Source organism: Cornus florida, unplaced genomic scaffold, assembly GCF_030987335.1.
Source record: "Cornus florida cultivar Cherokee Brave unplaced genomic scaffold, ASM3098733v1 CherokeeBrave_3.0.0_Hap2_Chr08, whole genome shotgun sequence".
Classification (NCBI taxonomy): domain Eukaryota; kingdom Viridiplantae; phylum Streptophyta; class Magnoliopsida; order Cornales; family Cornaceae; genus Cornus; species Cornus florida.
The window spans coordinates 31,947,699-32,019,787 of record NW_026775578.1 but is presented as its reverse complement, the minus strand read 5'-3'; the positions used below and the strand labels follow the sequence as shown (position 1 = coordinate 32,019,787).

The 72,089-nt window shown below is 32.6% G+C and overlaps 4 protein-coding genes across 6 annotated transcripts; 3 read left to right on the top strand and 1 right to left on the bottom strand.

Annotated features, from left to right (window-relative positions):
• Positions 1–901: 901 nt before the first annotated feature.
• On the bottom strand, positions 902–9,865 carry LOC132271150 (cellulose synthase-like protein H1). 3 transcript variants are annotated; one of them, XM_059772437.1, is made up of 10 exons: positions 9,531–9,864; positions 8,964–9,291; positions 8,530–8,655; positions 6,619–6,735; positions 6,091–6,303; positions 5,839–5,950; positions 5,526–5,716; positions 5,050–5,400; positions 4,122–4,726; positions 902–1,160 (listed from the first exon to the last, which is right to left on the bottom strand). In XM_059772437.1, exons 1-9 carry the CDS (start codon positions 9,785–9,787, stop codon positions 4,160–4,162), a joined length of 2,262 nt encoding a protein of 753 aa, XP_059628420.1. In that variant the 5' UTR covers positions 9,788–9,864; the 3' UTR covers positions 902–1,160; positions 4,122–4,159. The 3 variants fall into 3 exon arrangements, with proteins under 3 accessions (XP_059628420.1, XP_059628419.1, XP_059628421.1); XM_059772436.1 differs by lacking the exon at positions 902–1,160 and having other exon boundaries at positions 4,055–4,726; XM_059772438.1 differs by lacking the exons at positions 902–1,160; positions 5,526–5,716; positions 5,839–5,950 and having other exon boundaries at positions 4,055–4,726; positions 9,531–9,865.
• A 10,071-nt stretch (positions 9,866–19,936) lies between these two features.
• Positions 19,937–23,793, top strand: LOC132270003 (GDSL esterase/lipase At5g03610-like). Its single transcript, XM_059771228.1, has 5 exons — positions 19,937–20,012; positions 20,103–20,297; positions 21,436–21,707; positions 22,932–23,238; positions 23,576–23,793. Exons 1-5 carry the CDS (start codon positions 19,937–19,939, stop codon positions 23,791–23,793), a joined length of 1,068 nt encoding a protein of 355 aa, XP_059627211.1.
• A 16,086-nt stretch (positions 23,794–39,879) lies between these two features.
• On the top strand, positions 39,880–44,856 carry LOC132270002 (GDSL esterase/lipase At5g03610-like). The gene is made up of 4 exons (XM_059771227.1): positions 39,880–39,906; positions 40,021–40,135; positions 41,407–41,678; positions 44,524–44,856. The coding sequence occupies exons 1-4, from the start codon at positions 39,880–39,882 to the stop codon at positions 44,854–44,856; spliced, it is 747 nt and encodes a 248-aa protein (XP_059627210.1).
• Positions 44,857–59,138: 14,282 nt separating this feature from the next.
• Positions 59,139–65,356, top strand: LOC132270001 (GDSL esterase/lipase At5g03610-like). The gene is made up of 5 exons (XM_059771225.1): positions 59,139–59,208; positions 59,299–59,490; positions 60,392–60,663; positions 63,620–63,926; positions 64,869–65,356. The coding sequence occupies exons 1-5, from the start codon at positions 59,139–59,141 to the stop codon at positions 65,084–65,086; spliced, it is 1,059 nt and encodes a 352-aa protein (XP_059627208.1). The 3' UTR covers positions 65,087–65,356.
• The last annotated feature ends 6,733 nt before the right edge of the window (positions 65,357–72,089 follow it).

The window sequence follows — 72,089 nt, the reverse complement described above, 5'->3', positions numbered from 1 at the left end:
ATGTTTTGTAATTAATGGGGATTTGTGTTGTAATTCTTGTCTTGACATTTGACTTATATATAAATCTTGTTTTTACAATGATTTGTGTGGTTTAATACTTCCAATTAATCATTTCATTCTATTCATATGTCTATGTATGCTAGAATAGATGTTCATATGTTTATCTCTAGATTTTGTGATGTTGATGCATGTTTATGTGTGTTGATGCTATGAATCTAGTAATTGTCAAGGCATGGTGCTTTAATGGAATACTCTTGTGATTTGTTTGATGGTTCATGCTCATTTCTTGATGGATTGTACCTTTTTTTTAATTTACTTAGTTTAATTTTCATGTCCCTAACTTAGTTGTAGTGTAGTCGCTTTACTTTCTTAGATGGGAGGACAATCCATGCTTGTTATTTGATATTCCATACTTATGAATGCAAGTAGTATATTTTTCTAAATTGTGGGTGTGTATTGATTGAGGGCTTAAAGGAAGGAATAATGACTTAACTTGATATGTTGTGCTATTCACTAGATTGGTTAGACAATGTATGCTTACTTAGCCATCCATGCTATTATTTCAATCAATTGCACACAATTTCATTTACAACACATGTTTCCCCTTTGTCCAATAAACATTGGATATCTAGGAAGGTGGTACTTAATGGTGAACTCAAAGTCCCAAGACTCTCTCTTATTCTCTACACTTTACTTAATTTAGTTGTTTCACATTATTTTCACTTAGTTAAAATTGTAGTTTAATTAACCAATTAAACCACCTTTTGATCACTCGACCTACTAATCCGACCTTATTTCCAAGCAAAAGTACGCTTCCAATCCATTGGCACAATCCCTACTGTGATATCCCTCGGATCCGAGACACGGGTTGATCAGGCCAGGCCCAAACCCGAGGGAAATATCAAACAATTAATATGTTATAACGAACACAGAATACAAATTGAATTTAAGAAACAATAGTTTAAGCTGAAAGAAAACTAAATAAAAAAATCTTTAACGGGAATCCATCTCTAGTGGACCCCTAAAAACCAAACTGAAATGAAAGTAAACTGAAGATAAAATCCAAATCAAATATCTGGAAGGAAGTCCTACATCATCGGTAGAATGGAAGATCGTCTCTGCCCAGCACGAACAAGTTCAAGCCTGGAACTGACGTACACCTGAAAAATAGGAGTGGGTCAGGCCCACAAACAAGTTCTAACCTACTACAATCCAAGCAGAGACTTGATACGCATATACACTCTAACCAACTTAACAATAACTATATAAGTCGTGTATATATATATATATATATATATATATATATATATATATCCACACTAGGGACTCTCGCTGGATTATGATACAGGTCGCAACCTGAGTAGAAGGCAACATGCAAAACGCACCTGAGTGGGCATGACTACCTAAGCCTAACAGGGTACACCACAACCAGCATAGCCAGCTACGCATCCTACTGCATATACGCTTCCTAACTGTCGATTCTGAGACTCAAGCTCATGTCACAGTACCATAATAATATATTTAAAATCCGTTCATAACCATCCATAATAAATTTAGTAAATTGTTCAGCTTATTCTACTGCACAGACTTAACATAGATAACCAGTAATCCAGCTAGTCATTCAGCTTGTGCAGCTTCTTTGACTTAGCCTAAATATAAGTAGGATTTATTTTTAATCCACTCCCTTATTCCGTATAGGTAGGAAGTAGCAATTTTGAGCCAATTCAAACCTAGTATGTCACCGTCCCATACCGGTGCATATAATCCAATCCATCCGGCAGTTGATAGAATAAATAAAAAATATAACTATCAACCAATCCATACATTCCACAATTGACAATAAAACATTGAGTACAAATATCAATTGTTCCATATTAAGCATGATAAAATAATTGTCAATTAACGATCTTAATCCATACTACTCTGAAATGTCCATTAATTGATACTACAGGTTATACATGTAAACCAATTAATTTTAATCAACCATAACAGAATATAAATGTTCACAGGTTTATTTTTAGTAATTCTGGAACGTGACTAATTGCAAATCATCACTAAGAATTTTAATACCAAAGCTTAAATATCTTGCAGTTCCTCCCATCCAAACTGAAAACCAACTTAGGGCCAAATAAGCATACTAAACCATTTAAATCCACACGCTTATTTTACAACATTGGGATAGGTTTAATTGAGAATTTTATTGCTAAGAACTGCTATTCTAAGTGTTAAGCAATTCTACATCCTTTCATAACAAAAACACAGTAAACTGAATAATTAAGTATTGTCCACTATCGCATTAAAACAAAGTTGTTTTATTTTGCATAAATCTTCTCTCAAGGATTTTAATCAAGCTGAGACCACCTCTAAACACCTCAGTATAGCTTCCAACATAAACTAAAAATTCCAAAATCCAAGTTCTGTAGCCCACACAGTCGCAGAAAAATTAAAAAACGCACACCCGAGGGAAGAGCCTGCTCTACCAAAAGAAGAGCCTGCTCTTCCCATCTTGGAGCCGCCTCTACTAGAAGAAGAGCCTTCTCCAAGACCCCTAGAGCCGGCTCTACTTAAAAGTAGAGCTTACTCTTGGTCCGGAAGAGCCTGCTCTCTAAAACAGTGAGCCGTCTCTCTCTCTGTTCTTCATCGTTTTCAATTCTGGTGAGTTTCTGATGAACTGACGTTCACACCTAGGGTTCCTAAGTGTTTAAATCAGGTTCCAAATTATTCCGGAATCCACTAAATTCTTTGTTCAGTTACTAAAATCAATTAAAGCATGAATTTTGTACCAAGAGTTTAATACGAGCAGTTTATGCCTTCCCGAACCCCAATTGTTTTAACACACCAAACTTGCAAACTCAATTAATTCCAGTGGTTCCCAACATGGTATAAAACTAATTAAAATCATTACTCATCAACTTACATGATTTAAAACAGAAATTATGCAACAAAGAATTTAATACAAACATTAAACAACTTGAACACACATCCAGTTTTAAGCATTTAAAACATGCAATCCAGTTCAGTTTTTAATCCTTATTAAATCCTGGAATTGTATCAGTTGTGCAAAGAACATGAGCCTAAGGGAAAGAGATAGGTTTAGAACTTGCCTTTAGGTCTCAGTTTGAAACCTTGCACAGTTGCTTCCTAAATTCTCCGGCGAACTCCGACTACTGTAAACCTTCCTCTGTTCTCTCTCTCTGCCTCCACAGACGTGTTTAGGTTCTAAAACCCTAGGTAGAACCTTAATGTATATATTTATAGGATTAAGGTTACCCTAATTCTAGTCCTAATACTAGACATGAAACTAAGTCGGCTAAAGAAAAAATAAAACAAAACCCTAAGTTTAATTAACGAAAAACAGAAAAATAAAATACAATTTAATAATTAATTAATTAATTCACAAAACCACCACTAAATAAATAAAAACAAATAAAGTCACACTTAATCAACAAATTCACAACTAAATAAATAAAAACACAATTTAAATAATTAAATAAATTCCAGAACTATCCTTGTTAAATTAGGGGTATTACACCTACTCACCCTAACTATATTTTTAATTAGAAGTGGTAGTGGCATTTCATAAATTTAAACTTGACACACTACACTTTTGCATGCTTTGGTTGAGGCGACACCAAATATATACCTAAATGAACAGTGATACACTCTCAAAGTTGGTGTCAAATTGGTTAAATTAAGGGCCTATTTGGCTAATGTTTTTGTTTCATATTTTTTGCTTTTGCTAGTGTACTGTAGTGAAGCAAAAGTACGAAATATGTTTGGTAACATTTGTTGTCATTTGAATAGTATTGAAGCGCTTCCAAAATTGAGGCCAAAATTGGAAGCATCAAAATGATGCTTTTTCTTGCTTCCACATTGTAGTAAAACATTATTTAAAAAAAAAAAAAAAAAATCTAAATCAACTTGTTTAACTAGCCATTCAATTTTTCAAACTTACAGCATCTTTTACCAAACATGCTTTCACGTTTTTTCTTCCAAAAATCTTGTAACAAATTTACGTTACCAATTTTTTTTTGAAATAGTGTTAAACATACTCTAAAGCGAAAATATTACTTCTATTTCGGGTCAAAGTAAAAACATAAAACAACTGTTGCCAAACGTACCCTAAAGGATTCTTTTGAAGTCCTTATATCCTAAGGACCTAACCCATTGAAGTCCATTTGCAGAATTGCACAAACAATAAAGCCAACGCTCCAGACTTATATACGGTGGATAAGGGAATCCCATATTTTCCTTTCCCAAACAGGCCTTTCAAAAATGGCCAGAAGCATAGCACCACACACAGGCTACCTATGAACTCCCCTATCCCACACCCATTCCCATCATTGTGAACTCGTCGAAACCCTAATATTCCGGTGGCTAATGCCATCAAGTGCACCAACAAAATAGTAGTGCCCGGGATGAAAATCGGGGACTCATCGAATGTATACCTTCCGGCATTGGCATTGACATTGTCATCGTCATCATCATCATCACTACTTGTTTGCTCTTTTTGTGTAACCTCAAACACCGTCTCTGATAGACCTAAGAGCTTCAGTATAACACTTGACATTCCAAATAACCATGCTGACATCGCGTTCACTCTCAACATTCTCTGGTTGTTCCACCATGCGTGGATTGACAAACCAATTTGGAGGTACTCTGATAGGGTGTAAAGGTTGTAGATGATAAATATTGAAACCGGTATCAATATGGCCAGTTCTTGAACCTGCAGAAACAAATCAAACTTATTATATTGTTCGAATTTTAAATTTTAAATGTATTTTATTGTCTAAAGGGTTATAATCTAGGGGTTCTTTCTACTTTTATTATATAAAATGTCCAGAATTTTAGTCCATGACAGAAAATGAGCATTTGTCTACACAAAAGAAAAACAAAAACTTATTTACCAAAAAAAATATTAAAAATAAAAAACAACACGAATAATTCAAGTAGTGTGAGTTGGTGAGGATAGAAAACACGGATAGGTCCAATGAATAATTTCTTTAAATGAATAATGATTAAGGATGGAGGGTTATGGTTGGTGCCTACCTTGGGAAAGAAGTGTGAGTTGGTGAGGATAGAAAACGCGGGTAAAACAGCATAACACAGCTCTGGAATTGAACGTAAGGCCCAACCTTGAAGCCACATATATGCCATGCATTGCCTGAACTGGAGCTTACCAGTGAGCGTAGCAATCAATGGGCTTCTTGGGCTGATTAGGATTTCTAGAAGCCCAGTGGCCCATCTCTTTTGTTGGATCATAGACGCAGGCCCACTCAAAGGTGCGCACCCTAAAAATGCATCTGGCTTAGGATTACATAAGGCGGATCTCCAACCTTTCCCATGAATGGTAAGTCCAGTGAGAATGTCTTCTGTTGCAGATCCATATAGCCAGCCAACCTGAAATGTAGTTATCAAATCACACTCCATTAGAATTATCATATATATATATATATATATATATATATATATATATATATACACATACAAACATACACGACCAATCATACAACATGACCTCTTACCTGTGTACCCCAACTGGTACCATTCTCATAGACACAACTTGAGACCTTGCAGGCTACCTCCGTTAATGAAGTTGAATAATCGAGTTGAGTATAAGATTTCCCATTCAACCCTAACAAAATCTGAGCAGCTGATTTGTTGAACCCCTTTGAATTTCCAAATTTTTTCTCCAAGTATTTATCACTCAATTTACCTAATAAAGCAAGGTAATATTGTAGAAAGTGTAGCTCATTTAATATTATATATATATATATATATTAAAAAATTAAATAGAAAGAAGAACTATACTTGAGAGTTTATAGTTAATTCAAGTACCATTAATTTCTTTCTCATCCGGTGATAAATCATAAATAACTTTTCTTCTATGAAAACATCCAGTTCCATAGTAAAATGGTCCTTGAATCTCGGATATTCCGTGCCCAATATACTGTTTTAGGCATTTAAAAAGAATTTAGATTAATTTTCTAAATCTATTAATTCACAAGTTTTCTTATATTAACAAAATAATAATAATACTTTTTTGATAGATTTTTGTAATTAATATGGTAACTTTAATTAATTACTTACTTCATACAAAACCACCAATTGATTTCCAAATGGGTCATCCTTTGGTCCATCATAGAATTGTTGGGGACACTGAACAAATGCACAGTCGCTTTCATTTTGCACACCAAGGAGCAGACACATTGCATGAAGAGCGATTTGTGGATTGTTGGCGAACATGTCACAGTCTACGTTCAGCATGAAAGGAGCATTTGTCATCACTCCAGAAACTCTCGCCTGTTCATGATGTGGTTCATGTTAATTTTGATCGAAAAACTAATTAGTAACAAGTACATTAAAATGAATTATTAAGAATAATATATAAAACTTTGTGTGTACATATATATTTTCTAAAAAGTTTCACATGCATCAAATAATTATCAATCCCCAATTCCACATGCATCAATTAATTATCGAAAAAGTTTCCGAGATTTGAACTCCCAACCTAAGTTAAGAGTATAAGTGGGATGTGACCAATGTGTGTGTCTATATATATATAGTACAAATGAAGATTATGTAAATAATTCCTTGTCGATGCCGAAAAATTCTTACTAGGACATTCATTGCACCAGCTTTGAAATGATGTGGATGCTTTGGACGCTTTTCTCTTGAAATGTAGATCAAATGTGGCAATCCATTTGAATCACCCTCCTGGTTCTCCCATATAACCTGTATTGACCATTTTTACAATGAATTACAGAGAAAATACTACTTTCTGGTGGCCCTTGCACTTTCCTGCTATACAAACAGTATCATTTAAAGGAATTTATAAACACTCATTATTGTGCAAATGAAGATATATAAATCAAATCTTGAAACTTCCATTTCAAAATAGAAGAATATACCATTTGGTTAAGCTCTTATCTATTTCATAAGTAACATATTCTAAACAAATCAATACTAGAGCTATAACTATGGACGGAGCCAATTAAAGGGGCGGGGGATATGCTAAAATTTTAATAATTTTAAAACTCTCCCTCCTCGATTATATTTATTTATGGATTAAGTGCAAAAAATCCATGCATAATATACAAAATGTCCAATTACTCTTTTATTGTTTGAAAAACTCCAATATTTTTTTTCAATTTGTGCAAATAAGGACAAATCATAATTTTGGCAGTAAAATTACTAAATTAACCTTATTTTATCATTAGTAAAAAAAAAATAAAGCAAAATGCAAAATATCAAAATTAACCTTAAATTCATATTTTCCTTCTCTACCTGCCATAACATAACAATATTCTATATAATTATATATACTCCATAAAATAAACCCACTGCACCCACCAAGCCCTATCTTTTATTCCATATCCTTAAATAAACCCAACTATTTATAAAAGTTTGAGACAACACTATTAAATTAGTAAGGAATGACATGTTGTATTCGTGTTCAAAGTTAAAATTTGAAGAAGGAATATGTAAGTACAAAAATTTATAGATAAAAACTAAACAAGTCCACACAAATGAAAATACTCATAAAATTGATCCAAACTTTCTAATATTGCTTTGATGCGACCCCATCTTAATACAAGAAGTAATTTTTTATCTAATTTTCCCTCTAATTTTATATATCCTTTTTTTATATGATTTCTATCTATTTATACCGAAATTTTTTAATTGGGTCTTAATATTTTCTGTTGATCTTCTTGAAGACATTGGAATTGGATTGTTGATTTTTTGGAGTGGGTCGAACAACGTCTTTTCGGTTGTGCTCTCTAGATCTATGCTGATACTATGAAAATTCTTGGAACTTGCGTGCTATGTTTCAGAGAGATACTACTTACTATCAACGACATAGAAATTTTAGAGAGAGAAAAAAAAATTTAGAGAGAGAGAGGGAGAGAGGGATTATATATATATTTTTTTTATAGAAGGAGAGTTCTACGAATGGAAATAAAATATATAGAAGTTATATAGTTAGAACAGAATATTTGTAAGAAAGATCATGTTTATATATATATATATATATATATTGAAATAAATAATATTCAACAAAAATTAAAAATGATGTACAGATACTAGAATCTCACTTGACATACCAAATAAAATATAGTATCCTAAGAAAATAAAAAATAAAAATGATGTTTTTTTAGAAACAAATTGCGAAACGGCAACATAGAAATATTTTAGAGAGTGAAAAATAATATTAGAGAGAAGATTTCCTTTGATTGGTCTACAAGTACATCCAAATAAACTCATTCACTGTTCAAATATATTAGTGTTCAAATATATACAAAATTGGTAAGGGTATTCTTCTTACACATAAATGGTACTTTTGAATTTTCAGAAAAAAAATGATATCACCAACAACTATTTTTTATCAGATTTATTCAACTCAAAAGATGGATAATACAGAAGTTATATGCACTTCTTTTTCTTCTTCTTCTTTTTTCACTTTAACCCTTTCTTTATTAGATTTTTCCCCTGCTACAAGATATATATGATGATAGACTATATGCATACCTTAATAATTGTTTGATGGTTTCTGCGGTCTATATTTGAGAACACTGCAAAGTCGCCAGTTAGGTCACATGACCAGGACCTTGTAGCAGCATCTTCAACTTTTTGACTAAGCTGTTCATATGCATCCTACAAACAAACAAACAAAAAACGAGACACACATTAATTTGTACATATATCATTTTCGGTACTTATCTGCATGTAACTATTTTTATTTGTATCTCTTAGAAAATCATGGCTAATTACCCTCCATTTTTTGCCAAACATCTTTGTTCTGAAAAACACTTGCAAGAAGTTAGCCAAGAAAAGGACTAGGTTAAAAACACATGTAAAAATGTTTATAAAAAGTAATTTTCGACAAAGAATATGTTTTACATGGAAACAAAAAAAATATAAGAAAGAAACATCTTTGTTCTAAAAATACTTGCATTAATTACCTTCATCTTTATCCATTCTTGCTGGAACTCTATGGAAGTATCATGGCCTAACGACTGGATCTTTTTAGAAAAGTATCGAAATGGAGCTCTAATCTGAACTTTGTACTTCTTACAGAAAGGAACCCAGAGCTTTGCAAACTTGGAAGCTTCAATTAAGGCATAAAAAGTGATAGGGGAAGCGCCGTCGTCGGAGACATAGCAAGCCAACTTGTCAGCTGGGTAATCTAATGCTAACAAGGATAGAACAGTGTTCACAGTGATGATAGGCGGTTCTAGTGCAGCGTCTGCTGTTGTAACAAACATGTCCACTGGAGGGAGTTCAGGAGCCCTGTTGAAAAGAAAAATTAAAATTAAACATACATATAAACTTAATTCGTCAACTAAGATACCATGATACCATGCTCCGAACCCAGCCTGCTTAAAGGGTTGGAGTACAAATGGACTCCAAACCGAAACAAGCTTGCAAAAGGATGGGTAACATACATATAATCTTAACTGAGTTATATGTAAACAACCATCATTGCAAAACATGTTCTCATATATTGTAGTTTGTGAACTTAATTATACCATTGCAAGAGTCGTTCAGGGTGTGTTATGAAATCCACTTGATTCCATTTAATGGTGACAGTAAGAATCCACACGGAAGTGAAGTGTAGCTCGCAAAAGAAGGCCATGTGCCAAGAGACGCCATGGTTTTCGCGGTTAAGAAGCCGATAGACAAGGAGGGAGATGAGAAGGAAGAGGATAAGGAGCTCCACAGCTCTTGGTATTGTGTTTTTACGACGGATTCGTTCATACAGAGGGAGAGAGACTGGACTGGCCATTAATTGAAGAACTTAAGAGTGCTATCATATAATGTGTTTATTCTGACTTTTTTGTTGGGTAAGTACTATAAAAAAGAAATAATTATTTTGCCTTCTTGGCCTCTGTTTGGTATTATTGTAGATAAGTGCCCTGTTTTTGTCTTGTATTGTGTGCTAGCTAATGTTTGGAAGTGTCCGGTTTTTGTCCATCCACATAATATGTGGTTTAGAAAGCATATCCTGTTGACTTTTTTTTTTTTTTTTTGTTTTGTATTGGAAAGGATATACACCACACATCAGGAAAATAAATAAATTGAAGAAAAAAATAAAGGCCTTTGTTGTGACTTGGCAGAGGTATGCGAAGGGGATTTTACCTTCCATGTATATATCTATATATATATTTTGGTATTATTGTCCTTATTAAAATTTTGTTAACCAAAATAATAAATATCTATATCCACATATCTATCTACCTATATTATTCTAAAAGTGTAAGCTCATTTCCTAATTTATTAAATAAAAGTGTAATTAAGTCTCATTAAAAATATTTCATTAAATCATCTTATTTAACTCACATAACTAAAATAAAAATAAAAACATTAAATTGCCTTATGATTCATACAATACCCATTTTTTCTTATAAAAATTATAATGACATCTCATTAAATCACCTTATTTAACTCTCACAAGTAAAAAAGAAGAATTTTTTTTAAAAAAAATATATGCTATTCTAAACGTGTAAGACATTTTCTTTATTTTTTTAGAAAAATTCAGCCTCTGTTTGTTTGGACGTAAAATATTTTTCAGAAAATATTTTTATTTTTATTTTCTAGTGTTTGGTTATCGTAAAATATTTACGAAGAAAAAAAAATATTAATATTTAACAAAAATAATTTATTTAGGAATTTTCAACAAGTAATTTTATATGCCCCGTCCGAAAGATTCAACCTCAACTTTTGCGTAAATCTTTGTCAAACACCAACAAAGTAAAAATAAAAAAATATTTTACAAACGGAGCCAATTAAAGAGTCTTATTAAAATGAATTTTGTTGTGCTTTAATGAGACTCTAACAAAAATAAAAAAAATGGAATGTTTTTTGTTTTTTTTTTTTTTGAGAATATATATATTTTTAGTTAATACTCACACATACAAACTGAGTCTCATAAAAAAAATGGGATGTTTTTTGTTTTTTTTTAGAATAATTTTTTTTTTTAGTTGGTACTCACACATACAAACTCCTTACCTCTCTTTAAAAAATAAGAACTAATACGCCACTGGTATATTAATTTTTTAAGAATATTTTACGTGAACATTAACTATTTGTGATTTAATGAGACTGTTTAATGAGAAAAAAATAATAAAAGGTATGAAAAAAAAACGCACGGCCCACTTCTTTTCCCACCATGTCTATTTATCTATATATGCACTGTTCTAAAAGTTTAAGTTATTCTATTTCTTAATATTTTTTATTTTATTTTTCGTACCGTTTTAACGAACGCATCATGCATTGTTGTTTGTATCCGGTACACATTTGGACACTTAATAAAACCATCGTCACCCTTTGCATGTGATATTCTAATACCGAATCGTTTAACATTATCAATATGCAATTAAAGATGCAATTTTTTTTTTTTTGAAGGTAGAGTTTAACTAGGTTTAATTCTTACCGTTCTAACCCCTAATATAAAATAAAGGATAATAGGCACAAATTATGTTAGGATTTTACATACATAATTGACAAATATAACAAATAAAATCACATACACAATGTGGTTTGGCAAATTACTTATATTTACCGGCAAAGAACGACCATCTTTACTTCAAGTTTTAATTACATGTACACATATTTCTCTTTTTACAAACTCAACTCATATTTTATTTTATTTTATTTATTTATTTTTTTTCTCTACAATTATCTCTTTTCTCTCCATCTATCTCTCTACTCAAACTCATCTCTATTTATAGAGTCTTCAAAACTCAATTCTTTGTTGGATAAAAATGTTAGAGATAATTAATTTCCTCCAACCCACTCAACGGTCGGCTGTTGTTAAGAGTTAAATCCATCCTTAAGCACACAACGGAAACATCATCACATCACATCAACATAAGCATGTATGGAGATAACAATCATACACATCCACATATAATACAATATTTTACATGATTCACCCAATTCTAGGGTTACGTCTATTGGAGAGAGATATTTCACTATTATGAATCAAGGAAGAGAATATACAACCACATGTCAAAACCCCACTCACTTACTCATCATCTCTTTTGAGGCACATGTATACACTCGAAAATTACATATACTCTTCCCTCTCCTCACAACACTCACCCTTAAACCCCTTACATCTTTTATCTCCTCTCTTTCTCTAAACCTCTCACACCCATCTCTATTTATAGAGTCTTCAAACTCAATTCCTTGATGGACAAGTATTCCTCAATTTGCATACAAGAAGTTACTATAATAACCAAAACTTTAAAATAGAAATATAATGGGATATAATTTCCTCTACAAATTTCAAATAGAAATATAATGGGATATAATTTCCTCTACAAATTTCAAAAACAGTTCTCCTCATACAGTTCTCCTCATACATTTAGGAGTTTAATAAGGTCGCTAACACAAAATAAAAAATAAAAAATAATTGTTAATTAAATCTATACTCTTTCTATATTATATAAGTCTTTTTTTGCCTTCATCTAATCACATCAATTTTTTGATTTTTCTAAGGTACGTGTCACCTACACCCCTATTGGTAGAGTAACTTATTACCTATGTCTTCATCATGCATTGTTTTACTATTTGATCATGCATTGTTTTATTATATATATTGCTACATTTAATATATACAAAAATAAAATAATAAAAAAACCTAATTAATTGTCTTTCTCTTCTTCTTTTTAGTCCAAGTTTTGCCAAGATCGAAGCCTTTTTTTGCAAGGCACGTGTCACCCCCACACCCTATTGGTAGAGTAATTCATTAATTTATGATAATATATATATATATATATATATATATATATATATATATATATTTGGGTTGTAATTATAATTTTTTTTTTATTAAATTTGAATATTGTTATTATTCTCTCAATATAATAAATTTAATCGACATCCGATCGCAACCATTACTGTCAATAAGCACTGCCAATGGATCTGCCTTCATGTTGCCATTAACGGTCATTTTCATAGTTTTATAATCACAACCAACAAGCTTTTTGCTTAAGCATCATTGTCGATGACTTTTGATTGATTAAATTTAATTATAATTTTTTTTTATTAAATTTGAATATTGTGATAATTTTCAATTTGAATTTAATTGAGGAGGATTGTTTTTATATTTTTGTGTAGCAATGGTGAATTTTAATTATTAGATTTCAAATTTTATTAGGTTTTGAACTTTATTAAGTAATTGACTCTTTTATTAAGAGGATTGCAATTGTGATTTTAATTATTAGATTTTTCTTTTTATTTGCTTCCTACTGTTATTTTAATTATTAGATTTTAATTATTGTTAATTTGAATTTTACTAGGTAATTTTGAATTTTAAGTAATTTGAAAGTGATGATTTGATTCTTATTTGATTCTAAGCTAGTTGAGGTTTTAAAGAGTTTCTATAAAACTCTAACACAAATTACCAATTTATCTATTCATTGTGAGTTTTTTAATAAAAGGAAATCTAATTAGACCAGAATTATTTATATAAAAAATATTTATTAATTGATATAAAAATAGTTACTATAAAACTCTAAAAATTACCTAATAAAACCAATCACAATAAAAATATTTATTAATTGATATAAAAATAATAGAAAATTGAGAATTCTAGAAATCCAGAATTCCAGAGTAAAATATAGAATAGTTATTTTTTATGAATAATTATCACAATTTAACCGGCCCGGCCCAACTCAATTATGATTATGTCATTATCAGGTGGGGCACATGTCATCATCTTATTAATCCAAGGAGTCTATAAATAGAGGCGTGGAAGAAGTAGGAAGGGGTACAGAAATTGAAAATTCTAGAACTTCAGAATTTCAGAGTAAAATATAGAAGTTCTGCCAAAGAGTTTTAGTATTTATTTATTTATTTATATAAAAAATATTTATTAATTGATACCAAAAGAGTTTTTATCTATAAATATATAAATAAATATTTATTAATTGATATAAAAAGAGTTTTTATCTATACTTTTATTGAATGTGCAAAGAGTTTCAATATTTCAGAATTTATTTATTTATATAAAAAATATTTATTAATTGATATGAAAATAGTTTTTATATATATAAAAAAATTATATAAAACTCTAAAATCTACCTAAAAAAATTCAATTTAACCAATTTATCTATTTATTATTATTAATTTTCTAATAAAAGAAAATCTAATAAGACAAGAATTATTAAAATATAAAATATTTATTAAATAATATATAAAATAAAATAATTTTTCTAAAACTCTTCCACAAATTAACTTTTATTATGAGTTTCTTAATAAAATTAAATCTAATTATACAATTATATATTTAAAGAAAATAAAATAATTTCTACAAAACTCTGTCACAAATTACCTATTTTATTTTCAATAAAACTATATCACATTAAACAAAGATATATTTAAAAAGTTTCTATAAAACTCTAACACAAATTACATATTTATTTATTTATTATGGGTTTTATAGTAAAAGGAAATCTAATTAGACAAGTATTATTAATATAAAAAATTATTTATTAATTGATATAAAAAGAGGTTTTAAAAGAGTTTCTACAAAACTCTAACACAAATTACCTATTTATCTATTTATTATGAATTTTTTAATAAAAGAAAATCTAATTAGACAAGAATTTTTAATATAAAAAATATTTATTAGTCGATATAAAAGAGTTTATAAAAGAGTTTTTATTAAATTAACTTTCACACAAATTACATATTTATTTATTTATTATGCGTTTTTTAATAAAAGAAAATCTAATTAGATAAGAATTATTAATATAAAAAATAAAATAACTTTTCTAAAACTCAACCCCAAATTACCTTTTATGATGAACTTTTTTAATAAAAGGTAATCTAATTGGACAATAATTATTAATATGTAAAAAGAGTTTTAATAAATAAAAAAAACTATATAAAACTCTAAAATCTACCTAATAAAATTCAAATTAACCAATTTATCTATTTATTATTATGAATTTTTTCATAAAAGAAACTCTAATTAGAAAAGAATTATTAATATAAAAAATATTTATTAATTGCTATATAAAATAAAATAATAGTTCTAAAACTCTACCACAAATTAGTTTTATTTTGAGTTTCTTAATAAAATCAAATCTAATTAGACAATGATATATTTAAAGAAAATAAAATAATTTTTATAAAATTTTATCACAAATTACTTTTTTTTTTTTTCAATAAAACTCTATCACATGAGACATAGATATATTTAAAGAGATTGTATAAAACTCTACCACAAATTACATATTTATCTATGATTTATTTATTTATTATTAGTTTTTTCATAAAAGGAAATCTAATTAAAAAAGTATTATTAATATAAAAAATTATTTATTAGGGTAAAGTACACTAACACACCCTGAGATTTGTCAAAAAAACAGCCAGATGAAACTTACTCTGTTTTGGGACAATGACACCCCCTCGTAATATTTACAAGCCAAACAGAGCCTTAAAACATATGAAAAGTCAACATTACCCTTCACTATTTTATTAATTTTAATTATAAAATATTAAAATAATTAAATGACCAAATTACCCTCAACACCCCATCAATCCTACAACCGGATTCTGCAGCAACCACACCAAAACTCCATAACCACCAACACCCACCCCCAAACCACCGTGCCTTCAAGCTCTCCAATGGAAAGGAAGGATCAAGCTTTTGGTCTATCACCATGGCAATGTCAACAACTTCAAAAACACCATGGCAATGTCAACAACTTCACCTCATCCTCTCCTCCTGAAAAACCCTAACCTTCACCTTCTCAAAAGCCCCAACACAATCACCACCACCCACTTCAATGGCTTCCCCCTCAACCTATCTTCGTGCCTCAACAAACCCATATCGATCATATATTCAACAACCCAAATCCAAGATCGCCCAACCTCCACCTCCCAATCCCAAGATTAGGTCTTCAATTTCACCGCCAGTTCGGCCACTCTACCTGAAAACGTGCCCAAGATGGCCAAATCCGAGCTCTAAAATTGGCGTGGAACTAGAATGAGCGTGATGGAAATGAGCCATAGAGGAAAAGAGTTCCTCTCAATCATCCAAAAAGCAGAGTCAGATCTGCGTACCCTTCTCAGCATACCCTCCGATTACGCAAGGCGGCGCAACCACCCAGTTCTCTGCGATCCCTCTCAATCTGTTGAAACCTCATTCTCTTCTTCTGGGTCGCGGGAACTGTTCGTGCTTGGGGTCCGTCGATCTGAACTGGGCTTCACCGGATTTGGGGCTCGCTGGACAGAATCGGGTCTTGTAGTTTGAAGCTTCGTCAGACTGATGGCTCCAATTTTGTGCGCTGCCATGGGATATATCAAGACCTGATAGAGAGAATTAACCAAGCAAGAGCACTCACCGTCGCCCTCGTCGAACAATTATTGCCACCGCCGCCATTAAGCCCAACTCATGACTTGCGTACTCCGGCTTTGGGTAAGCTCACCGATGGAATCGAAGGATGAAGGCCCGCATCCATTCACTATCGCCACCTGTATATACATACATATATGTGTGTGTGTATATATATATGTATTTGTATATACATATATATATATATATGTATGTGTCTGTGTATATATGTATGTGTGTGCGTTGGTGTTGGGGCGGCGGAAGAGAGAACATAGGAGAGAGAAAGAAATTGGAACGGGTATCTGAGGACAGAAATGTCATTTCATGGTCAATATAAAAGTCAAAGGGCAGAAATGTCAACTCATTACCATTGGGGTGTCTTTGGTTATTGTATCAAACTTGAGGGGGTGTCTTTGTCCCAAAATAGGCTAAGTTTCATCTGGCTGTCCTTATCCCAAATCTCAGGGGGTGTCAGTGTACTTTACCCTATTTATTAATTGATATAAAAAGAAGTTTTAAAAGAGTTTCTATAAACACTAACACAAATTACATATTTATTTATTTATTATGAGTTTTTTTAATAAAAGGAAATCTAATTAGACAAGAATTATTAATATAAAAAATATTTATTAATTGATATAAAAAGAGTTTTTAAAAGAGCTTCTATTAAACTCTAACACAAATTACATATTTATTTATTTATTATGAGTTTTTTAATGAAAGAAAATCTAATTTGACAAGAATAATTAATATAAAACATATTTTTTTATTGATATAAAAAATAAAATAATTTTTATAAAACTACACCACAAATTACCTTTTATTATGAGCTTTTTTAATAAAAGGTAATCTAATTAGACAAGAATTGTTAATATATAAAATATTTATTATTTCATATAAAAATAGTTTTTAAGAGATTTTCAATAAAACTTTAACATATATTACCCATTTATCTATTTATTATTAGTTTTTTTTAATAAAAGAAAATATAATTAAACAATAATATAGTTAAAAAAATAAAAAATTTATATAAAATCTATCACGAATTAGCTGTTTTATTTTCTATAAAACTCTATCACATTATCTATTTATTATAAGTTTTTTAAGAAAATAAAAACTAATTAGACAAGAATATATTTAAACAAAATAAAATAATTTTTTTAAAATTCTATCACAAATTAATTATTTTATTTTTTATAAAACTCTATCACATTATCTATTTATTATAAGTTTTTTAATAAAATAAAATCTAATTTGACAAGAATATATTTAAACAAAATAAAATAATTTTTTTTAAACTCTATGACAAATTAACCATTTTATTTTCTATAAAACTCTATCACATATCACTCGTATTTATCTATTTATTATGAATTTTTTTACAGAAAATAAAAAATAATTTCTATAAAACTCTACCACAAATTTTCTATTTTATTTTCTTGAACACTCTATCACATATAACCTATACTTATCTATTAATTATGAGTTTTTTAATAAAAGAAAATATAATTAGACAACGATATATTTAAAAAAATTAAAATAATTTTTTAAAAGAGTTTATATAAAACTGTAACATGAATTACCTATTTATCTATTTATTATGAGCTTTTTAATAAAAGAAAATATAACTAGGCAAGAATTATTAATATAAAAAATATTTAATAATTGATATAAAAAATAAAATAATTTTTCGAAAACTCTATCACAAATTACCTTTTATTATGAATTTTTAATTAGAAGAAAATCTAATTAGACAAGGATTATATATATTTAAAGAAAATAAATAATTTATATAAAATTGTACCACAAATTACTTATTTTATTTTCAATGAAATTCTATCACATTAGACCGGATATATTTAAAGAGTTTCTATAAAACTCCTAACACAAATTACCTAAACTCTACCACAAATTAATTATTTTATTTTATTTAAAATTCTATCACATATAACCTATATTTATCTATTTATTATGAGTTTATTAATAAAAGAAAATCTTTTTAAACAAGGATATATTTAAAGAAAATAAAATAATTTCTGTAAAAATTTTACCACAAATTACCTATTTTATTTTCTTTAAAACTCTATCACATTAGAGAAGGATATATTTAAACAAAATATATAATAATATAATAATACATATAAATAAAATATAAAAGTGTAAATAATTTTAACATTTTAATTTTAATTTTTTAATGTAAAAATATTTATTAATTAATATAAAAGGAGAACTCTATCATGTATCTATCTATTTATTATGAGTTTTTTTTTAATAAAAGAAAATATAATTTAACAAGGATATATTTAAATAATATAAAATAATTTTTATAAAACTATACCACAAATTACCTATTTTATTTTCTATAAAACTTTATTACATTAGACAAGGATATATTTAAATAAAATAAAATATAACCTAGGGTCTTCCAAAAAATAACAAACTCCATGTAATAAATTTTTATATCAATTTCAATCTAATGTATGATTAGTATAATTGAATTTCTATTTTAAAATTTAATTTAAAATTAATATAATTGAATTTCTATTGTAAATTTAAAATTATACTAAATTTCAAATTACCGAATAAAATTTAAATTACAAATTACATAATAAAATTCAAATTATCTAATTGAATTTATTACTTTGCAAAACTCAAATATTTCAGTATTAAAAGAAAAAAAATATTAATTAATAAAAAAATAAAGTATAAATATATCATTATTAATTTAAAAACCTAAAAGAATTTATTACTTTACAAAAGTCAAACTCTACCACCAATTTCAAAATATTTCTGTATTTATTTATTAATACAAAAAAAAATATTTATTAATTAATATAAAAAGAGCAATTTTTTTGTAAGGTTTTTATTGTTACAAACTTCAAATCAACAATTAGAAAAAAAATATATGAAAACAAAAATTCTATAAGTTGCAAAACATTCATCACGTGCATCACACGTTTCTTTTAGTAGTATATATATATATATATATATATACCTCCACATGCGAATCTGTGAGCACCACCTCAAAACTAGTCATTGATGGAGAAGCAAATGAGCTTCGTTGTATTCTCTTGTATCTTCTTCTTGTTGTTTGGTGCTAATATGGATGCCTTGCTTTTAATTAGTGCTGTTTTTCTTAACTAATATTGTTTCCGTATCTAATTCCTCATTCATGCATGCGTGCAGTTGCAGGACCGCATAAATATAGTTTTTATTAATATATAATATGTAGTATTAATTTACAACATGTATTTTGTTTGAAATGAATAGTGTTTATATAGTCACAATAGTAAAAACATATACACCTTTTATGTTTCCTCTTTTCTTTTACAAAAATTAAAAAATTTAAATATATTATTAAATATAATTTTTGTTTTTGTTGGCAACAGAAAACAAGAAACGTTTTTGGTTAAAACACAATCCTATATTTGTCATGTTTGTTGAAATTGTTTTTTTCTTACACTGCCTTCTAAATTGAAATTCTGGCTTCGCCAAACAACTTAATTTGTTATCATTCCATATATATATATATATATATACCTTCATATGCGAATCTGTGTGCACCACCTCAAAACTAAGTCATTGATGGAGAAGCAAATGAGCTTCGTCGTATTCTCTTGTATCTTCTTCTTCTTCTTCTTCTTGTTTGGTGCTTATACAGGTCGACATGAATGCCTTGCTTTTAATTAGTGCTGTTTTTCTTAACTAATATTGTTTCCATATCTAATTCCTCATTCATGCATGCATGCAGTTGCAGAATCGCATGACTACTACCATGGTGGCGGCGACTCAGGAGTGAAGCTTTTCGTATTCGGGGACTCGTATGCGGATACTGGGAATTGCCCCAGACCATTGGCAAGCTCGTGGAAACAACCTTATGGAACTACCTTTCCCGGCAAACCAACAGGCCGCTTCTCCGATGGACGTGTCCTCACTGATTATATAGGTGCATCTTCTATTTCTCTCTCTCACACAGTGACACGCACAGCTTCTTACCATGAGTTTTTTCTACTACTGCGCACAGCGCACTTTTATTTTTCACAAATATATAATTTGTCTCCAACTTTTTATTTAGTACTTGTAATTAATTTCTTTTATCTTTTTTTAGGAAAACTTACAAAATTTTCAACCTCAAAAAAATGTCTTTTTTTTTTTATTATAAAATTTAATGCAACCTTAAAACTTGGTGGATGGCTGGATCAGAATAGGACTTGGGATCCACTCATGTACAAGTGTTTAAGCTTTAATGTACCGTGGCTATGGTGTCAAATTATCAACTTTCATTTAAGTTGGCACTGATAACGTTTCATATCGTTTGGAAAGAAAAGTTTAATGACAACTTATAGAAATGAAATGTCTTTATATGTGTAAACACATTTTAAATTAAAATTGTAATAATAAAGATTAGAAGTTATGGTGTAATAATAAAGAAGTTCCTAACAATTATATGAAATGATGCATTCTACCTTACTCAAATAACTATTACCATCATAACATGCATACACAAATACTACCATCATAACAAGCATAATTTATACGTAGAAAATCTTACTTTTTTCCATTACATCAGGCATCGATGATACCCAAGGGATAGTTCTACAAGTTTGAGTTTCATTCCAACCGAGCTCCATAAATATATTGAGGATAAACTTTGTTAGTTTCAATTGTCTTGTGGCGAATTTATGGACGAGTGTGTCGTGGGCGGGTGCAAGAAGCACTGACAAGTTACCACACTGAGCGAGTTATGGGTGCACAATTCCACATCGTCGGATAAGGAAAATGTGAAATGCTTATTTGGGGTGGTGCTATCTCTAATTACTATGAAACCTTTTGAGATAAAACCCAAGAGCAAAATGAATTTTTTATTTATTAAATTAGGTTATTTTGGTAATTTTTGTTTAATTTGCCTAACTATAATCTACACAATATGATTCTTGATATCTCTTGAAATTCGGAATAATTGGCCAGCCAAAAAATAATCACAACTCAAGTTTTAATTAGTGTGGAGACTTGAATAAAATCAACCTCAAAAATTTATTTTTCCTTAATAATTATAATATTATTATTATTGGTGTGACATACAGCTGCATTTCTGGGCACCAAATCTCCATTACCCTATAGATGGAGAGAATTTGGTGGGAAATTGGTACAACATGGGATGAATTTGGCTCATGGAGGTACAGGTGTCTTCACCACATTGGTCAGAGGACCAAACATGACAACACAAATCAATTATTTGCAAAACCTCCTTGAAGAAAATGTGTACACCAAACGCGACCTAAACTCGTCGGTTGCTCTAGTGTCCCTGGCAGGCAACGACTATGTTACTTACATGGCGCACAATGGCAGCCTTCAGGTGAGTGGTTAAACTAATTGGTGATCTGTGTGCTTGGCTTATGTGTTCTAATTAGTACCCTCCTTTGGGTATAATATTTAATATTTTTATTTTATTTTGCAAGTAAAATTATGTCTTTATGTCACATTATGTGTAATATTGACATTTAACTCATTTTTAAGTAACAATATAATAAATTAAAATTGTTGAATATGATTTTTAGGTGCATGTTCAATGACACAATTTTGGAAGCTATGGGTTTTAGTAGTTCCTAAATTGCAGTTAAGTTGGAAATGCGATCGGAGTCGAATTTATGTAAAGTCTTAGATTCATTTATGTGGGTTTCGTTTAACTAATTTGATTCGAGTCAGATTTATATCCATTTACAGGGGTCTCATTTAATAGTGTAATTTGATCGAAACTGAATATATGTAATATTAGATGCATTTAAGTTAGTCTACCTCGTTTGAATACATTTAATAGTTGTAGTTTAATTGGAGTTGGAACAGTTTTAATTGTTCTTCAACTAATTTTTAAAATTGTTTTAAAAAACTGTCTTTTTTTTTTTTAACTTTTCAGAAAACAATTTTCAAAAATTGTCAACCAAGAAGAATTTCGTATTGTTTTCTGAGAACAATTAAAACTGTTATTAAAAAACTGAACCAAACAGATCCTAAACTTTGTTTGGATTAGCTGTCCAGAGAGCAAATTTTCTATTTATGCTTTCAAATACACACGAACAGTATGATTTAGAAATCCTAGCCCTAAATTTATCTACTAACTGTTAAGATAGCAAAGTGGACAGAAAAAACCCAGTTTTCTACTTATTGTTAGGATTTAGTTGCTGCAAATTTAGGGTTAGGGTTTCTAAATTTTGGAGTTAATTTATCTACCAATTTTCCTAGCTCCATTTAGAAAAAATGCATCTCTAATTAAGTCCTGTATCATAAACTATTCAAATTTATAAAGAGGAGTGTTCTCAAACTCTTAATTAATTGAGAAAAGAAATATAAATAAATAAATTGATCAGTTGTAGCACTCTATTCGAAAAAAGAGTACGAGAGACTTTTCTTTGATGCATGCAAGTATAGAATCCATTTGGCCTCGTGCATCCAATTGAGAGCCTCCTTTATTATAATTATTTAAGTTGCGCGCTTTCTAACAATTTAAATGTGTGTATTTATTATGTATGTATTACGTATACACATACAATAAGGTTTGTCTCCATTCTTTGTACATGAATAGGGTTTGCCAGCCTTCACCACCTCTGTAATCAACCAGCTTGCCCTGAATCTGAAACGGATTCGTGGGTTGGGATTGCGAAAAGTAGCTGTAACAGCCATGGAGCCCTTAGGGTGCTTGCCTGCATTTACTGGCTCATTTTCGTACCAGAATTGCAGTGCAACTGAAAATGCAGCCACCATGTTCCATAACCAAATCTTGCAGCAAGCAGTGCAGAGGTTGAACAATGAAAGCAGGGGACATGTGTTTGTGATGCTTGATTTATACAGCGCTTTCATGTCTGCATTCAAGATAAAAGAAAACCATTCAGGTGATCATTTTTTACAGACCATACAGACATGCCTTAAATTAAACATGCATATACATGCAATATAAATATGTTTGGCATACAAATCATATATATGTGAAAGTCTACAATATCTCGCGGTATCGTATCACGGAGGTTCCCAGCTGTTGAATGTGGTGATTGAACCCACCTAATGAATGATCTAACAGTTAAGAGGCCCCGAGAGTACGATATACCCGAAGTATTGTAGACTATCTCAATAAATATGTTTATACAATTGTGCCTTAGTGAATTGCTCAAGAAAATAAATAATATATTTATATAGATATATAAATTAACCCAATCTTCCTGGTTCATGCAGAAAATTCAGAGTTTGAGAACCCATTGAAACCATGCTGCGTGGGTGTGAGCAGAGAATATGGATGCGGAAGCGTAGATGAGAATGGAGTGAAGAAGTACATGATATGCAATAACCATAACCAATCATTCTTTTGGGACATAATGCACCCTTCAGAACAAGGCTGGCTTGCTGTTTACAAATATCTACTGTCTTCTCTCCACAATCATTTATCCATTTAGTGGAGAATCTTTTTCCATAAAATGAATTGGCCTGTTTTGTCATTTTTCATAAAAAAATTAGAAAATAAGTTTAAAGATCATTATCCTTCTCCTAAATGGTTTCAATGTGCTACTATTAGGGCTTTGAAAAACAGTGTATAATCCATGGATTAGTGAAATGTGTATTGGGTTTGAGAGGGAGAGAATTACATATCAACTAAAGTGGCTATGGAGACCATTATCTATAAGGATACATAGGAGTTTGGCTCATTTATTAAGATCCCTTAAAGTCTCACTCAACTAAAGGATGTATTGTACTGAATTATCAATTGATTTATGGAAGACATTTTTACATGGGTTCAAGATTATATGATCTCGATCAATTATAATTCATCACGTAAATAAATATATGGTCTTATTCAATTTTTATCTTGTACCTTATATATGATACCCCTCGATTCTAGAGTCACGGGTGATCAAGTCCGAGCACAGATCCGAGGGATATCATACAATTAATATGTAAACAAGCAGGAATAAAATTTGAATTAAGAATAAAATATCAAAACGCTGAAAGAATTCTAAAATAAAAATCCTCAATTTAAAATAATAAATTAATAACATTTAAATCCTTTAAATCTGTACAACTCGGGAATCCATCTAGTGGACCCCTAATAATTCCAACTGGTAAAACATTTACAGAATTAAAATCCAAAACCAAAATAAGAAAGAAAATCATATGTAATCGGAAGAGTGAGTGACTGTATCTGCATCACCACGATCAAACCCTAAGCCTGGTACTCACGAACACCTGAAAAATAAAGGTGGGTCAGGTCCACATGCAAGTTCCATCCTACTACAATCCGTACATAAACCCGATACGCAGATACATCCTAGATAGCTCGGCAATATCTACAATAGTCCATATATATATAAATACACACTATAGGATGCTCACAAGCCTATAACATAGTTCAGCCTGGGTAGAAGGTGACCTATAAAATACACTTTTCAGCGGCCAAGTACCTAGACCTACCAGGGAACATTAGTTATATCCAGCTACTCAACCTTTGCAATATACGCACCCTAACCGTGATCAGGAGACTCAAACTCGTATCACGGTACCATAAATATATATATAAATTCCTTCCTGGTGCAAAAAGATAAAACAAATATCCATTATGTCGTTCAACTGTTTTAGTTGACAGGACATGCATCCATGTAGGATTTAACTATTTTAGTTAATCCATTCCTTATGTATGAAGGGGTAGGACTTAATTTTTTTTTTGATCTAATCCATCCCTGATATGTCACCGTCCCATACCGGTACATATAATGCAAATGATCCACAAACGATGCACATTCATTAGAACATCAAATATATCTAGTGTCCGACATAATAGCAATCAAATATAGACAAGATTTTATTATGCATACAGTACATGATTAAAATCACGAAACATCTGTTTAAATTGCTAAAGTAATGATAAACAATTTAAACTATCCCTTTCTATATAATTGACAGAATTTAATATCATAACTCAGCAATTAAAAATCCAACATATAAATCCATGTAATTGACAGAACATAGTTTAATAGTTCAACAATTAAAAACCAAACAATAATCCAGGTAATTGCAGAACAGAGTTTAATAGTTCAACAATTAAAATCCAGAATATGCCCAGATCAAGTATGATAAATAAATGACCCTATTAAGCATCCAAAACAAGATTTATAATCATGCTATAAACCGTTAAATTGCCAAATTAAAATTAAGCAATTAATTTCTTTCCATCCGTTACCAGTATGCAAGGTTGTTTAAACTTCCCTACTGACACATCCGTTAGCATAAAGACTTTAATTATGCATATCAATTAGACCGATTTAATCTCCATAACAAAATTAAACTATTTAACCTCAAGTTTTTATTTAACTTAGAACAGTTTAATACACATCCATTAACTAACTTTTTAGTTAATTAAATCCTATACTTAGCATATCTAGGTATATTATGCAATCCAGTAAGTTATTAGGCTAATTTATATACTCTGATATTAATAAAATAAACCCAAACGTGTTCTATAGGAACAACACAACATTGGACCAAAGAGTTCACAAAGTTCCTAAACCAATTGATGTAAAGTTTCTAGGTGTCAACCGGTTTACACAAACCGGTTGATGTATAGGTTCTAGGTGTCAACCGGTTTACCCAAACCGGTTGATGTATAGGTTCTAGGTGTCAACCGGTTTACCCAAACCGGTTGATGTATACTTTTCAAGTGTCAACCGGTTTACACAAACCGGTTGATGTATAATTTTCAAGTGTCGACTGCTTTACCTAAACCAGCCGATGTAAAATTCCAGATGTCAACCGGTTTCTCCAAACCGGTTGACATCTAGCCCATAGACGTCAACGTGAAGCCTCGTTGTCTGTCTCTTCTCCGACTCCGATGACTCTGTTAAGGTTACTAATGGTACAGTTTTACATCCCAATCAACCCTAAACATTATTTTGGTTCTTTATACATAATTTGAACAAGTTAAAATCATGAATCATGTAGTAAACTTTAAACAAAAATTAAACATATACACATATTATTAACATAATGCAATTCAAATTTTAGCATGTACACATGGTTGATTTTAATAACGTAAATTTCCTGGAGTTTCCCTAGGAATGCACAGAACACAAGTTTACAGGAAGAAAATAGAATGAAACTTGCCTCTAGGTTTCAGTTCGAAACCTTCAACCTTCGACTGCAAATTCCGGCAAACCTAATACATTCCCTTCCTCCTTTGGTCATTGCCCCTTTTTCCTCTATTTTGCCTTTTCAAAACTAATACGTGCATAGGGTTTTCTAACACTAGCAGACTTATTTTGTTCAATATATATAGGCCTTCATTCTATATTTAACCTACTTTTAATTTCGACTAATTTACAAGTCGGCTAAATACTCCCCATAAAAGAAAACCCTAACCCTAATCTATATCCACGACCATTTAAAATATAAACTAAATGAGTCACCCAAACATAACTGCAAATAAAGCAAAAAAATTTAAATAAACAATTGACAAATAAATTATATAAACTAACCAACAATACACGTCAATTAAATCATACAAATAAAATAATTAAATTAAATCACACACAAACAATTCAACTATTAAATTAAATACACATAAATAGTAATTAAGCAATTAAGCAAATACACATAAAATAAATTCCCCAAATAAAACAATCAATCCAAACAACTAAGTTATATAATCAAATAAAAATGAAATAAAAACCAAAATGCAAAATTAAATTCCTATTTTGTCCTTTTGAAAACTAGGGGTATTACATTCTTCCCCCCTAACAAAAGGAATTCCGTCCTCGGAATTCACAAAACTCTAAATTAATTACTGTGCAAAATTCATTTCCATTTTCGTGTGGCACAGCCGCTTATATGAGCTCCACCAAATTCCTAACATAACCAACAACATACCAAGTTTCTATGTAAAAGAAAAATAGTAAAAATGTACAACTTCTAGGTTGTATCTAGCAACGATCCAATCTTACCCAATATTTAATGAAGGGTATCCATCCCTCGTCCTTCCAATTCCATAGAACTAACACATAAAATTCCTATGCATCCAGCGCTAGTTATTTAGTAACGCTAAACAATAGGCTACAGCCTAACTCGAGTGACAACATCCTGGAAAAGTCAGTGTAATACATAAAACTGACCTTCCTCTAAAAACATTGTTTCCAATACGAAAGTCCTCCCAACAACCATTTCCTGATAGAAAACACTCATGTACGAGTTCAACAATCTACAAAATTCGACTGCCGCCTCCAAACCGTGCGCAATCATTACCAAAAGAGAGCATGGTTCTCCAATGTATACTTACATAAAGTCAAGGTCTTATTAGATAACCTCGCTTCCATGTCGGACCAACCAGTAAGAGATCGACACAACCCGACTATCTAAAATCCCAAACATTGTCGCACGAACCTCCTTGTGCCAACAATAGCACAGATAATATCTGAAAAGGTAAGTAACGCTTTCAATTACCCATGCCAACCTAGGATATGTATCCTAAGCATATATGCCATGATTAAATAGAATATCATGATCCCATTTCCCGTCTAGAGATACGAAGCATAGTTGTTGCTTCAACACCTTCAGGAAGCTCCTTTGACATAGCACCAATTATCTTCCATATTGAATAAGCACATGCTATAACTCCGTTATCAGCGCAGTGTAGAACTGACATAACACGCCAAAACAACACCACTCACAATGATGTCCACCATCGAACTTGCTTATCCACAACTCTTAATCCATATGGAATTAAAATTCCAAACAATGTCGGTACTTTCTACCAACCATCTATCTCCTGATTAGTCCTACTTCCCTGTTGATATAGGAAGTGGCTAAAACCTCCAATGATATTCGAGCCTCAATTTTCCACCTTGTTAGCAGGTGACACTTGGAGACAGTACTATACTTGTCCCTATTACTTTCACCAGACGAAGCTTAATGCAAAGTGTGAATCACCACATCTATCCATCTAAGCCGTCTCGTGATCCGTGCTATTCGTAGGAACTGATATCTTACTAGTTCCCAAACTAGACAAAATGAAGCTGATTTAATTTTATTAGCCAATGATATCACAACTAGAATCCTGACCCTTTTGTAGAATCGATAATCTCTCATCTAGATCCGTGGAAACTACTCTGTCAGTCCCGCTCTAGCATGAGAAGTGGCCGCAAGGATCTAATAATCTCTGACGGTCCATCCAGATTATTTACCAGATATCAGACTTCGAGATAGATATTAGATGTTCGGTCTCATCTTTAAGTCTTTGACATCTTACCTTTCTAACACAACTAAGAGTCTATTAGACATCCCGTCTAACTGCAACCGCAAATGGAAATCTTTTCATCCTCCAAATAGTTAACAATTTCCGAGCAACAACTACTTGTTGCAAATGGTAACCAGAAAAAAACTTCCATATTATTTGTGTAAATGAGTGACTCTGCCTTCTCTTTGATATACATCTCCAGTACTTCCTCCTAATGACACTCCCTGATGAAAATAAAATTCTTGTTTAAGAATTGACTGATGACTAGTAAATCCGTCTACTATCCTCAGTCGGTGTCATTCCAACTAGTACTTAAACCAGTACCAAAATCCTCCTACTGACTTAGGAACACCTGTTTAAAATTGTCCTAGAAGATATTCAGCCAAGCCAGTTCCTCCGATAAACCAGTATGATGTTACAGCTTATCAAATGAATCTATATCATTTGACTCAAATTGCTGGTTTTCTTATCCCATCCTGAACATATATTATAACCACGCATGTCGAGGTTCATTAGATTGGCTAAAGTTAGATATACTTACCAAATCCTATGATCACATGCCTAAAATCATAGCGTAATTAACGCTAGTCCTCCAAAACGGTAGTTAACTGATCACTCACTTGTGTCACCAACTAAACCGTATTCCCAATCTTGAATACTTGACGAAAAAGAAACACATAAAACATACACAATAAAACACAATAAACCCATACGTAAAACATCGTTCCTCCTAGTAAAGAAAATCTCTTTTAAAAAAAATCAACTTTACCCGATTGGTTCACAATCTCCTTTCTACAGTTTCGGAGGTAATCATCCAACCTCGAAACATAGCTCAAAACCAACTCCATTTGCCTCAGCAAATGTTAAAGGCTTAACCTTCATCCTCCTTATACACAGGATACAAACCGTCTAATGTAGCTGTATAAAGCAACTTAGATCGTCAAAACCTAATCCCCATACTCCCCGGAACGTGCTATATAATCTTTGCTTCATTCTGAGAAGAACTTCATCCAATTCCCAAACCCCTGAAGAGTTCCCTTTATCTACCTCATTTAAAGGTAATACACAAGGTTAACTATCCACCTCAACTCTATGAGTATCGTTCACTATACTATTAGCGAACAAGATCACTTTCACGTGATCCTTGATTTTCAAACATTTAATACCCTCTTTCTTGGGTATGTTGAAATCTCCTCCACTAGAATCCTATTTGGATTCCTATTCCTCAGTTGTCTCCTTTATTAGAACAACTAAAATCGTGTTAGTCCCTTTATACGGGGACCTAAAACACACTCCTATATCCCTCATTGGCTTATACTTCTAAAAGTAGTGCCAACCGGAACTAAACCTTAAATCCCAAGTTCTGCTTCTGATAGAGAACTTGATAACGTACTCCTCTACTCCTTCGGTCTGATTTGCTGTCGCCGCAGACCCCATCCTCCTTCTAGTGTCAACCATTCCATAATTATGGAATATAATTGACATCAGGAGCTCCTCCTAATGAACCGTAAAAACAAAAATACAACGAATCCTAACATGGCTCTAAGTTTTTTTTTTTAAGAGACGCAACGCGGAAGACTTCTAACGAAAGACGCTCCTAAGGACACTAGAACCTAGAGTGCTCTGATACCAACTGTGATACCCCTCGATTCTAGAGCCATGGGTAATCAAGTCCGAGCACAGATCCGAGGGATATCAGACAATTAATATGTAAACAAGCAGGAATAAAATTTGAATTAAGAATAAAATATCAAAACGCTGAAAGAATTCTAAAATAAAAATCCTCAATTTAAAATAATAAATTAATAACATTTAAATCCTTCAAATCTGTACAACTCGGGAATCCATCTAGTGGACCCCTAATAATTCCAACTGGTAAAACATTTAAAGAATTAAAATCCAAAACCAAAATAAGAAAGAAAATCCTATGTAAGCGGAAGAGTGGGTGACTGTATCTGCATCACCACGATCAAACCCTAAGCCTAGTACTCACGAACACCTGAAAAATAAAGGTGGGTCAGGCCCACATGCAAGTTTCATCCTACTACAATCCGTACATAAACCCGATACGCAGATACATCCTAGATAGCTCGGCAATATCTACAATAGTCCATATATATATAAATACACACTATAGGATGCCCACTAGCCTATAACATAGTTCAGCCTGGGTAGAAGGTGACCTATAAAACACACTTTTCAGCGGCCAAGTACCTAAACCTACCAGGGAACATTAGTTATATCCAGCTACTCAACCTTTGCGATATACGCACCCTAACCGTGATCAGGAGACTCAAACTCGTATCACGGTACCATAAATATATATATAAATTCATTCCTAGTGCAGAAAAATAAAACAAATATCCATTATGTCATTCAACTGTTTTAGTTGACAGGACATGCATCCATGTAGGATTTAATTGTTTTAGTTAATCCATTCCTTATGTATGAAGGGGTAGGACTTAGTTTTTTTTTTTTGATCTAATCCATCCCTGATATGTCACCGTCCCATACCGGTACATATAATGCAAATGATCCACAAACGATGCACATTCATTAGAACATCAAATATATCTAGTGTCCGACATAATAGCAATCAAATATAGACAAGATTTTATTATGCATACAGTACATAATTAAAATCACGAAACATCCGTTTAAATTGCTAAAGTAATGATAAACAATTTAAACTATCCTTTTCTATATAATTGACAGAATTTAATATCATAACTCAGCAATTAAAAATCCAACATATAAATCCATGTAATTGACAGAACATAGTTTAATAGTTCAACAATTAAAAACCAAACAATAATCCAGGTAATTGCAGAACAGAGTTTAATAGTTCAACAATTAAAATCCAGAATATGCCCAGATCAAGTATGATAAATAAATGACCCTATTAAGCATCCAAAACAAGATTTATAATCATGCTATAAACTGTTAAATTGCCAAATTAAAATTAAGTAATTAATTTCTTTCCATCTGTTACCAGTATGCAAGGTTGTTTAAACTTCCCTACTGACACATCCGTTAGCATAAAGACTTTAATTATGCATATCAATTAGACCGATTTAATCTCCATAACAAAATTAAACTATTTAACCTCAAATTTTTATTTAACTTATAACAGTTTAATACACATCCATTAACTAACTTTTTAGTTAATTAAATTCTATACTTAGCATATCTAGGTATATTATGCAATCCAGTAAGTTATTCGGCTAATTTATATACTCTGATATTAATAAAATAAACCCAAACGTGTTCTATAGGAACAACACAACATTGGACCAAAGAGTTCACAAAGTTCCTAAACCAGTTGATGTAAAGTTTCTAGGTGTCAGCCGGTTTACACAAACCGGTTGATGTATAGGTTCTAGGTGTCAACCGGTTTACCCAAACCGGTTGATGTATAGGTTCTAGGTGTCAACCAGTTTACCCAAACCGGTTGATGTATACTTTCCAAGTGTCAACCGGTTTACACAAACCGATTGACGTATAATTTTCAAGTGTCGACTGGTTTACCTAAACCAGTCGATGTAAAATTCCAGATGTCAACCGGTTTCTCCAAACCGGTTGACATCTAGCCCATAGACGTCAACGTGAAGCCTCGTTGTCTGTCTCTTCTCCGACTTCGATGACTCTGTTAAGGTTACTAATGGTACAGTTTTACATCCCAATCAACCCTAAACATTATTTTGGTTCTTTATACATAATTTGAACAAGTTAAAATCATGAATCATGCAGTAAACTTTAAACAAAAATTAAACATATACACATATAATTAACATAATGCAATTCAAATTTTAGCATGTACACATGGTTGATTTTAATAACGTAAATTTCCTGGAGTTTCCCTAGGAATGCACAGAACACAAGTTTACAGGAAGAAGATAGAATGAAACTTGCCTCTAGGTTTCAGTTTGAAACCTTCAACCTTCGTCTGCAAATTCCGGCAAACCTAATACATTCCCTTCCTCCTTTGGTCACTGCCCCTTTTTCCTCTGTTTTGCCTTCTCAAAACTAATACGTGCATAGGGTTTTCTAACCCTAGCAGACTTATTTTGTTCAATATATATAGGCCTTCATTCTATATTTAACCTACTTTTAATTTCGACTAATTTACAAGTCGGCTAAATACTCCCCATAAAAGAAAACCCTAACCCTAATCTATATCCACGACCATTTAAAATATAACCTAAATGAGTCACCCAAGCATAACTGCAAATAAAGCAAAAAAAATTAAATAAACAATTGATAAATAAATTATATAAACTAATCAACAATACACGTCAATTAAATCATACAAATAAAATAATTAAATTAAATCACACACAAACAATTCAACTATTAAATTAAATACACATAAATAGTAATTAAGCAATTAAGCAAATACACATAAAATAAATTCCCCAAATAAAACAATCAATCCAAACAACTAAGTCATATAATCAAATAAAAATGAAATAAAAACCAAAATGCAAAATTAAATTCCCATTTTATCCTTTTGAAAACTAGGGGTATTACATTATAAAAAGTTCATACTATTAATTTTCTTTATAGGACTTGATGTAGGTTACCTACTTTAACTGCATGACAAATTGTAAGTACTGCGGTACAAAAGTTGTTATGTTGATTAAGTTGTAAACAATACACTAATAACTGCGGGGGGTGCAATTTTTACGATTAAGTAGAGTTTGAGAGATGACTACACCGGGAAATCCCTTGTTGGAAGAAATTCGACCAACAGGGATGCAAACCATGAAGATTTGCGAAACAATCCACAATTATTGAAATAAAATACAATGGACTAGCTATGACTCAGGCTTACACTCACTTCGCTCTACCATTTATCAATCTTTAAATATCTATTTGGCTTTGTGACACCCCGTCCAAACACGCTAGACTTTAGGTTATTTCTTGATGTTTGTAGAAGGGTTGACGAACACTCCTTGAATGCTCTATCTCTTCAAAATGTAATCAATCCATTCTCTTCTTTTAAATATGAATTTTGTGAAGGTTAGAAGAAAACCCTACTGAATTGATCCATCTCTGTAACCTGATGTACACTCCGAAGATTCTATATATGTTGATCAGTAGAAGGACATCACACTAAATCACTCTTGTAACGACCCGAACCGGAGGGTCCAAACCGTTAACCGAGTCCTTTTCCGAACCCGAGGTCAACTAAGGACATTACCGACCTTTTTCTAAGTCAATGCATAACATGAACCTCATTCACAGGCCCACAACTCTCCCAAACTATTAACATCAATAGAGAGACACAACACCAGGAAAAAGAAGAGGATCGACCGGCTGACAGCCATATGTCGGCCGGCTGAAACATACGGTTCGGTCGTCTGATACCCTTCGATTCTAGAGCCACGAGTGATCAAGTCCGAGCACAGATCCAAGGGATACCAAACAATTAATATGTAAATAAGCACAGAATACAAAATAAAAATAAGGATAAAATAATAAAGCTGAAAGAATTCTAAATTAAAATCCTCAATATAAAATTATTAAAATCCAATAATCCAAAACCTCCATTAATTAAACAACTCGGGAATCTATCTAGTAGACCGCTAATAAAATCCCAAACTAAAAAGGAAACACCTGAAACAAAATATAAAGGTAAACATGGGAAGCAGTACTACGTAGTCGGAGGAGTGAGTGTCTGTATCTGCTCTGCATGACCAAGCTCTAACCTTGGAACTGACGAACACCTGAAAAATAAGAGTGGGTCAGGCCCACATGCAAGTTCTATCTTACTACAATCCATACAGAAACCCGATACGCAGATACATCTTACATAGCTCAACAATAACTAGAATAGTCCATATATATATAAATACACACTATAGGGCGCTCACTAGCCTAATAGGTCTGTCTCAGCCTGAGTAGAGATACCATACAAATCGCATATAACGTGGTTATGTGTACCTAGACCTATCAAGGAATAATAACTATGTCCAGTTATCCATCCTAGGCGATATACGCACCCTAACCATGGTCCTGAGACTCAAGCTCATACCATAACTATAAATATATAAAGTCCGTATAAGCCTAATACAAAATATCATTCATCTGATATAGTGGCCTGACATATGTATAACAATCCATCTAGAAACCAAAGTATGTCATTCAATTGTTTATTGATATAACACAAATATGAGTAGGACTTAACTTTTATGGTTAATCCATACCTCAATCCAGAATGGGTAGGACTCAGTGTTTGAACTAATCCATCTTTAGTATGTCGTCGTCTCATACTGGGGCATACAATCCTTTAAATAACACAACTGATAAAACAGTAACAGGTATTCACCAGTTATTCTCTAAGATATGCATAAATAAAGTTTAATACATATATGATAATATTAGAAATTCACTATAAGACCTAAAAATCATATTCCAATCCTTTAAATTGCTAAAATAAATCTAAGCACTTAAATCCTCCAAACCATCCATAAATTGACACAGTTTACAGCAAATTAAATATCAATTTAATCCAAACCAAGCATAGTTAATTTCAAATAAACCACTATACTTATAACTATATTGAAATATGATTAAACAATATCAAATCATATACAAATGAATCTCTAAGTTCCAGTAAATAAATTAATTAACAAAACAGTGCAACATGTACGTTTTTCCTCAAACTCATATTGCTCCACTCTTTAATCCATTTATAAATTAATGCTTCCCCATATTTTTACAGGTCCATAGCAATTACTTATATCATTTAATGCAATTTAAACGGATTCAAAATACCCTGTACAGCTTAAACAAAACTTTAAAACAGTTAATACGCAATTCTGGGCGAGAGCAGGCTCTTAAAAGTTGAGAGCCTGCTCCAAACACTTGGGAGCCGGCTCCCTACCCTTGGGATCCGACTCTAAGGAGTTGGGAGCCGGCTCCACACTTCTGGGAGCCGGCTCCATCATTGAAGGAGCTGGCTCCATCATTCAGGGAGCCGTCTCTCTCTCCCTATAAGCCGTTATACCTGTTCTGATTGTCTTCTTTGCCTCCGGTGCTATGTAAACCCTTTGTAGTGCTTATATATATGTTATTAGGGTTCAATCTCAGTCCCAGATTAATCATAAACCATTTTTATACAACCACGACATGAATTGAACACAAGCTTTTAAAACAACGACAACAGGATTTAGTTGAAAACTTTGAAAAAACTCAAACCAGTTTAATTCAATAAGATTTAATACAGTTTAATCATGCATAAAAGATACGTTTTAGCATTAATTTAATCCTTGGAGTCTACCTAGGCATGCACAGAACACAGGTTTAAGGGAAGGAGTTAGAATAGGAACTTGCCTTTAGGTTTCCGTTCAAAACATTAAACCTCCGTCTCTGAGTTTTCCGACCACTTCCTAGATTGCTGTTCTACACCTCCGTTGTTCTTGGTTCAACCCAGAAGCAATCCGTCCAGTCCTCCTTGAACCCCTCTGTTAATCCCTCAAGTTTCACTTTCTGTTTCTCTCTGCCTCTCAAAACACTCTGTTCGTGGAACGTAATTTATGTCTTAAACCCTAGACAGACATAATATAATAATATATATAGGCGTCTCTGAAAACCTAATTTTAATACTATACTAATTATAAAACGGGAAACCCACGATGCCATAAAACACAAAACCCTAATAGTATTTTATGTCATTAAACAATTAATAAAACAAAGTTAATCAATTAAAACACTTAATTCATTGAAATAAAATAGAGAATACAATTAAACCATTAAACAATTAAAACATGTAATTTCATTAAATAAAACAAATAACACAATTTACTCAATTAAGCAAATAAATAATTTAATTAAATAAAACAAATAACATAATTAACTCAACTAAGCAAATAAACAAATAATTAAATAAAAATATCCTAAAACAATAATTAAAATGCCGAAACTATCCTTTTAAAATTAAGGGTATTACAGGTCGACTAACCTAGGTGGTCGGCCAGCCAAAACGAAGCACCAAAGTGCATGCTCGCGGGACTCCCCCATATGGTCTCTCAGCTGGCTGGAGATCGAGCTTGGGTCGGCTGAAACCATAGGTTTAGTCAGCTGATGGGGTATGTTGGTCGGCTAATTCTCCTTGTCAGCTAGCAGACAGGCCTTGGAATGCTACTAATTGCAGCTGGAAACACAATAAAACTAGGCTCGTTGTGAGCCAACCTTGCTACACAACCTATCCCGAATTCACGGCAAAGCTTAAACAACAATACACACACATATACATCAATAGGTTTTCCAAAATATATTCCATCATTTCCTATTCAATACAAAATTTCAACATAGTCATAAATACATCAAAATATTTTCAAGTGGCCACAGTTATTTTACAAGATCATACTTTACAAAACAAATACACTTCCAGGAAATTCCTTTACAAAAGAAGGAAATCAAAATACACAAAAGGCAGCAAAATAACTTCTAGTCTCTTTAAGCTTGTGGTGGATCATCATCCGCCACCTCATTTCCATGCCCTGAAAAATGGTAATAATATAATGGGGTGAGCTAACCGCTCAGTAGAAAATGTCTAAGACACACCTCTTATGACCCCGTGAATCTACATAAAAAATAAAATACAAGTGAATGAGAACATGCTTCGGGAAGCAAGTAAAACAATAATAACATCAACAAGTACTTATACAAGTCATCCGACTACCAAGTGTGTAATATATGTCAATGAAATGCCATGCCATGCAATGTCGCTCCCCATTTCCAAAATAATACCGTTTCGCCTTTCAAACCGTTAGTGCAATCCGATCCATGGCAACTCCATAGCGTCACGAGAGGAGAATTGACTAACTATCCACGACTACATGGCAACTCCAAGGTGTCGTATCCGACCTAGGTAGCTCAACCACGCTAGGATTTCTCCCTAATCCCCTCTAAACCACACTAACGCCACGAACCACTATGCGATTCCTAAGCATCCAGGTTTTTGCAAACACTTTTAGAAAACATTTTCTCCAAAATAGTTTCATTTGTTTTTAAAACACTTTTCCCCATTTTCTTTCCCAATGTAAGCATGAATGCCTCATGCTTCACAATTACTATGCCAACAATGAAATCTCACATAAGTCACCAATTCCAAACCACATACTTATACATCATGCTTTCAAATGAACAATTTAAACACGTTGGACATATCATAGCATGCTTTGAAGGTATTTCATCACATTAACATAAGGAACATGAATTTGGGCCAAATATTCACATAAACCAAATTATCACATAAAACCCTAAGTATCATAAGTTAAATACTCAAATTAAACATGCTTGAGAAAAAATTTAAGGGGAAAAATTCACTAGAATCAAAGAAAGTATGGGTTAGAACACCCCTACCTCAAATTGAAGAAGAAGTCCCAAAAATTCCCAAATTTCAAAATTCCAAAGGGTGGCCAAACAACACTTTACTCTGATTAAAACGAAGGTCTTGACAAGCTCTTTAACTTTGTTTTAAATGGCAATATCAAATTCTCAAAGAACAAGGCTAGATCTAAGCTTGAATTTTATGGCAAAAGAAAAAGAAAAAGGAAAGAAAATGAGGGAGAGAAAGCCTGCGTGAGAGAGTGAAGAACTAAGGCTGATTTCAGCCTAAATGGCCTTTTGGCCATTAAAACATAACATGGTGGGTTCCACTTTCTTAAATATCTTATTTACTAACATTTATATATATATATACACACACACACACACATACACATACAAATTAAACTATAACCACGTACACAATCAAACATACCATCATAAATGCGCAAAATAATAATGCATGAAATGCAATGAACTCAAGACATAACCCCTGTGCTCACAACCTCGGTAGTGGGTCCCACTTGGGATCTTCCGATCCGAAAAATGCCGAAATGGCAACCAATACATTTTTAATAGTCCTAAACTTAAGGAAATGTCCCAATCAACATTCTGACACATCCGGCACACCCCACGATGTCTGGCAGGCAAAACGAGATGAGACGAAAATACCCTCAAAAATTAGAAAATTCTATAAAATAGAAAAATGACGAAATTTGAGAACATTATAACTCTTATGTTTAAGTGTATGCTCTCAAAGATAAAAAATTAGATTTCTCTAAAAACTCTCTCACAAAGCTACAATGTTTATGTAAAAGATGAAAACCTTATTTTTCCAATAAAAGCAATCAATCTACTATTGGGTTAGAGATAGACAATGTATTTATATGCTATAGAGTCTTTATATTTAGTATAAAAAAAAAGTTTTAAAATCATGCAAGGACATCCCCAAGAATTTGGGTACATAAAAATAATAAACTAAAATGTTAACATACAAAAGTTGAAATCCCCCATGTTTATAAAAACGCACGCAACTCATTCTGTTTAGAATACAACCGGATATGTATGCAATTCAATTATTTCACAAATCTTAATAATACATAATAAATTAGTATAAAGTAAGATATACCAAGATGAAAACAATCATGTATACATTTATTATGAGGTACGTCATATATTTGACATATAGTATATTATAATAAATTTTTTTTTTTTAATATATAATATATCCTATATGTAATAAAATATATAATGTATTATAATATTATAATTTAATATTTACATATAATATAATTATATATTAAAACTATATTTTTTATTAAATAAAATAGTTTAAATTATTTATAATATATTATATATTAAAAATATAGTTTTTTTTAATATATAATATTTAGTATTAATATAGAACGTGGATTTTGTTTGAAATTAATAGTGTTTATATAGTAACAATAGTGAAAACATATACACCTTTTATGTTTTCACTTTTCTTTTACGAAAATGAAAAATATTTTATATTATAAAAAACAAAAACATTTTATTAAATATAATTTTTGTTTCTATTGGTAACAGAAAACAAGAAACTTTTTTGCTAAACCAAAGTTCTATATTTGTCATGTTTGTTGAATTTTATTTTATTTTTTATTTTTTTTATTTTTATTTTTTTTCTTTTCTTACACTGGGCTTCCTAAATTGAAATTTTGGCTTCGCCGTGGTATGAGTAACTTAATTTGTTATCATTTCATATACATTGGAGTAACTTAATTTGTTAACATTTCATATATATATATACATATACACCTCCATATGCGAATCTGTGAGCACCACCTCAAAACTAGTCATTGATCGATGGAGAAGCAAATGAGCTTCGTCGTATTCTCTTGTATCTTCTTCTTCTTCTTCATCTTGTTTGGTGCTTATACAGGTTGACATGGATGCCTTGCTTTTAATTAGTGCTGTTTTTCTTAACTAATATTGTTTCCATATCTAATTCCTCATTCATGCTTGCATGCAGTTGCAGAATCGCATAACTACTACCATGGTGGCGACTCAGGAGTGAAGCTTTTTGTAGTCGGGGAATTGCCCAAGATCATTGGCAAGCTCGTGGAAACAACCTTATGGAACTACGTTTCCCGGCAAACCAACAGGCCGCTTCTCCGATGGACGTGTCCTCACTGATTGTATAGGTGCATCTTCCTTCTCTGTCTCACACAGTGACACGCACAGCTTCTTACCATGAGTTTTTTCTACTACTGCGCACAGCGCACTTTTATTTTTCACAAATATATAATTTCTCTCCAACTTTTTATCTAGTACTTGTAATTTCTTTTATCTTTTTTTAGAAAAACTTACAAAATTTTCAACCTCAAAAAAATGTCCCTTCTGTTTTTATTTTTTTTTATGCAACCTTAAAACTTGGTGGATGGCTGGATCAGAATAGGACTGCTTGGATTCACTCGTGTACAAGTGTTTAAGCTTTAATGTGCCGTGGTTATGGTGTCAAATTATCAACTTTCATTTAAGTTGGCATTGATAACTTTTCTTATCGTTTGGAAAGAAAAGTTTCATGACAACTTATAGAAATGAAATGTCTCTATATGTGTAAACACATTTTAAATTAAAATCGTAATAATAAAGATTAGATTAGCAGAAGTTCCTAACAATTACATGAAATGACGCATTCTACCTAACACAAATATTACCATCATAACATGCATAACTTATACGTAGAAAATCTTATCTTTAACCATTACATCAGGCATCCATGATACCCAAGGGATACTTCTACAAGCAGGGACGGAGCCAGGAAATTATGTGAGAGGGGGCGATGGTGTAATTTTTTTAGTAATTTTAGTGAGGGCAATTGTGTAATTTTATAAGTATATATATCAAAATAAATAAAATAATAGAGTATATTACTAAAACTAAAAAAATTCAGTAGGGGCAATTTCCTCCACTGACTTGTACATAGATCCATCCCTGTCTACAAGTTTGAGTTTCATTTCAACCGAGCTCCATAAATATATTAAGGATGAACTTTGTTAGTTTCAATTGTCTTGTGGTGAATTTATGGACAGGTGCAAGAGGCACTGACAAGTTACCACATTGTGCGAGTTATGGGTGCATAATTTCACATCGTCTGGATAAGGGAAATGTGAAGAACTTATTTGTGATGGTGTTATCTCCAATTGGTATGAAACCTTTTAAGATAAAACCCAAGAGCAAAACGAATTTTTTATTTATTAAATTAGGTTATTTTGGTAATTTTTGTTTAATTTGCCGAACTACAATCTACACAATATGATTCTTCATGTCCGTTGAAATTCGGAGTAATTGGCCCGCCAAAAAATAATCACAACTCAAGTTTCAATTAGGGTGGAGATTTGAAGAAAATCAACCTCAAAAATTTATTCTTCCTTCATAATAATAATAATAATAATATTGGTGTGACATACAGCTGCATTTATGGGCACCAAATCTCCATTTCCCTACAGATGGAGAGAATTTGGTGGGAAATTGGTACAACATGGGATGAATTTGGCTCATGGAGGTACAGGTGTCTTCACCACATTGGTCAGAGGACCAAACATGACAACACAAATCAATTATTTGCAAAACCTCCTTGAAGAAAATGTGTACTCCAAACGCGACCTAAACTCGTCGGTTGCTCTGGTGTCCCTGGCAGGCAATGACTATGTTACTTACATGGCGCACAATGGCAGCCTTAAGGTGAGTGGTTAAACAAATTGTTGATCTGTGTGCTTGGCTACGTGTTTTAATTAGCACCCTCCTTGGTGTATAATATTTAATATTTTTATTTTATTTTGCAAGTAAAATTATGTCTTTATGTCACATTATGTGTAATATTGACATTTAACTCGTTTGAAGTAACAATATAATAAATTAAAATTATTGAATATGATTTTTAAGTGGATGTTCAATGACACAATTTTGGAAGCTTTGGGTTTTAGTAGTTCCTAATTTGCAATTAAGTTGGAAATGTGATCGGAGTCGATTTATGTAAAATCTTAGATTCATTTATGTGGGTTTTGTTTAACTAATTTGATTCAAGTCTGATATAAATAATCTTTCATCCATTTACAAGGGTCTCATTTAATAGTGTAATTTGATCGAAACTAATATATGTAACATTAGATGCATTTATGTTAGTCTCGTTTGAATACATTTAATAGTTGTAGCTTAATTGGAGTTGGAATTGTTTTAAATTTTCTTCAACTAATTTTTAAAATTGTTTTAAAAAACGGTCTTTTTTAACTTTTCAGAAAACAGTATTTTAAAACTCTCAACCAATAAGAATTTTGCATTGTTTTCTCAGAACAATTAAAACTGTTATTAAAAAACTGAACCAAACATGTTTATCATCTACTCTGTTTTTGCTGTTTTTGTTTCAAGCCTGCTACAGTAGCCCAAATGAAGCCCAAAATATGTTTGGTTTGTTATATTTTGTTTTGCACAATTATAAAACATTTCAATAAAGAGGCATAAAACTTGAAACACCAAAATGGTGTTTTATCTTGTTTCAGCACTGTTTGCCCATAAAATTCATTATAGCGGAGGAAACAGCCGGCCCAACATGAAACACACTTGCTTCAGGTATATAAACATTTTAGGTTATTTTGGGCAAATTTTCTCTCTTCTCTCCCGATACTCTCTCTGCGATTCATGGGCGATTTCAAAAAATTTCATCAACACCGATCCAAGTTAGGCCCTCAATTTGTTGGATTTTATCAAATATAACACCTATCGAAGCTGGATTTGCTGGATTCAAACTTGAAACATATACAACACCTATCAAATACAACACCGTTCTTTACTCTGAACTTGCCCTCTCTCTGTATCCGCAACTGCAAACTACAAAATCTACAAGAATCAGAAGTTAAAAACCCATTTATTTCAATTTATCTATCTGTCTGCAAGAATCAAAATCTATTATTACCTATAAATAATGCCTCCATCTCTATTCTCGTTCTCAGACCTGAACTTGCCCTTTCTCTCTCTCTCTCTGCCACTGCAAACTACAACTCTCAGTTTATCTATCTGTCTGCAAAAATCAAAACCCATATCTTTCAGTTTCCATCGCCCGATGTTCCAGTTCAGCCCGCCATCTCTCAACTCTCAAGCTTGCCCCCCCTCTCTCTGCAACTGCTAACATATAAATAGTTTATTGCAAAAATTAAACGCCAAAAACTATATATGTGTGTGTGTGTGTGTGTGTGTGTGTGTGTGTGTGACCAAACATGTTTTACATGTTTTTGTTTCCAACATTTCCATAGCAAAGCATCGTTCCCAAACGTGCTTCCGAATTTTTTCCAAAACACCCCTACAACAAAAACACTATTTCTGTTTTAGCCAAAACAAAACGCATGCCAAGCGGACCCTTATGTTTTCAAATACTAGGGCTGCAACTCGGGCAGGTTTGGCACTCATCTCGGGCTAGGCCCATATAGAAAATCTCCAGCCCAAGCCCAACCTCACAAGAATTTATGTGTAAAAAATAAATTAATTAATATTGCACCCATGACTTGAACTTGAAACCTTAAGCATAAATCCCGAGCACACTACCAACTTGGTTACCACATTCTTGTGACTTATGTATAATTATAAATATATATAATATTTTTGGGCTCGGGTTGGGCTTCGGGCTTCATCTATATAAACCCAAGCCCAGCCCGAATTGAATTCGGGCTTAAAATATATAGCCTAGGCCTAAACCCAAATTAGAAAAACATTGCCCAAGCCAACAAAATTTCGGGCTGGGCTCGGGTTATTTCTGGTTTGGCCGCCCGAGTTGCAGCCCTATCAAATACACACACATAGTATAATTCAAAAATCCTAGCTCTCGTTTGACATGCACTTTGTTTTAGGCGTTTTATCTTTTGCTAAAACAGAAACAATGTTTTTGTTGTAAAAGTGTTTTGGAAAAAAATCGGAAGTATGTTTGGAAACGATATTTTTACTATGGAAATGTCAGAAACAGAAACAAACACAGTTATGGTTTTGGGTCACGAAGAGTTGTCAAAATAAGAAAAAATATCTTTTTGGTGTTTTGGTTTGAGGCCACTACTCACGAAGTGTAGGCCGTACCGAACATGTTTTTGTTGTTGTAGTAGTCAGAAAACAAAACGCATGACAAACAGGGCCTTAGTTGCTGCAAATTTAGGGTTAGGGTTTCTAAATTTTGGAGATAATTTATCTACCAATTTTCCTAGTTCCATTTAGGAAAAATACATCTCTAATTAATTCCCGTATCATAAACAATTCAAATTTATAAAGAAGAGTGTTCTCAAACTCTTAATTAATTGAGAAATGAAATATAAATAAATAAATTGATGAGTAGTGGTACTCTATTCGAAAAGAGAGTACGAGAGACTTTCCTTGGATGCATGCAATTAACTATAGGATCCATTTGGGCTCGTGCTTCCAATCAAGAGCCTCGTTTATTATAATGATTTAAGTTGCACACTCTCTAACAATTTAAACGTGTTTATGTATTATGAATGTATTACGTATACATATACAATAAGATTTGTATGCATTCTCTGTACATGAACAGGGTTTGCCAGCTTTCACCACCTCTGTAATCAACCAGCTTGCCCTGAATCTGAAACGGATTCGCGGGTTGGGAGTGCGAAAAGTAGCCGTAACAACCATGGAACCCTTGGGGTTCTTGCCGACATTCACTGTCTCATCTTTGTACCAGAATTGCATTGCAACTGAAAATGCAGCCACAATGTTCCATAACCAAATCTTACAACAAGCAGTGCAGAGGTTGAACAATGAAAGCAGGGGGCATGTGTCTGTGATGCTTGATTTATACAGCGCTTTCATGTATGCATTCAAGATAAAAGAAAACCATTCAGGTGATCATTTTTTACAGACCATATAGACATGCCTTAAATTATACATGCATATACAATATAAATATGTTTGGCATACAAATCATATATATGTGAAAGTCTACAATATCTCGGGGTAGCGTATCCCAGAAGTTCCCAGCAGTTGCATGTGGTGGTCGAACCCACCTAATGAATGATCCAACAGTTAAGGGGCCCCGGGAGTACGATACCCGAAGTATTGTAGACTTTCTCAAGAAATATGTTTATACAGTAATGCCATAGTGAACCGCTCAAGAAAATAAATAATATATGTGTGTGTGTGTATATATATATATATAAATTAACCCAATCTTGCTGGTGCATGCAGAAAATTCAGAGTTTGTGAACCCATTGAAACTAAGCTACGTGGGTGTGAGCAGAGAATATGGATGCGGAAGAGTATATGAGAATGGAGTGAAGAAGTACATGGTATGCAATAACCATAACCAATCATTCTTTTGGGACATAATACACCCTTTAGAACAAGGCTGGCTTGCAGTTTACAAATATTTACTGTCTTTTCTCCACCATCATCTATCCATTTAGTGGATAATCTTTTTTCATAAAATGAATTGGCCTGTTTTGTCATTTTTCATAAAAAATTTAGAAAATCAGTTTAAATATCATTATCCTTCTCCTAAATGGTTTCGATGTGCTACTATAAGGGCTTTGAAAAACATGGTATGACCTATGGACTAGTGAAAATGTGTATTGGGCTTGAGAGGGAGTGTGATACCCCTCGGATCCGAGACACGGGTTGATCAGGCCCAAGCCCAAACCCGAGGGAAATATCAAATGATTAATATGTAACCGAACACAGAATACAAGATGAAATACGAAATAAAAATAATAATAAGCTGAAAGAATCTAGAAATACAATCATTTATAATTAAATACTTAAAACCTGATAATCCAAAAGTCCATAAGTTTACAACTTGGGAATCCATCCATTGGACCCCTTATTTAAATTCTCCAAACGATACTGAAATAATAAAAACAAAATCCAAAGCTAACATAGAGAAAATTCCTAGATAATCGGAGGAGTGAATAGCTGTATCTGCTCTGCACGTCCAAACTCTAACCCTGGAACTGACGAGCACCTGAAAAATAAAGAAGTGGGTCAGGCCTACATGCAAGTCCTGATCTACTACAATCCAAACAGTAACCCGATACGCAGATACATCCTAGGAAGACTCAACAATATCTAGAGTAGTCAATATATATATATAGTACACACTATATGACGCTCGCTAGTCCAGTAGGTTTGTCTCAGCCTGAATAGAAGGCAACATGCGAATACGCACCCTAAGGTGGGCATAAGTACCTAGACCTACCAGGGAACAACACCTATGTCCAGTTATCCATCCTAGGCGATATACGCGCCCTAACCATGGTCCTGAGACTCAAGCTCATACCATGGCACATATAATAAATATATAAAGTCCACACTCCTCCTAATACATAATACCATCCATCTGTGTGGTGGTCTGGTATATGTATATCCATCCGTCCTAAAACCATATTAAGTCATTCAACTATTTTGTTGACATGACACAAGTAGGTGATGGACTTAACTCATAGGGTTAATCCATACCTTAATCCAAAGTAGGTGGAATTTAGTGTTTGATTAATCCATACCTAGTATGTCACCGTCCCATACCGGTACATACAAATCTTCCATATAGCATAGTTATTAAAACAACATTATATAATCAACAACCGTACTCCAGAATATGCATTTGTATAAATTAATACATATATCAATATTAGGTATTCATTACAAAACCTAAATATCATGCTCCAATCATTTAAACCGCTAAAATAAATCATAGCGTTTAAGTCCTCCAAAACAACCGATAAATTGATACTAATTAAACAAATTAAATATCAATTAAATCCAAACTAAGTATAGTTAAATATAATTAATTCACCATAATTATAACACTATACAAATATAGGATTACATATAATTCAATTATATATAAAAACTTTGCCAAGTTCCAGTCATATAAACCTAGCAAAAACAGTGCAACGTATAGCCACTATTTGAGTTGTTCATTGATCCTTTCCTTAAACCATTATTGTATTAAATGTTTTCAATATTTATTTAAGTCCCTAACATTTAATTACATCTCACAGTAGCTTTTAAACAGCCTTCGAAAACACCGTGCAGCCCAAACAGCCCTTAAAACTCCTTTCAGTGCGCTTCAAGAAAGAGCAGGCTCAATTAAAACATTGAGCCTGCTCCATTTTTGGGTTAGAGCCGGCTCCTTCATCATTGAGCCGGCCCCAAACTCTAATAGAGCCGGCTCCTTTGCCTTTGAGCCGGCTCCTTTGTGTTTTGGAGCCTGCTCCATCCCCTTCAGCAGCCTGTTGCCCGTTCCAGCTTCATCTTCTCCGACTCCGGTGATTACAGAGCCTCTGTGGTGTGTTCTAATTCTTATTCTAGGTTCAATCTTAGTCCCAAATAAGTTTAAACCGCTGAGATCCAATCCTAACATGTGTAGGAACACAAGTTTTAAAACCACGTTTACAGAACCTTAGTCTGAAATTTTTAAGCAACCCACAACAGATCTATTTGGTGAAATTAAATACTGTGTTAAACACTTATTCTAGGGTTCATTTAAAGTCTCAGACTAATAAATATATCTTCACAACAAGAATCTAACACAAGATTCAAAAACAATCCGCAGCAAAATCAAGTAGCAGAAAATCAACAATTCTTGCAAAGCAGTTAATTCACGAGAGTAAATGAAATTCATACATGCATATAAAACTTGTTATAAAGTTTATTTAAGTCCATTTTATCCTTGTTTTAATCCCTAGAGTCTTAACTAAGTATGCACAGAACACAGATTCATGGGAAAGAGAAGAACAGAGACTTGCCTGCAGTTTCAGATTTTGAAACTGATATCCACCGTCTCTACAGTTTTCCCCCTGCTCTGTCTTCCTATTCCCTCTCTGTAACGTACGTAAACTCCATCTCTGTTACTCTGCCCTCACAACTCTCTGTATCACTGTATACCTGAATATGGTGAATAGGGTTTTCAGAAACCCTCGGCAGACGTATACCCATATATTTATAGAGTTATACCAAAACCCTAAATTAATTAAAACCCTAACTAAATCCTAACCGGCCCATAGAACTTAATTAAAACCTGTGTCGGCTAAAGAAACTAAACCCTAAATTATGAAATATAGTTAATTAAAATACTTCCTAAATTAAAACCTTTAATAATCAATTCAATTAAAGAAAATGATAAAGTCCAATCTAACGTAATACAGAAAATAAAATACAATGTAATAATTACTTAATTCACAAAATCACCATTAAACAACAAGTCATCAATTATTGCAAATAAAAACACCAATCAACAAGTTAAACAATTTAAAATTCAAACACCATTTAATAATTTAATTAAAACAATACTAGGACATTAAACAACAAGTCATCAATTATTGCAAATAAAAACACCAATCAACAAGTTAAACAATTTAAAATTCAAACACCATTTAATAATTTAATTAAAACAATACTAGGACTATCCTTTTGAAATTAGGGGTATTACATTCTTCCCCCCTAACAAAAGGAATTCCGTCCTCGGAATTCGCTCTTACCTTCTTCCAAAATTTCAAGAAACTGCGAGCGAATGACATCCTCCCGTTCCCAAGTGGACTCAGCCTCATTGTAATGACTCCACTGAACACGAACCAAAGGGATAACCTTATTGCGAAAGATTTGATCCCGACGGTCAACAATACGATATGGTGGCTCCGAATAAGTTGCATCCGGCTACAACTCAATCTCCCCAACATCGATATGCTGATACCGATCCTCATCGCGCAGAAATTTTCGCAACATGGACACATAGAATACGTTGTGTACACGGTCCAAATTACCCGGCAGTGCTACCCGATAAGCAACAGCTCCAACTCGATCCGTAATCATGAATGGACCGACAAACCGCGGAGACAACTTCCCTTTCTTCCCAAAGCGCATAACACCTTTCATAGGTGACACTTTGAGTAGAAACTGATCCCCAACCTGAAACTCTAAAGCACGAGTGCGACGATCAGCATAGCTCTTCTGCCTACTTTGGGCAGTACGCATGCGATCTCGAATAAGAGAAATCTTTTCAGAGGTATCCTTGATGAACTCAGGACCTAAGAATCGATTCTCTCCAACCTCCATCCAACAAACAGGTGATCGACACGGTCGACCGTATAACGCCTCAAAAGGTGCCATCCCAATATTCTTCTGGAAACTATTGTTATAAGCAAACTCCACAAGTGGCAAATATTCCTCCCAGTGGCCCTTGAAATCCAGAACACATGACCGAAGCATGTCTTCCATAATCTGATTCACCCTCTCAGTCTGTCCGTCAGTCTAAGGATGATAAGCAGTACTAAGGTGTAACTCCGTACCTAAAGCCTGCTGAAAACTCTTCCAAAATCCAGATACAAAGCTTGAATCCCTGTCCGATATAATAGACAATGGAATGCCATGTAGCTTCACAATCTCTGAAATGTAAAGCCTCGCCAACTGCTCCGAAGTGTAGTCAGTGCAAATAGGCAAGAAATGAGCTGACTTGATTAACCTATCCACAATGACCCATATGGAATTATGCCCCTTGAAAGAATTTGGCAACCCTTCCACAAAATCCATAGATATGCTCTCCCATTTCCACTCCGGAATTGGTAGTGACTGTAGAGCTCTTGGTGGCCTCTGATGATCAATCTTAACCATCTGACAAGTACTACACTGAGAAACAAAAAGAGCAATGTCCCTCTTCATACCTGCCCACCAAAACTGCCGCTTCATATCTTGATACATCTTATCGCCTCCTGGATGAACAGAGAACTCAGAGTGGTGAGTCTCAGTCATCACATCCTTCCTCAAACCATCAGCAGAAGGTACCACTAACCATCCCTTGTACCTTAAACCTCCATCAGCCCCAACATAGTATAATGGAATCTCTCCGGAAGCTATCTCTGCGACCTTGTCGACACACTGCTGATCGGTGAGTTGTGCTTGTAAAACCTTGCGAATGATGGAAGGTGTAACCACCATGCAAGCCATAAAAGCATCCGATAACTCATCCACACTCTTCAAAGCATTCCACTCAGTAGTGAATAAAGCAAAAAGACTACCAACAGGTCGGCGACTGAGTGCATCCGCCACTACATTCGCTTTCCCTGGATGGTACTGTTTAGAAAAATGATAGTCTTTTACAAACTCCAACCATCTACGCTGTCTCATATTCAGCTCCCGCTGAGTGAACAAGTACTGCAAACTCTTATGATCACTGAATAATCTGAAGGACTCACCCAACAGATAAAGCCTCCAAAGACGCAAGGCAAAGACCACTGCTGCCTATTCCAAATCATGTGTTGGATAATTAAGCTCATGAGGCTTAAGTTTCCGAGATCCATAAGAAATCGGCCGCTCCTCCTGCATCAATACACATCCAAGACCCTGCAACGAAGCATCCGTGTAAACAAGATACTCTATCCCGCTCTGTGGAGTAGCCAGAACTGGTGCAGAAGTCAACTTCCTTTTCAGCTCATCAAAAGCTCGCTGACAGTGTTCATCCCACACGAACTGTACACCCTTCATGGTCAGATGAGTGAGTGGTCCTACTATCTTGGAGAACCCCTGGATGAATCTCCTGTAATATCCTGCCAGACCGAGAAAACTCCGAATCTCAGTAGGTGATGTAGGCTGTCCCCACTCAACCACCGCTGAAACCTTAGCCGGATCCACTGCTATCCCCTTTTTTGACACCACGTGACCCAGAAATTTCACCTCCCACTGCTAAAATTCACACTTCTCGAACTTTGCATATAACTGGTGCTCACGAAGCGTCTGCAAGACTATGCGAAAATGTCTAGCATGATCGTCCTCCGACCGAGAATAGATCAAGATGTCATCAATAAAGACAATAACAAACTGATCCAAATAAGCCCGGAAGACTCTATTCATTAAGTCCATGAATACTGCATGTGCATTAGTCATCCCAAACAGCATAACATGAAACTCATAAGAACCATATCTCGTGAGAAATGCTGTCTTAGGAACATCCTGCTCCCTAACCCTCAGCTGATGATACCCAGAACGCAGATCAATCTTGGAGAAGTATGTGACTCCCCTTAACTGATCAAACAAGTCATCAATCCTGGACAAAGGATACTTGTTACGAATCGTAACCTTGTTCAACTCCCTGTAATCTATACACAGACGAAGCGAACCATCCTTCTTCTTCACAAATAAAACTGATGCTCCCCAAGGTGATGTACTCCTACGAATAAAACCCTGGCTGAGTAACTGCTGAATCTGATCCCTTAGCTCTCTCATCTCTACCGGTGCCATCCTATAGGGTGCCCTAGCAATAGGCGCAGTGCCTGGAGCTAAGTCTATCACAAAATCGATCTCGCGACTAGGTGGCAACCCTGGAATCTCCTGAAATACATCCGGGAAATCCTGTACAATCGGTATGTTATCCAATGGCACAATAATCCCCTCCTCATTTTCCTCCTCCACATGAAACAAATAGGTGCTACCGCCCCCCTTAGAACGTGGCATAGCTACTACATACATATCCTGACCAGGTATGGTAAAAATAATAGATCTATCAAAACAATCAACTTCGGCATGGTAGTGAGACAACCAATCCATCCCAAGTATCACATCATAAGTGTGCATGTCCAAGACCAGTAGATTGGCTAGAAATTTAAGTCTGCCAATATCTAATGTCATAGGCCCATCACTCTCATGTATAATAGCTGTATCATCTAATGATGTAGAAATACCCTGAGGTCTAGTGCATACCCTCGTCCTCATCCCAGATAAAGCAACAAAAGTTCTAGCTACAAATGAGTGTGTAGCACCTATATCAAATAAAACACGTCCATGCAAACCATGAATAGGAAACTTACCCTCAATAGTCTGAGGTGCCTGAATATCCTGTGGCATGGGGTTATACACCCTGCCATAGTGCAATTGCTGTGGTGCCTGTCCCTGAGTCTGCGGCGGTGCCGGTAAAGCCAGATGTGTCTGTCCCTGAATCCGTGGAACTTGTGGAGCTGGTAGAGGCACTGGCGCCCTCTGTCCCTGCTGCACACACTGTCCATGTCCCTGTCCCTGTCCTACTTTAGGACACTGCCTGGTGGTATGACCATACTCTCCACAAGTGTAACAACTACCCTGGAAAGTACCAAATGGCCTTCTCTGTCGGTTAGCCTGTGGCTGACCCTGTCCTGCCTGTGGTCCCCCATTCTGTTGCCTCTGAATAGGTGCCCCATTCCGATGAGCATCTGAACCACCCTTGTGCTTCTTTCAAAGCTATTGTCCCTAGAACTTGCCTTTGTCATTCTGCCGGTGACCATTGCCATTCCCCTTTTCAGCTGACTGATTAGTAGAGTCTTTATCTCCCCGCTTCTCACCACGAGCCTGTTTGATGTCCACAGTCAACTGATACTGTTGTAGGAGCGGCGTCTACCACCTGAGCATAGGTAGTATAGGCTGGACTACCTGTAATAGCTCTCTTGATAGACCACATCAGTCCCTTGATAAATCTGTTGCGCTTCTTCTCCTCTGTATCCACCTCCTCCGGTGCAAAGAGAGACAAGCGTATGAACTGCTGCTCATACTCCGCCACTATCATGTTTCCCTATTGCAGACGTAGAAACTCGGTCTTCATAGCTGCTCTGACCGCATAGGGAAAATATTTCTCGTCAAAGCGAGCACTGAACTCATCATAAGACAATGTCATCCTCTCCTCTGGGGTGGTAACTGACTCCCACCACTGTAGTGCATCCACAACTAACTTAAAAGTAGCAAGCATCTGCTTCTGAACCTCCGTGCACTGAACCAAACGAAGATGACGCTCAATGTCCTGTTTCCACTGGTGAGCTGCTCTCGCATCGGTGGAGCCTGAGAACACAGGTGGACTCCCCTTTGTGAAAGAGCTCCTAGCCTTTCCCCAAGAATCCGTTTGAACCACTGGTGTTGGTAGTGGTGCCGGCTGTACCTGAGGTTGATTCCGAAGTGCAGCTGTTACCCCTGCCTCTATAGCCCGAGCAATAAGGTCATTAAGGTGAGGAGAAAACTCTGGATTTTCTCCCTGATCCCCAGTCTGTTGAATTTCCTCCTGTTCTTCATAAAACTGACCTTCATCCTCTTGACGCTGCCTACGGGCTGCTTCCCTTCGTTGCCGATTGTTCCGTCTGGTTCTTGCGTTAGCCATTCTGTCAACACAGAAAGACAGACATCAGCACGATTAAACCGAACCGTAAAGAATACAATGAATCCTAAACTTAAGCTCTAAACAATAGAGAACGCTTCGCGGAAGTCTTATACGATAGAATCCTAGAGACACTTGAACCTGGAGTGCTCTGATACCAACTGTGATACCCCTCGGATCCGAGACACGGGTTGATCAGGCCCAAGCCCAAACCCGAGAGAAATATCAAACAATTAATATGTAACCGAACACGGAATACAAGATGAAATACGAAATAAAAATAATAATAAGCTGAAAGAATCTAGAAATACAATCCTTTATAATTAAATACTTAAAACCTGATAATCCAAAACTCTATAAGTTTACAACTCGGGAATCCATCCATCGGACCCCTTATTTAAATTCTCCAAACGATACTGAAATAATAAAAACAAAATCCAAAGCTAACATAGAGAAAATTCCTAGATAATCGGAGGAGTGAATAGCTGTATCTGCTCTGCATGTCCAAACTCTAACCTTGGAACTGACGAGCACCTGAAAAATAAAGAAGTGGGTCAGGCCCACATGCAAGTCCTGATCTACTACAATCCAAACAGTAACCCGATACGCAGATACATCCTAGGAAGACTCAACAATATCTAGAGTAGTCAATATATGTATATAGTACACACTATATGACGCTCGCTAGTCCAGTAGGTTTGTCTCAGCCTGAATAGAAGGTAACATGCGAATACGCACCCTAGGGTGGGCATGAGTACCTAGACTTACCAGGGAACAACACCTATGTCCAGTTATCCATCCTAGGCGATATACGCGCCCTAACCATGGTCCTGAGACTCAAGCTCATACCATGGCACATATAATAAATATATAAAGTCCACACTCCTCCTAATACATAATACCATCCATCTGTGTGGTGGTCTGGTATATGTATATCCATCCGTCCTGAAACCATATTAAGTCATTCAACTATTTTGTTGACATGACACAAGTAGGTGATGGACTTAACTCATAGGGTTAATCCATACCTTAATCCAAAGTAGGTGGAATTTAGTGTTTGATTAATCCATACCTAGTATGTCACCGTCCCATACCGGTACATACAAATCTTCCATAAAGCATAGTTATTAAAACAACATTATATAATCAACAACCGTACTCCAGAATATGCATTTGTATAAATTAATACATATATCAATATTAGGTATTCATTACAAAACCTAAATATCATGCTCCAATCATTTAAACCGCTAAAATAAATCATAGCGTTTAAGTCCTCCAAAACAACCGATAAATTGAAACTAATTAAACAAATTAAATATCAATTAAATCCAAACTAAGTATATTTAAATATAATTAATTCACCATAATTATAACACTATACAAATATAGGATTACATATAATTCAATTATATATAAAAACTTTGCCAAGTTCCAGTCATATAAACCTAGCAAAAACAGTGCAACGTATAGCCACTATTTGAGTTGTTCATTGATCCTTTCCTTAAACCATTATTGTATTAAATGTTTTCAATATTTATTTAAGTCCCTAACATTTAATTACATCTCACAGTAGCTTTTAAACAGCCTTAGAAAACACCGTGCAGCCCAAACAGCCTTAAAACTCCTTTCAGTGCGCTTCAAGAAAGAGCAGGCTCAATTAAAACATTGAGCCTGCTCCATTTTTGGGTTAGAGCCGGCTCCTTCAGCATTGAGCCGGATCCAAACTCTAATAGAGCCGGCTCCTTTGCCTTTGAGCCGGCTCCTTTGTGTTTTGGAGCCTGCTCCATCCCTTTCAGCAGCCTGTTGCCCGTTCCAGCTTCATCTTCTCCGACTCCGGTGATTACAGAGCCTCTGTGGTGTGTTCTAATTCTTATTCTAGGTTCAATCTTAGTCCCAAATAAGTTTAAACCGCTGAGATCCAATCCTAACATGTGTAGGAACACAAGTTTTAAAACCACGTTTACAGAACCTTAGTCTGAAATTTTTAAGCAACCCACAACAGATCTATTTGGTGAAATTAAATACTGTGTTAAACACTTATTCTAGGGTTCATTTAAAGTCTCAGACTAATAAATATATCTTCACAACAAGAATCTAACACAAGATTCAAAAACAATCCGCAGCAAAATCAAGTAGCAGAAAATCAACAATTCTTGCAAAGCAGTTAATTCACGAGAGTAAATGAAATTCATACATGCATATAAAACTTGTTATAAAGTTTATTTAAGTCCATTTTATCCTTGTTTTAATCCCTAGAGTCTTAACTAAGTATGCACAGAACACAGATTCATGGGAAAGAGAAGAACAGAGACTTGCCTGCAGTTTCAGATTTTGAAACTGATATCCACCGTCTCTACAGTTTTCCCCCTGCTCTGTCTTCCTATTCCCTCTCTGTAACGTACGTAAACTCCATCTCTGTTACTCTGCCCTCACAACTCTCTGTATCACTGTATACCTGAATATGGTGAATAGGGTTTTCAGAAACCCTCGGCAGACGTATACCCATATATTTATAGAGTTATACCAAAACCCTAAATTAATTAAAGCCCTAACTAAATCCTAACCGGCCCATAGAACTTAATTAAAACCTGTGTCGGCTAAAGAAACTAAACCCTAAATTATGAAAAATAGTTAATTAAAATACTTCCTAAATTAAAACCTTTAATAATCAATTCAATTAAAGAAAATGATAAAGTCCAATCTAACGTAATACAGAAAATAAAATACAATGTAATAATTACTTAATTCACAAAATCACCATTAAACAACAAGTCATCAATTATTGCAAATAAAAACACCAATCAACAAGTTAAACAATTTAAAATTCAAACACCATTTAATAATTTAATTAAAACAATACTAGGACATTAAACAACAAGTCATCAATTATTGCAAATAAAAACACCAATCAACAAGTTAAACAATTTAAAATTCAAACACCATTTAATAATTTAATTAAAACAATACTAGGACTATCCTTTTGAAATTAGGTGTATTACAGGGAGAGCATTACATATCAACTGAAGTGGCTATGGAAACCATTATCTATAAGGCTACATAGGAGTTTGGTTCATTTATTCAGTGCCCTTACAGTCTCACTCCACTGAAAAATGTATTGTACTGAATTATCAATTGATTTATGGAAGAAATTTTTACACGGGTTCAAGATTATATGATCTCGGTAAATTATAACTCGTCACGTAAATAAATATGTGGTCTTATTCAATTTTTATCTTGTACCATATAAAAAGTTCAGACTATTAATTTTCTTTATAGGAGTTGATGCAGGTTACCTACTTTAACTGCATGACAAATTGTAAGTAGTGCTGTGCAAAATCTGTTATGTTGATTAAGTTGTAAACAATACACTAATAACCACGGGGGTGCAATTTTTTACGATACAGTAGAGTTTGAGAGTTGACTACACCAAGGGAAACCTTGTCGAAAGAAATTCGCCCAACCGGGATGCAAACTACGAAGATTTGCGAAACAATCCACAATTATTGAAATAAAATAAAATGGACTGTGACTCGGGCTCACACCCACTTCACTCCTCCAAGTATCAATCTTTAAATATCTATTTGGCTTTGCAACAGCCCGTCCAAACACGCTAGACTTCAGGTTATTTCTTGATGTTTGTAGAAGGGTTGACGAACACTCCTTGAATACTCTAGCCCTTCAAAATGTAATCAATCCCTTCTCTTCATTTAAATATGAATTTGTAAAGCTTAGAAGAAAACCCTGCTGAAGAGATCCATCTCTGTAACCTAATGTACGCTCTGAAGATTCTGTACATGCTGATCAGTAAAAGGACATCACACTAAATCACTCTTGTGCTTAAGTGTGTGCTCTCAAAGATAAACAATTAGATTTCTCTAAAAAAATCTCTGATGAAGCTACAATGTTTATGTAAAAGATGAAAACCTTATTTTTTTTCAATCGAAGCAATCAATCTCCTTTAGGCTCTATTCGGTAGGAAAGAAAGAAAATAGGTGGAGGGAAAATTGAAGGGAAGGAACAAAGTTCCGGCGTTCAATACGAAAAGGAAAATAAAGCTTTACAAATTTTCTTCCGCCTAAATTTGGGTGAAAGACAAGAGAGAAAACAAGTGAAGCTATTATAAAAAAAATTAAATTACGAAATTATCTTTCACATATATTAATAAACTCCACAATCTCATCTCAAGCAAAACCCTAATACAGAAGCATCGTTAAATGTCCCCAAATTAAGTCCAGTCGCTCCAAGTTTAAACACTCGTGCAGAGACACCACCTGCTGCACAAGCAAAGGCACACTCCGATTCTGCAAAACAGGATCAGGGACAACACCTTTGGAGCATCAGTTACTGAACTTACTGCATCTAAATGTTCCCTGTTTTTATTAATTTCTGTTCTGAAATTTTAAATTAAATGAGAATCTTATCTTCGTCCGGAGTCCATGGCCTTTCTTCAACCGTTTCTTATCACAACATGGTTTTCTCCCCATTAATTACTCTCTCTAGCTCTCTAAAAGATTATCAATAGGGAACTTGAAACAAACAAGTTGTATGTTTTAAAGGAGAATATATAGGCACCGACGATAAAATTGAATCATTGATTCAATAGAAAAAGAAATTGAATTTCTGTGCTTGGCTTTTTGAGAAACACAAATAGATTCACATTTATCAACCATACATACATATGTGTGTATATAAAGAGAGAATAAAGGAGCTTTTGAGGTTAAATGCACAGCAATGCCCACGCAATAGGTAGTATTAGATATTTGAATCCATGTGATGGAATCCCTCTCTCTGCTTCCAGGCATGTAGATAGTGGTTATTTTTTCTTTTTCTTTTTTTAATGATGAAATATGATTCTGCTTTATATATATATAGTTCAAATGAGTAGTAAAAATAGTGAGGGTATAACGGTAAAAATAATTTAAATAAATAAATTTCCTTCTCTCTTAACAAACAAAGTAATTTGTCTTCTCTTCTTTTTCATCAAACCGAACAAAACGAGTGAAGTTCGTAATCTCTTCCCTAGGGATGTCTTATCATTCCTTTCTTCTCTCCATTCCATTTAATTTTCTTCCTTCCTACCGAACGGAGTATTAAGGTTAGAGATAGATGATGTATTTATATGCTATAGACCCTTTATATTTAGTAAAAAAAAATGTTTTAAAATCTCAAGGACATCCCTAGGAATTTGGGTAAAAATAATAAACTAAAATGTTAACAAAAGTTGAAATCCCGAATGCTCATAAAAACGCAACTCGTTCTATTTAGAATGCAACCGGATATGTATGCAATTCAACTATTTCACAAATATTAACCATAATCAATACATGATAATAAAATATAATATCTAATTTAAAATCACAAATCTTAATAATACCTATCGAATAAGTATAAAGTAAGATATAACAAGATGAAAACAATCATGTATACATTTATTATGCAGTACGTCATATATTTGACATAAAGTATATTATAATAAATAATTTTTTTTATATAATATATCCTATATGTAATAAAATACATAATGCATTATAATATTTACATATAATATAATTATATATTAAAACTATATTTTTATTAAATAAAATAATTTAAATTATTATATAATATATTATATATTAAAAATATAGTTTTATTAATATATAATATGTAGTATTAATATAGAACGTGGATTTTGTTTGAAATGAATAGTGTTTATATAGTAACAATAGTGCAAAACATATACACCTTTTATGTTTCCTCTTTTCTTTTACAAAAATGAAAAACCTTTTTTGTTATAAAAAATAAAAACATATTATTAAATATAATTTTTATTTTTGTTAGTAACAGAAAACAAAAAACGTTTTTCGTTAAAACAAAATTCTATATTTGTCATGTTTGTTGATTTTTTTTTTTTTTTTTTTCTTTCTTTCTTATACTGCGCTTCCTAAATTGAAATTCTGGCTCCGCCCTGGTACGAGTTACTTAATTTGTTATCATTCCATATATATATATATATATATACACCTCCATATGCGAATCTGTGAGCAGCACATCAAAACTAGTCATTGATGGAGAAGCAAATGAGCTTCGTCGTATTCTCTTGTATCTTCTTCTTCTTGTTGTTTGGTGCTTATACAGGTTGACATGGATGCCTTGCTTTTAATTAGTGCTGTTTTTCTTAACTAATATTGTTTCCATATCTAATTCCTCTTTCATGCATGCATGCAGTTGCAGGATCGCATAACTACTACCATGGTGGCGGATCAGGAGTGAAGCTTTTCGTATTCGGGGACTCGTATGCGGATACTGGGAATTGCCCCAAAGCATTGGCAAGCTCCTGGAAGCAACCTTATGGAAATACCTTTCCCGGCAAACCATCCGGCCGCTTCTCCGATGGACGTGTCCTCACTGATTATATAGGTGAATCTTCTTCTCCTTCTCTCTCTCTCTCACACAGTGACACACACAGCTTCTTACCATGAGATTTTTCTACTACTGCAACCTTTTTTCTTTTTTTTTTTAATAAAATTTTATGCAACCTTTAAACTTGGTGGATGGCTGGATCTGAATATGACTTGGATCCACTCATATACGAATGTTTGAGCTTTAATGTACTGTGGTTATGGTGTCAAATTATCAACTTTCATTTATGTCGACACTGTTTACAATAACATTTCATATAGTTCGAAAAGAAAGATTTATTGACACTTATATATGCATATACATTTTTAAAATCATAACAATAAAGATTAGATTACCAGAAGTTCCTAACACTTATATGAAATGACACATTCTAGCTAACACAAATATTACCATCATAACATGCATAACTTATAAGTAGAAAACCTTACCTTTTACCATTGCATCAAGCATCGATGATACCTAAGGGATAGTTCTACTAGTTTTTTGAGTTTATTTGAACCAAGCTCCATAAATATATTGAGGATGAACTTTGTTAGTTTCAATTGTCTTGTGACAATCTTAAGGAAAATATGAAGTGTTTATATGTGGTGGTACTATCTCCAATTTGTATGAAGTCTTTTAGGATAAAACCCAAAAGCAAAACCAATTTTTTATTTATAAAATTAAGTTATTTTGGTAATTTTTGTCTAATTTGCCGAATATAATCTACACAATATGATTCTTGATATCCGTTGAAATTCGGAATAATTGGCCAGCCAAAAAATAATCATAACTCAAGTTTTAATTAATGTGGAGACTTAGAATAAAATCAACCTCAAAATTTTATTTTTCCTTATTATTTATAATAATAATAATAATAATAATAATATTGTTGTTATGGACTTGGTGTGACATACAGCTGCATTTCTGGGCACCAAATCTCCATTACCCTATAGATGGAGAAAATTTGGTGGGAAATTGGTACAACATGGGATGAATTTTGCTCGTGGAGGTACAGGTGTCTTCACTACATTGGTCAAAGGACCAAACATGACAACACAAATAAACTTTTTTCAAAACCTCCTTGAGGAAAATGTGTACACCAAACGCGACCTAAACTCGTCGGTTGCTCTGGTGTCCCTGGCAGGCAACGACTATGCTACTTACATGGCACACAATGGCAGCCTTCAGGTGAGTGGTTAAACTAATTGTATCTGTCTGCTTGGCTATATATTTTAATTAGCACCCTCCTTGGTGTATAATATTTAATATTTTTATTTTATTTTTTTAAAGTAAAATTATGTCTCTATGACAATATTGCGTGTAATGTTGACATCTCACTCGTTTTGAAGCTATGGGTTTTAGCAGTTCCTAAATTGCAGTTAAGTTGGAAATGTGATCATAGTCGGATATATGTAATCTTATATTCATCATTTATGTGGGTTTCGTTGAACTAATTTGATTCGAGTCAAATACAAGTAATCTTACATCCATTTATAATGGTCTCATTTAAGTACATTTAATAGTGTAATTTGATCGAATATATGCATTTATGTTAGTCTCGTTTGAGTACATTTAATAGTTGTAGTTTAATTGAAGTCAGATATATGTAATCTTAGATTCATTTATGTGGGTTTCGTTTAACAATATATAAGTAATCTTACATCCATTTAAAGTGGTCTCATTTAAGTACATTTAATAGTGTAATTTGATTGAATATATGTAATATTAGATGCATTTATGTTACTCTCGTTTACATTTAATAGTTGTAGTTTAATTGCAGTCGGAATAGTTTTAATTGTTCTTTGACTAGTTTTTAAATTGTTTTTAAAAATAGGTGTTTTTTTTAACATTTTAGAAAACAGTTTTCTTAAACTGTCAAGCAAAATTTTATACTGTTTATGAGAACAATTAAAACTGTTATTATAAAAAACTGAACCAAACAAACTCTAAATTTTGTTTCGATTAGCGGCCTAGAAAGCAATTTTTCTTTTTATGCTTTCAAATACACACGCACAGTATGATTCAGAAATCCTAACCCTAAATTATGGAAGCTATGGGTTTTAGTAGTTCCTAAATTGCACTTAAGTTGGAAATGTGATGGGTCAGATATATGCAATCTTAGATTTATTTAAGTGGGTTTTGTCTAACTAATTTGATTCGAGTTAGATATAAGTAATTATTTACAGTGGTCTCATTTAGGTACATTTAGTAGTGTAATTTGATCAAATATATGTAATATTAGATGCATTTATGTTAGTCTCTTTTGAGTACATTTAATAGTTGTAGTTTAATTGAATAGTTTTAATTGTTCTTTGACTAGGTTTTAAATTGTTTTAAAAATCAGGTATTTTTTTTTTTAACTTTTTTAGAAAACAGTTTTCAAAAACTGCCTTTATACCATTTCTAGAACAATTAAAACCGTTATTATAAAAAACTGAGCCAAACATGCCCTAAATGCCTAGGATTGTCAGGATTTAGTTGTTGAAAATTTAGGGTTAGGGTTTCTAAATTTTGGAGATAAAATTTTCCTAACTCCATTTGAAAAAAAAAAAATTCATCTCTAATTAATTCCGATTCAAATTTATAAATGTTAAAAGAGAGAACTTATATATTGTATTGATGTCTATGAGATATGAGATCCACATGGGTTTATATAAGTGACTAGATGTGTAGAGAGTAAGAAATCTAAACCCTATATATGGTAAACCTATACATGGTTGGAATATATTTTATAATATAATAATAATATATTCTAATAATAAAGAGAAGTGTTTTCAAACTCTTAATTAAATGAGAAATGAAATATAAATAAATAAATTGACAGCATACCCTTTTTGAAAAAAGGGTAAGAGAGATGGTCTCCTTGGGTGCCGGCAAGTAGGATTCATTTGGCGCATCCAATTGAGAGCATTGTTTATTATAATTAAGAGGAGTGCTAAATACGGTCGCACCTTTGATTGCTTGAAAAATAAGTTGTAATTAATGTCTCCTTCTTATTTTTTTTGAATTATAAAACTTCAACTTTAAAACCAAATTACCCTTTTAAATTATTTCCTCTTTCTTTATATCTAATAACCTTCCTTCTTTCCTTTGTTTCATATATTTAACTTTATTTTTTTTTCTTTATTTTTAACAATTTTCTTCTTTATTTTTTTTTTTCTTTCTTTCCTAATTGGGTATATATGGCTATACTTCATTCTTTGCTTTTTTTTTTTCATTTATATATATATTTATATCTTCTTCTTTTTTTTTCTTTCTTTCCTAATTGGATATATATGGCTATACTTCATTCTTTGCTTTCTTTATTTTATTATTATTATTTTTATTTTTTTTTTGTTCACTTGTCTTTTATATATATATTTATATCTTTATTTTTTTTTTCTTTCTTTCCTAATTGGATATATATGGCTATACTTCATTCTTTGCTTTCCCTTTTTTTTTTTTTCTTTTTTTTTTTTGTTCACTTATATTTTATATATATATATATATATTCCAGATGCATTTTTTCTTGGATTTTATGTAATTTAATTGAAATAATGGTATGAGATTGAGGAGATTGAGTTTTAATTGAAGTAATATTATAAAATTTGAGTTTTAGTTATTATATGAGATAAGAGAAGTATGATTTCTCAATCTATTCACAGTATGGTTAACTACTATATATATATATATAGAAAATGAAAGAATTTAAAAAAAAGGAAAGAAGCAATCAGTTCTTTTTTTTCTCTCTCTTTATCTAAAGAAGAGGGAGAAACAGTGAGAAACCATTCACACGGTGAGCATATATAAATAGTTAAAAACAATTGAAAATAGAGAGAAAGAAAAAAGAATAAGATAGGTAAGCAAAGAATATATATATATACACATACAAATAGGATTAAAAAAAGAAGAAAAAGAAGAAGAAGAAGAAGGAGAAATATAAAAAGATAATTTGGTCTTAAAAGTTGAAGTTGTAGGAAATAGGCATTAAAAACTTTTATAATTGAGTTTTTCAACCAATCAGATGTGCAATGCACAGTCGCTTACGCGACTGTGTTTAGCAATCCTCTTTAATTAAGTTGTATATTTTCTAATAGCTTAAACTTTTAAATGATTTAATATAAACGTGTGTGTATAATTTGAATGCACTCTTTGTACATGACAGGGTTTGCCAGTCTTCACCACCGCTGTAAACAACCAGCTTGCCCTGAATCTGAAACGGATTCGCGGCTTGGGAGTGCAAAAAGTAGCCCTAACAGCCATGGAACCCTTGGGGTGCTTGCCTACATTCACTGCCTCGTCTTCATACCAGAATTGCAGTGCAACTGAAAATGCAGCCACAAAGTTCCATAACCAAATGTTGCAGCAAACAGTGCAGAAGTTGAACAATGAAAGCAGTGGATCTGTGTTTGTGATGCTTGATTTATACAGCGCTTTCATGTCTGCATTGAAGATAAAAGAAAACCATGCAGGTGATCATTTTTTACAGACCATATAGACATGCCTTAAATTAAACATACATATACAATATAAATATATTTGGCAAACAAATCATATATATGTGAAAATCTACAATATACCTGAGGTTCCTAGCTGTTGGATGTGGTGATGGAACCCACTTGATGAACGATACGACATTCAAAAAAAACTCATCGATAAATATGTTTATCCAGTACCCGCACACTTTTAAGTGCAAGAGTACATCTTAAAATAATTGGTAAGTGTGAAGAGTGATGAAGTATAATTGGAGTATGTCATTCTATTTATCATTTTTTAAAAAAATAAAATAAAAGACAGTAAGAAGTACAAAACAGAGTGTGAATATCATGTCCTTACATGTATTACTTGTATACATGTAATTAATATGCTTAATGAAATAGTCGTGACTCATGAGAGACGAGGGAATATTTAAAAAATCATGTGTTTATATATTTATTAATTTGCAAAGAGATTCTTAGAATAAAAGAAATCCAAATCTGAATTTGCATTTTAACCATGACTTTTGAACCCAAAAAAACTGTCTTTCTTAGTTGTATATGCTGAAATTTTGGGAGGGGTTAAAAATTCAATTTAAAGAAAACAATTCATGACCAAATATGAATATATTTTATGAAAAAGAGTAGCGCTACTTAAAGTCAGAATTCTTTGAACGGACATTATTGATTGGCAAGATAGAAGAAAGTGAGAGGTTTCACTTTCTTGTATTTTACATATATAACTAATCAAAAGTACTCACCGAAGAAATTTCAGTTGAAAGAAATTGTCAACTATATTATTTTCTTTTATTTGTTTCTTAGTGCGAAATAGAGAAACATATAATTACTATCAACTGCTCAAGAAAATAAATTATATATATATATATATATATATATATATATATATATATATTAACCCAATCTTCGTGGTGCATGTAGAAAATTCAGAGTTTGTGAACCCATTGAAACCATGCTGCGTGGGTGTGAGCAGAGAATATGGATGTGGAAGCCTAGATGAGAATGGAGTGAAGAAGTACATGGTATGCAATAATCCTGACCAATCATTCTTTTGGGACATAATACACCCTTCACAACAAGGCTGGCTTTCAGTTTACAAATATCTACTATCTTCTCTCCACCATCATCTATTCATTTAGTGGAGAATCTTTTTTTTTTTTTTTTTGGTTATTTTTTCTTGTTGATGTTAATGGTGGTGGTAGTGGTGGTGGTGAGGTTGCTGTCATCCTTGTGACTTAATTTTTTTTTTTTTTTGTGTGTGTGTGTGTGTGTGTGTGTGGAGAATTTAGTGTAATTTAGTCAAATTGTTAAATGAAATTAAAATTAAGAATTGTTTTAAAAAATAAAATTCATTTGTTTCTACCTACACTTGAATCATCCACTTGAGAGATAGAAATGATATCACTGGACTACAACACTCGTGGATAACATTAGAAAATGAATCGGTTGTTTTGTCATTTTTCATAAAAAAAAATTTATTAAATCAATTTAAATATCATTATCCTTCTCCTAAATGAAAATGTGTATTGGGTTTGAGGGTGAGAGCATTACATATCAACTGAAGTGAAAATGTGTATTGGGTTTGAGGGTGAGAGCATTACATATCAACTGAAGTGGCCAGGGAGACCATTATCTAAAAGGCTACATAGGAGTTTGGCTCATTTACTGAGAGCCCTTACAGTCTCACTCAACTAAAGGATGTATTGTTATGGAAGAAATTTTTACTATGTGTTCAAGATTATATGATCTCGGTAAATTATAACTCGTCGCGTAAATAAATATGTGGTCTTATTCAATTTTTATCTTGTACCATATAAAAAGTTCTGACTATAAATTTTCTTTAGAGGAGTTGATGTAGGTTACCTACTTTAAGTGCATGACAAATTGTAAGTTGTGCGGTGCAAAAACTGTTATGTTGATTAAGTTGTAAACAGTACACTAATAACCACGGGGGGTTATGATTAAGTAGAGTTTGAGAGATGACTACAGCGGGGTTTTAAGTGTGGAAACCCTTATTAGAAGAAATTCGATCAACCGGGATGCAAACCACGAAGATTTTCATCGTCTCGAGCAAAATAATTCACAATTATTGAAATAGAATACAATGGATTGTGACTCAGGCTCACACCCACTTCGCTCTAACAAGTATCAATCTTTGAATATCTATTTTGCTTTGCGACACCCCGTCCAAACACGCTAGACTTCAGCTTATTTCTTGACGTTTGTATAAGGGTTGGCAAACACTCCTTAAATGCTCCAAGCCCTTCAAAATGTAATCAATCCCTCCTCTTCCTTTAAATTTGAATTTTGTGAAGGTTAGAAGAAAACCCTACTGAACTGATCCAACTATGTAATCTGATGTACACTCTGAAGATTCTGTACATGTTGATCGGTAAAAGAACATCACAATAAATCACTTTTGTGTTTAAGTGTGTGCTCTTAAAGATAAACAATTAGATTTCTCTAAAAAATCTCAGACAAAGCTACAATGTTTATGTAAAAAGATGAAAACCTTATTTTTTTCAATTGAAAATTTGAAACAATCAACCTCCTATAGGATTAGAGATAGATGACGTATTTATATGCTAGAGAGTCTTTATATTTAGTAAATAAAATAAAATAAAATCATGCAAAGACATCCCTAGGAATTTGGATAAAAACAATAAATTAAAATGTTAACAAAAAGTTGGAATTCCACATGTTCATAAAAATGCAAATGGTTTTGTTTAGAATGCAACCGGTTCTATTTTTAATGTTGGCTATTTCAATCAAAGAAAGTGCAACGGTTGTGTTTTGAAATACGATCGGTTCTATATTGGCCAAGAGCTCTATTTTGACCTGCATGAAAGTGCAAGTGGTTTTGTTTTATGTACGCGCAAGCTGTTATACATTTGTTGAGTATTAAAAATTGACCCATTTAAAAAACTTAAAACTCTCGCACTCAACTCAAAACATATAAGTAGAATGTGTCCTTACTTACATGCATGTTCCAAAAGATGTTTTCAACGAATTTAACAAGAAGACTCACTTGCTCTTCAGATCTTAAAAGACCGAAATTAAAGATAAACAAAATTACAATTCGATTATTAAGTTTTGATTCCGTAATAATATGTCAACATTACAAATTTCTACCTCACACAAATGACTCCATCATCTTTCCAGAAAAAAAAAACACTTTTGACTATTGGCCACGACGATCACCATGTAATATCCACCAACCAAGGCTCATTCCACGTAGCCGTGCTACAAACCACAACTCACCCACCATGTAATATGGATTTTTTTTTTCAAATCCCGGGTGACCCACTTTGCAGTGCCCCGAGCAATGAAAATTCTTCATTTTTATCAATAATAGAAAATAATAATTCATTAATGATTGAAAATATATATTCTCCAATTAATATATATATATATTCTTAATTTTTTTTGTGTAATTCATTAATGATTGAAAATATATATTCTCCAATTATATATATATATATATATATATTCTTATTTTTTTTTTGTGCGACTCCAATTAACAGTATCCAACAATAATTTTTTTTTTATTCTTTTAAAAAAAAGCATGAAAACACGACTCGAACCTTCAATTGACTGTGTTTTTAGTAAGACAACCTACTTATAAAGTACATCGTAAACACATCGTTACGTATTACACAGAACAAACCCTCTCACATCTAAAGTGTTTTTCTCAATATTTACCACATTAGGACAAAAATGGGCAATTTTATCACTTTCCGTTAACTAAGCATGCCACATGAGCAAACCTTGTTTGGACATTGATGATGACCATACTTGAAAGATTTTGGCAAAATAGAATCTGGGAAGCTAGCGTAAGTTTGGTGCTTTTGATTTGTTTTTATGTATAAATGTAACAAAAATTATGGAATGAATCTCCAAACACAACATAATCATTTCACAGCTCTATAAGAAAAAAAACTTGTTCAAAGGTACGATAATACCAAACCAAAAAGACAATGGTCGATACGTATACTTTGTTTTCGTGCATGATGAAGAAACCAATGGAGTGAAACATTTAAAATAAGAAAATACATCAACTCTCAGATGGGGTGTTACAATAATACAATGACACGCATTTAAACTTGTCTTCTAAATGTGAATTAAAAATTTAAGTATCAGTTATTCGTGTTTGACGTGTTTAGCTGGCCCGATTGTGACTGGGTTTGTTCTGCAGTAGTGCAATGGAGTTCTCAAGAACATTGTCTTCTAAGACTTAAAAATGTCATTAATATCTAGAAATTCGAAATTATTACTTGTCCCGAAAATACATGATTTCGGTCCATCACAACTTAACACGCAAGTAAATGTCAAATTTTTTTTTTTTTTTTGGGGGGGGGGGGGGCGTATGAGGTTGTAATGGACCGGTCCGGCTTTTCCTGGACTCCCCGAACTAATATAGAAATTGCAATTGAATTCCATTTGCAGTTTATATATATATATATATATATATATATATATATATATATATATATATATCAGATTTTAGGGTTTGCGTTTGCACAAACTTGATTTTCAAGTATTTTTAGGTCTCACTAAAATCTATATAAACACCTTTTCTATCTAGGTTTTGGATAGGGGGGGGGGGGGGGGGGCGTATGAGGTTGTAATGGACCGGTCCGGCTTTTCCTGGACTCCCCGAACTAATATAGAAATTGCAATTGAATTCCATTTGCAGTTTATATATATATATATATATATATATATATATATATATATATATATATATATCAGATTTTAGGGTTTGCGTTTGCACAAACTTGATTTTCAAGTATTTTTAGGTCTCACTAAAATCTATATAAACACCTTTTCTATCTAGGTTTTGGATAGCTTTTTAGTACTTAATTTTCGTAAGAGTATTTTATGGTGACATTCTCTGTCGGATCGGAATGGGAGCATATTTAATATTCAAAGATTTTAAGAAACAAGATTTTATTTGCCTTCGCATAATTTAGAATTTGGAGAAAATGAGGAAGTGCTCACACTTTAAAGGTATCAGAACATTCGCGTCTACAGGGATCAAGGAAGTAGTAAGCTTAAGTCTTGTGTTCTTGGAAGGGAGATTCGCAAAGCCAAAAATGTTCAGGAATTGGTTCTTGATAGAACGGAATGGGTGTGAGTCTTAGTCAAAATTCATTATACTTTTTTTTTTAATAAGTTAAACAATTGTACTTTACTTCAACTATAGTAGATTATTTTGCTCGTGATAGCAGTCTCCGAAATTTTTCTAGATGATTGGTTGATTTTCACCAATTACAATTTTCTCATTTAAAATCCGATATCTTCTCTCAAACTCTACCTTACTTATTTTACTTTACTATTTATATTTTTATAATTATAAATATTTAATTAATCATCATTATAAATAAATAAATTAATCAATGGCGAAATTTTAACAAGTTAACCTATTCACCCCTCACTAAAATTTCTATTATCGAAAAACTTAATCAAATAACACTGGGCAACTCACAATTTATCATCTATATGACAAATTGACAATCATAAAAAAATAATAATAATAAAAAAAAAATTTAAAAAAAAAAAAAAATTTCTATATATATTTATGTACAATGACAGTATGGTTGACCTGAATTACCCATCCGTGGGCGTGGTATATATTTTTTTTTGCTTTTTTTCCTTTGTTGTCATTCACCTTATCTTTTTAAATAAAAAAAATATACTATGTCTTTCAACAAAAGTAAATCATGGTTATGTGCCTGCAATGATGATTCTTTTTTCCGACAAATTAAAATATTTCATGTTGACAATATGGGAAAGTGAAATATAAATATTATATATTTCAAGAAAAATGATGGCCATTTTCATTTCATTGGTAAACTTCGTTAAACATCTCGTCATCAGACATGCGTCTAATCTGGCATTTCAATTTGTGAGTTTGAATAAATCCATAACACTTAAGTTGATGATGTTACACGATGGTTGAAATTGTCCCCTTATGATACCCTCATAAAATTAGAGTTACGTTCCAAATGTGACAATACTAAAATACTTCTGAAATAATTGATAAAGGTATGATAAAATATATTATTTGTCTCAAATTAAATGTCTCTTTTAAAAAATCTATATTTTTAAGAGGATGAATTAATATATATTTTTATTATATTGGTAGTAAATGATTTACCAAATATGTTCCTAACAAATTCATTAGATGTGATGATTTATTTTTTATAAGTTCAATATAAAAATGTTAAATTAGTAATATTACAAATATATATATATATATATATATATAATATTATTTGTCTCAAATTAAATGTCCTTTTAAGAAAACTATCTTTTTAAGAGGATGAATTTTAATATATTTTTTTATTATATTAGTAGTAAATGATTTACCAAATATGTTCATAACGAATTGTGATGATTTATTTTTTATAAGTTCAATATAAAAATGTTAAATTAGTAATATATATATATATATATATATATATATATATATATAATATTATTTGTCTCGAATTAAATGTCCCTTTTAAAAAATCTATCTTTTTAAGAGGATGAATTTAAATATATTTTTTTATTATATTAGTAGTAACTGATTTACCAAATATGTTCATAACGAACCCATTAGATGTAATGATTTACTTTTTATAAGTTCATTATAAAAATGTTAAATTAGTAATATTACAATATATATATATATATATATATATATATATATATATATATATTACTTTGACTTTTTAAATGAAATATTTATTTTGAGACTGCCAAAAATAAAAAAATGTAAACATTTAATTGATGAAGGGAGTAAATTACAATCATGCTAAAAATATATTTGTTAAAATATAAGACGACTTTGGATTAATATTATTGATTTTTGTGTTACTAATTCATCAGATGTCACAATTATATTTGTTACAATTTTTTTTTTTTTTAGATCACATATATCAGTCCACAACACACACATATTAAATAATACCACTTGATTCATCTGCCGTCACTATTACATTTGTTGATAGTGGAGAGAGTTTCAAGTGAATATATGATAAAACAAACAAAAGGAAAGAGGATGGACCTTAAATCTTGGACCATCACACAATATACAAATTATACATGCTAAAAGATAAAAACAAAATAAATAAATAAAGTGCTTTAATTCTGTGCAAATCTACAAGATGAGCATCGATGCAGATCTCTGCCACGTGGAGGCCCTAGGAGCCATGATTGGTTAATGGGACAAAACATGTTTTTGATGGTGGCACAGGATATTTGTAATACCACTCAAACATGTTTCACGGGCTTGTACTTCTTCTATGCAAGTTGTACTGCAACAACCACCGTAAATGTACATGTACTATAAAGCTACGGGTTCCACAATAACTCTAAACAACTTTCGAACTACTTCATGTTGTCTAAGTAAGCTTCATTTGGTAAAACAATGTAATACTAAAAATGCAAGATGAACATTTAATGAAAAGTGTGGGTCTAAGTGGGTTTAAAAATTAAATCACTTAAATATTTAATAAAGTTCCTTATATGAATTCAATATACACTGAAGTATTTAAACTTGAATTTAAAAAATGGAACTAAAATTTAAACTGTGTTCGGTTTATATTCATTGTAAACTTAAAAATACAAAAATTATAACTGAACTATCAAAAAAAAAAAAATTGAGTTGTATGGGTAATTATATTTACAATTATTTTTCTTTTCTTTTTTCTCCAAAAATTACACTTATTTATCTTAATAAAATAACACAATTGTTTCTCAAGAACTCATTGACACTCAAAATATTTTGAAATGTACTTTACATACCATTTACTAAGAATAATTTTGTCATCTATTCCATTTATTAAAAACATCGAGTTGAAGGAAAAAACAAAATAAGAACGATTACTCTTAAATTATATATATATATATATATAGATGCACATTGCGCACACATACTCTCCCCGTCTCAATTTAAGTATCTATGAGAAGTAGTAATTTTTAAGGAGACATGTGGGACATAAATTGCCCTTTTAAGTTTTGAATATTCAAGTTTAAAATTTTAAACTCAAAGGACATACATAGATGAAAAAAGAAGGTAAACTATTTTGGGATAGAAGGAATATTATACAGACATAAACTCCCTCCGTCCCAAAATACTGGGTATTAAAATAT

Coding starts and splice junctions, on each gene's coding strand:
- LOC132270003 (XM_059771228.1), top strand. CDS start 19,937: ATGGAGAAGCAAATGAGCTTCGTCGTATTCTCTTGTATCTTCTTCTTC. Junction 20,013..20,102: donor CTTGTTTGGTGCTTATACAG/GTCGACATGAAT, acceptor GCATGCATGCAG/TTGCAGAATCGCATGACTAC. Junction 23,239..23,575: donor GATAAAAGAAAACCATTCAG/GTGATCATTTTT, acceptor TGGTTCATGCAG/AAAATTCAGAGTTTGAGAAC.
- LOC132270001 (XM_059771225.1), top strand. CDS start 59,139: ATGGAGAAGCAAATGAGCTTCGTCGTATTCTCTTGTATCTTCTTCTTC. Junction 59,209..59,298: donor GTTGTTTGGTGCTTATACAG/GTTGACATGGAT, acceptor GCATGCATGCAG/TTGCAGGATCGCATAACTAC. Junction 63,927..64,868: donor GATAAAAGAAAACCATGCAG/GTGATCATTTTT, acceptor TGGTGCATGTAG/AAAATTCAGAGTTTGTGAAC.
- LOC132270002 (XM_059771227.1), top strand. CDS start 39,880: ATGGATGCCTTGCTTTTAATTAGTGCT. Junction 39,907..40,020: donor CCTTGCTTTTAATTAGTGCT/GTTTTTCTTAAC, acceptor AGCTTTTTGTAG/TCGGGGAATTGCCCAAGATC. Junction 41,679..44,523: donor CGCACAATGGCAGCCTTAAG/GTGAGTGGTTAA, acceptor GTACATGAACAG/GGTTTGCCAGCTTTCACCAC.
- LOC132271150 (XM_059772437.1), bottom strand. CDS start 9,787: ATGGCCAGTCCAGTCTCTCTCCCTCTGTATGAACGAATCCGTCGTAAA. Junction 6,736..8,529: donor ACCATCAAACAATTATTAAG/GTATGCATATAG, acceptor TGGTCAATACAG/GTTATATGGGAGAACCAGGA. Junction 5,717..5,838: donor GGATGAGAAAGAAATTAATG/GTACTTGAATTA, acceptor TTGCTTTATTAG/GTAAATTGAGTGATAAATAC.